Here is a 72,089-nt window from a genome sequence, read left to right as displayed (position 1 = left end):
TTTAGAAGATGGCAGTATTCGTAACAACCGTACTGAAGGATGAGAATCTTCCACGTGTATCTAACAGCCCGCATTGATGCAGCGTTTTAAGTAAGGTCAATTTTTTTTTTCAAATTTGAGAATAGTCTTTTGCCCAGCACTGGTACATTAATAGACTGGTACTTTATCGTAGCACCGCTTGAAGCACGTAAAGCCATTTGTGCACTTAAAATGTCCTATGCAGATGGCCACTCTCCTTTAACGGATATCATACGTACCATTATTTCATAGTTTAATTTTTTTTTATTGTCGTTGGTTGGCGGACGAGCATATGGGCCACCAGATGGTAAGTGTTCACCACCGCCCATAGACAAAGTCGCTGTTATATATTAACCATTGCTTACATCACCTAAGCGCCACCAACCTTGGGAACTAAGATATTATGTCCCTTGTGCCTGTGATTACACTGGCTCACTCACCCTTCTAACCAGAAAACAACAATACAGAGTACTGTTATTTGGCGGTAGAATATCTGATGCAGACGGGCTTGCACAAAGCCCTACCACCAAGTAAATAAAAAAGTTAATAGATAGAATTTATTTTTTCCCTCATTCACGACTTTGTTTTTATTCTGTGGCTTAACTTTTGAATCTTTTAACACGTCATTTCAACTTTTGAGTTCGGACGCAGTGATAAAAATGATTGAAATATTGACTTTTTTTTGTCTGCGTTGTTTTATAGCCTAAAAAATATTTTGTCTCTTTTTAAACTTGGAATGAAATGAAAATTGGAAAAAAAAGGATCTTCTGCTTAAATAAATCCAAAATAAAAAGCTTATTTGACTGTCGGTTAATCCTGTCGTTTGGCCATATATCAGAATAGAAAATTATTATTTACTAAAAGCCGAGATGGCCCAGTGGTTAGAACGCGTGCATCTTAACCGATGATTTCGGGTTCAAACCCAGGCAGGCACCACTGAGTTTTCATGTGCTTAATTTGTGTTTATAATTCATTTCGTGCTCGGCGGTGAAGGAAAACATCGTGAGGAAACCTACATGTATCTAATTTCAACGAAATTCTGCCACATGTGTATTCCACCAACCCGCATTGGAGCAGCGTGGTGGAATATGCTCCATACCTTCTCCTCAACGGGAGAGGAGGCCTTAGCCCAGCAGTGGGAAATTTACAGGCTGATTATGTTTTATATGTTATTTACTAAAATAGGATATTAAAACTTTTTATGAATCGTCATTACACCAGACAATTTAAATTAGAGCTCCGGAGCTACCACCTTCAGAAAATAACTTCTTTCGAGATAATCGGCAATAAACTCAGTAGCAATGTATATCATAAATCATAATAAATTAATATAAAAACACCTTTTAAATAAATGAAAAAAATATATATGTATACAAAATTCCATGTCTATTATGAGAAGTTCCACTGACTGGAATCAATCCTGGTATAAAATCTGGTCAAGGTGACCATAAAATGCATCGTCATATTTAACCCTATATTTAAAATAAAATTTCAACTCCGTAGTACAAGAAGAAGTGTGAACTACTTCTGGTTGGCTTAAAAAATTCGTCCTTAATAAAAAAAAACATTGCTAGTTAAATACAAGCTTGTAATAATGCATGTAATAATTATATTACTATAATTGATCTCAGTAACTGCGGTTTATTTTAGAGGATGTCTTTTCCTATCATCCAAATTGGCCCCAATAATAAATCACAGATTTCATATTTTTTATACTTGTATCAGAACCAATATAATTCTGACAGCTCAAATTTTTAACACTGGTCCTTATATCCAACGTAGATACATAAATGATCACTCATTTAGTCCTCATATATACATTTTAGGTCGAGACACGATCCTATATAACTGTACCGCTGTAAATCAGAAGGACAATGAGATCAAGACGTAATTAAGTTTGAATATTCTTAATATACTCAAAATTCTAAAAGTTAAAGAAAGTAATTAAGAGTATTACTAGAAATAAAGATTATACCGAGAAGAATGAGGCTCATTGTACTGACTTCAATTTAAGTGGATATAGGTCAACACTGAATTTAAAATGTTGATCAAAGTTTGAACCCTAAAGACTCTTACGTAAGTGAATTTGACATTTATTTATACAACGTGATTAAAGCAATGCTTAAAATCACCTGAAATATCATTGCCATTAAATTGCCAATTAAAATAACTGCATTAAAGTAGTATTCGCCGCAATATGAACCAGTACATAATAAATATTCATACAATTTTTAACCATTACAAATGAGACGACACCGTTGGCGTCGGGCGTTCATTACGAATAATTACTGTAATTAATTTGGATTCCATAATATTGTGATGCATCTGATGTAATAATATCAGGCGTTATAGAACAAAAATCCTGGTTAAACCACCTTGGCATCAGTCGGTAAAGTGAATGAGCATTACATTTTGCAATTTTACTCTTATGGCTCATCATACTTTCTGATAAGAATTATTGCTCTTTCCAGAAACCGAGGCTTTCATGATCGCCATTCAGGATCAAGTAAAAGACACTCGAAATTACCAAAAACATATCATCCGATTAAATAACTTACCAACTGATTTATGTAGAAGGTGCCATACTAGTTCTGAAATCAATTAACATATCACCGGGGCTTGCAAATCCATAGTCCAAACTGACTAGAAACATAGACAAGACCAAGTTGCAACAATCGTCCACCAGAACCTAGCTCACGCTCATTCTTTAATTCCTAAAATGTTGGCCTATTATAAATATACACCTGACACTGTATTCGAAAACAGCACATTTAAATTATATTGGGATAAGAACAATAATTACAGGTAAGATATATTACAATAGAATGGATATTACAGCAATAGATAAAAATAAAATATAGTAGTATTTATTATAGGCATTGCTATGTCAATAACCAATACTATATGTATGCAACACACATCACCTTAATACACACACTGATAATATGTCGAAATACGTAGAACTGGCTACCGAAATCAAAAGGCAATGGCAAGTATATAACGTAAAAATCTTGCCCATTGTAATATCTATAACGGGCGTTGTCCCAAAAACACTCTCGACTAACCTAAACGCCCTGCAAATGCCCGCATCACACTTATTCAGAAAGCCATTATTCTCAACAATTTTCGTGTAACACGGCAGTCACATGAAAATTCTTATAATCATTATATGCTTAATAATTCTACAAAGGCTAACACACTTTCTTAGGCTCGTGTATCTGTTTTATTCCCCTCTAAAAGGGAGGAAAAAAGATAAAAGTAGTTATAATAATAATAACGTAAAATAATAAATTTATTTATTTTCCCCCACAAACATTAGATACAGTTTACATTTTTCATGCGATTTAATAATAAGTAAGTAGTGTGTGGAAGGGAGGAGTCCTAATTAGGTTGCTCTGTCTTCTGGCTGCAAGGATAGGATCTGTTTAATTTTACAATAAATATAAGAAAGACTAAACTTATAAAATGAAATAAGAATGAAAGAGGAAAGGGCATTTGACTTTCAACTTAGTTGCTTTGGCCTACTCGAATTAGGATTTGACATCGAAAAAATTATAAGTAGCCATATCAAAATCTTTGGGGATTTTGGGTTTCGGGATTCGCAACTTTAGTGATGCCATTTTTCGTTTAAAATTAAAAATAAACGATTCATTATTCAATGAACAAAAATACACCCATAAATTCAAGATGGCGGTTGACACAACAGGGCGCCAAAGCTGAAAACTAAAATGACTGCTAGGGAAAAAAATATTTTCGAAGGAAAATTGCTGCTTATATTTTTTTCGGTGTCAACCCCGTTTTTTATCTAATTCGACAGGGTTACTTCTCAATTAAAACTTTGGCATAGTAGGGTAGATAATAACTTTTTCGTTATAATTACTTTATTATTACAGGCGTGCAAGTGGGCTATGTGATGGAATAAATAAATAAATAAATATTTGACAACATCACATACGTTACTCTGATCCCAATGTAAGTAGCTAAAGCACTTGTGTTATGGAATATCAGAAGTAACGACGGTCAAATTTAACACTACCATTGGTTATCGGCACCACTGCCAACCTTGGAAACATATGTAGTTGTTATGTTACTAGACTGGCTCACTCACACCTCAAACCACAGTAGAAGAGATATAACGTAAAAAAAAATGTCCGTCACAATCATCGAAATTTATGAATATTGAAAATTGTTTTTAAGGAAAACCAATAAATGAGATATAGTTCCGTTAATGAAATAAATATAATCCTATCATTATGCGGAGTACGTTCTTACAGATTAACACTGAAGCATTATAATTGGTTACTATTTAGTGGTATATTAATTAATAAGAGCGAGATGGACTTGTACAAATCCAAACCATCAGTTTTATTAAACATTGACGTGACGAATTGCCGTCTCGTCGGATCATGACAGTGCACCTGTGTGGGTACACATTTGAGCAGTATAATAATATTATCTCCTGCATAGGCTATTCTTTGAGAAATCATAATTTACTTCAGTAACTAGATTTAGAAGAAGTCTTCATTTAAAAGTAGAAGATCCTCTTGTGCCTGGTAGTAAATAATAAAAAAAAACGGCTGGATTTAATCAAATACATTATGAATACTGACCAAAATAAATAACACAGTCTAACTACCGTGAATAGACATTTTTTTCTAATTAACAGAGTTTCCTAGTTTTTCTTTGATCGTTGTTATACTCTGTGAGGTAATTATAAGCTGTGATTAGACTCTGTCAAAGTAACTCATTAAAACGATCTAGTCCGATTATTATAAATAAAATTCAGTAACAATTTACACTCCGCGTGTAATTTACCTTTTCTATACAAAAAGTTATACAGCTGTTAAACTGTTCCAACCTTATTTATAGCGACAATGGGTCGTAACGAGGCCCGGGAATTGAACCCGCACCAGAGAAAAGTTTCGTAATGAAATGTTACGTCAAGGGAAATCAGTGCGGTTATATTAAGTCGTGACTAAATTCCGCTTATTTCGACCAATTAGATCGTGACGTACAATTTTTTTTTTCCATTAAACTTAAAGTTTAAACAGCCTAATAACGATATTATTATGTTCTAACATAATATAATATCATTGATCATTTTACAATAAGCGATTAATTAAGGCTTGGTATAATCTATGAAATCTATGCGGTATTTAATATTGATTAATTTTACACTGATGTAGGGAATTGTATATTTTAAGCAATTAATTTATTCGAAATTTACTCTGGACCATGTTCGAACGAATAGATTTCAGATTTTAGTCGATTTGTTAAATCGATTTAAGAGATTCGAATTGGAGCAATGAACATCGATTAAAATAAAAGTTAGGCTATTTAGGAATTAAAAACGAACTCAGAATACGCTTCGATAATTGTTGAATTAGTACCAAATCCTTCATTAAATGTATACTAATATATGAGGAGATGCCTTTTCTGTTATTGTGTTATTAATTTTTTTTTATTTTGAGGCTGACGGTCTAAGGCACTTACCAACCACTTGATGGTAAGTGATTACATCTCATAGACATTTGCGTTGTAAGAAATATTAACCATTCCTTACATCGCCAATTCGCCACCAACTATACACACTGGAAGTTCTACTGACTCACCCTTCAAATTGGAACACAATAATACTACCTATTGATGTTTGATGGTAGAATATCTGAGGAGGGGGTGTTACCTGCCCAGACAGGCTTGCACAAAGCTTTACTACATAGTAAAGCCTAAATGAAAAAATGTATACCAATATACATAAGACTTAACAAGAATACACTTGCCATACAAAGTATACAACAAAGTCACTTCCCGCCGTCTGTCTGGTCCCCTGTTTTTATGCGGTTTTATTTAATAGATAGAGTCATTCAAGAGGTGATGTCGTAAATAAAAACACATTTCTTTACGAGATAGATCATGATAATATACTACAGTATTGTACAACTTAAAAAAGTCTACAAAAACGTCCACGATCTAGCGTCTATCTCTTAGGGATGACCCTCAATAACGAACATTATTCCTTATCCAATTTAAGTACCTTAAATACGCCGGGCATTTAACATAGATCGATATGGCCCTGAATTGTCTGAGGATGACAGCATCCTGAACGTTGTATATGTATTGTAAATAAAGACATTCTGTTGTATATTTAGCGTCAGTATTGCACCCGAGCGAAGCCGGGGCGACTCACTAGTTATTATATATATATAAGTCGCATATCTTCACAGTTTCACGCGCTTTTGATTAACTTAACTATTGACGTGACGCGTTTTGCTAATAACACAGAGTTATTGTGCACTACTAAGAGTTTATGATTAATACATCTTTATTTCTAATACAACACTATTGCACTTAACTACTTATTTCCACTTTAATTTTACTTCCAAAATTCCGATAAAAGCTTCGTCGACGTTCAAAAACGCCATTTTTTCGCAAATCTATAGTGCATATCAAGATTAATCAAGATCTCGACCAATGATGTCGCGTCAATTTGCTGTCAAATGTTGATTATTTGGCTTTTTTCGTGTTATAGTTGGAATAGAGTATATATGTATATATGACCAATTTCGATCACAAACGAATAGTTATAAAATTCAGAACCAAGTTCTAATAACCAAAACCAAACATTACAATGAGCAAATATAAAAACATAGGGTATCATACACCGTACGTTGCTGTTTATTCGATACATGCCAATCACCCTCATGACGGATACGCAAATTAGCTTCCTTTGCCTTTAATATGCGTATCACACCGTGGACGCCTTACGCCTCACAATGGCGGCCATTATTTTCTGCAAATTGAAATGTCAGCGCCCGATTCCTGTACGGAATATCAGGTACGGTCTGTGTGCTAGCGGTTCTAAATACATATTAATTGGGTAACGATGGATGCGCTTGTTGGAACTTGGGAGGAGCGAATTAGATTGGTAATGCTATCTTAGTGTTTTGAATCATTAGGTAATTTTTGAGTGATGTATTTTTTGATGGATTCAACGGGGAAATTCTGCTAGTATTCTTGCCACCATTCCACGCGATCATAATTTTTACAGTAACTATTTTTAATTTTTATTTGTATCACATTAAGGCCTTAACATTAATAATGTTATATTTTTACTTACAGCTGTAGTTAATGCTTGGAATTAAGTAAAGTAGCAATCAATGAAAATAATAATTTACGTAATCATAAAGATAAATAAGGAGACGGATGTATCGTCGCGACAGCATTCGATCGTATCGATCCTGTGGCATTCCCTGAAGAGACAGATAGCACCGCTGGTTTTTTAGTCGGTATCCGAGTATGCGAAGCCTATTCTGAGGCCTAATACCACCCACTTCATTTGGGGTAAGTAAAGCGTTTTACTCTGTGGAGACAGGTTTAGACGGCTAATTTAGAAATATATAACAAAAGCAACTGCTTTTACTGGTAAGTACCGGTATTTGAGATCGTAATTAAAGCGGTCGTGATCACGATGATGATCAAATACGCTATCACTTATGCCAACGTTATATAGCTTTTCCAAAAGTTCGAACTATGTTACATCCCAAAAGTTGTAACAAGTAAGTAAAATAAGTTTGTAAAAACTTGGGTTTTATTCGTTAAATCGATATCAAAACCTCCTATGTAAAATTATATACATATAATATATGTTATTTAAAAAAAAATACTTTATATATAAATTTTATATATTTCCTTGTTATGTAATTTTGAATGGTTGTTAACCCATTCAAAGATAACATGCATGAAATAAAAAAATATTTCCACATACTATTACGAGGCCCGTTTGCCAGTCAGTCTGCCTAAAAAAAGAACAACTTTAATGATAAAACCTTGGCAGTTAAAATTATCCAAATCTGTATCTTTTACCCAATGCTTTACAATAAAATTATTATTAATATTTCTAATTAATAACAAACTTACAAATAATATTAAAAAAAATGATTAAATATTTTATTAATAAGCGCAGTTCTCATTTTCTTTATTATTAAATTTCATCCTAGGTGGAACAATAAAGTGCATCCTTTTGTTAGCAGTCTTAGAAACAATGAGAAAACTATCAGTGACAACTATCAGTGACAACTGGATATATTCACTTAACGACTCAATTCAGGAATGTCATTCGAAGGTGAATGTGAACGTTAGTGAACGAATCAGACACACACAAGAAGAAAACAGGTTTTTGCCTTTTAACAGCGGAACAGTACAAACAAATTGAACCGAATCCTTTAAAACAATGATAATTTATTTCCATTCAATTCGATTCGAACGTGAAAGTTTATTTCGTTGATCCATTCACATTTCCGTAAAATTCTATTTCGCAATGCAATAGCAATTTCCATCGATACCAATTGCAATCACTTGAAGATTACGTTTGGATCCAATTCGAGTAAGGAACTTATTTGTTGTAATAAAAGTCGCTGCTAGCCGTCGTGTCAGTTGCACTTCAGTTTGTTTTTTTTTTATGTCATAGGTGGCAAGCGAGCAGGAGGCTCATCTGATGGAAAGTGACGAGCCATTTTAAAAAAAAAGTTGCAATGTTATTACAACTAAGCTAAACTAAGCACAGACTGAGGAAAATTCAGTGTTTTTTTATTTCATAGCTGTCAAAAAACGGAATATTGCGATGCGATGCTATGAGAATTATTGTTAATTGAAATGTCTATTTCGACCCAAATCATTCTCTAAGAACTCATTTTATTTACAAGTATCTCAATCTTGAAATGTTGTAAATTAACTGACAATGATTTTTTTCTGATATAATTTTAATACATTATAATAATTAATGTCGTTCACTTTCTGACATTTCACAATTTTGTTTCGGGGATGAGTTTCGAGTTTGTTTACACAGAATAGCTCTACTGGTACAGTCTCACAAATTAAGTGTTTAATTTTAGATATTTTCGTGTTTCATGTTTCCAATTCCAATAAAAATAACATCATTTTGTTCGTTTTGGTCTGTCATGTTCGATTTGAAGATTTGTAAATCTTGTAAAAACTTGTTACTTTATTCAATCGGAATTTCCTATCGCTTAAATTTAACGTTACAAAAAAGTATCAGATGTTATTCCTAACTATAATACATAAAACTAAAAACTATGTTTGCTTGTTTATCCTTCTTTTACGAAACAGTAGCGTCTTTGCTCTATAAAAATCTTCCATTAAGGTTTTTGCAGACATAAATACAAGGGGTTTATGCGTCAGAGGGTGAGATACGTTATCTTCTCATCTTAGTTTAATCTTGAAAAACTATACCGAAAGGGTACCTAATAACTAGTAAGGAATAAAAAAACTCGATGAAATTAACAAAATATTTTACGAGATTGCAACGAAGAAGATATTCTAAAGGATTTTAAAACAACGAGTGTAATTTATTATGTTTTTATAAGGTTTTTCTGTTTAAAAGCATTTTTACCTTCCCATTTTCCAAATGTCCAATTCATTTTACCGGTGTACTTCGTTTGATCAAGACAGTGTTAGTTAGTTTTTCTTATCAAGTTATTTATTTTATTTTGTAATTAAACCTGAATTATTTTGTTTTCTACGTTTGTTCCATGAAGGTAATTATATTATGCAGGAATATTTTGAATTCCTATCTTTGTTTGAAAAATCTCTGCAGCGTTGTTTTGAAATCAGGGTTGAAGAATTTTTTACAGTTGTTTGGTCGCTTCTATTTTTACATATTTCGGTTCTCTTGTAATATTTTCATTCACAGTTTTACTGAATTATTAGAAAAATTTAGACAAAAACTAAACAATTTGAGTACAATTAACGATGTGACGTGCAAGTTGCGTATCTAAGAACAAACACTCGCATGTATAATCCACAATCCACAGTTCATCAGTACTTGTTACGCTTTAAATCTTTCTAATGTGGAGAGTAAATTCTACTTTCCAGAACTGAAACATTAGCGAGCTAGTAATCTCTTCTATAAACGCTCTCTCTCTACTGGCATTCATGTGAGACTTAAGAATATGTTTTCCTTTAAAATATTTGGGTACGAAAAAAATTTAGTTATTATTTTCTGTTAAAATCAATTAGTACGTTTGTATAACTTTATTTAAAATGCTACATAGAAAACTGTCATACGGACTAACTAACTATTAAGTCACAGATAATATTAGTTGAATTGAAATTTGGAAGAGAATGTCGTATCAAAGGAACAATAAGAAAGTGATTCAGGAATTAAAAAAAACAAACAGGCATCTGCTGATTTACAACAACATCCACTTATCGAGATTTGACAGACATTTTTTTGTGTCGTTCTGGTAAATTAAAATTTAATTCTTTAATTTTACCCTAAATGTCTCGATGGGCAATTCGAAAATAAGAAGATGATATTATTTATCAAATAAAAACAAATATTAGCCTAATCGTTGTTGTTAGAAGACTCATTTTTGTTGTATTGTTAGCTGTAATTTAATTAGCTCAGCTAACGCAGTTCATCCATGCAGTTGTTATTATTTAAATGACTTCTACATAGAACATGTATTTCCGTTGAAATGATATCAAGCTAGACGAGCGCATAACGCGCTTGTCGCGTCGATCTCATTATGTTTAACTTTTGTTAGTTGTTGTTTTATGTTTTAAAGGGAAGTTTACTCTTTATACTTTATCGTGCTCGTGGGACACGAACAGTCTTAGTATTTTATATATGTTTCTATGTATAGTAGATAAACAGACGAACGGGCGAACAACCTGCTGCTCATTAGGCCTAGCCAGTCATACATGAATTATTGAAATCATTCGTAGATATGGCCAAAATGTATGTATTCGATCTATAATGTGATCTATGATTCGCGTTTTGTATAGAATAATTAAGACGAAAGAGAAGTTCCAAATCTTTCAACCGAACATATTATCGATGTTTTTTACCCGGAGCCCTGAATTCGAATCCCAAGTCGGGACGATTAAAGTTATCGGGTTTTTCTGTGGTAGCCCTTTTTCTCAGAAGAAATTATCTGTAGTCGCTTGAAGCTTGGATATTGGCAATATATCGTTAAAAAAGGTTGCCAACGCACCTGTAAGGTCCTTAGTATTGCAGATGTCCATGGCCGGTGGTGGTATTTTACATCAGGTGAGTCTCCTGAACATTTGCCACACTCGACATAAAAGGTACCCTCACATGTTTCTGATACTTGTTAGACCTGGCTCTGAACGATTTGCAGTTGTTCTTTTATCACAATGAGGGGATAGAGTGTGTACCGTATTTGTACACATACTCGACAAACTATTCTCCGTGGAGAATGGCTACCAGGTCCGTAATCGGCCATCATCAGCCAAAGAACATCATCATCATCAGTGTTACAAGATGATTTTTTTGTCATTTTATGTCATGTAGGTAGACAGACTGGCAAATGGGCCACCAGGCTATATGGTCACCACTGTCCGTATGACATTGGTACTGTAAAAGATATGAATAATTCCTCATATCACCAATGCACTACCAACCTTGGTAACTAAAATGTTACGTCCTTAGTGTCTGTAGTTACACAGTGTGAATCAATTCTTATATAGTGTCATTGATTATAGGATTAAAGTCGCTATGTATACTATATCTATCTTGCTTACTTTTCTAATGAAAAACAAGGAAAAGAATATAAAATTTTTGCAGTAGAATAACCTGTTGACAAACAATGATAAGCTACCGCTAAGCCTTATAGTTACGTTGTTAAGTAGCTTATCGGTATATAAAACTGTGTTAAACTGATTAATTTGTAATAAATGTTGAATATATCGATGATTTTGATTTTGTTTTCGTATAATATTATCCATTTAATACTTTTGCCATAAATACTTCAATTTGTTTGAAATTAAACTGGATTCGTTGTAATGCCCTCTATTAACAGGGCATGTGAACAAGATATTTATATGTTTTGTAATGTTTTGTAAAAGTTATATGTTTACATCCGCGTCTTCACCTGCTGGTAGGCGTAAGATACTCCATGTCCTTTGGTAAACTTTATGAAAAATTTCACGGTGATCTGAATAAACAAACGGACTAACATTGCCATTTATAATGTTTTTGTTTTATGTCATTGTTGTAATAATATTGTGAGAATGTTGTTGTGTATGAATACAATATTTTGAACAAATTCTAAGGTAATTTTAACGCACGTTACATGTTACATGTACATGGGTTACGTGCACTATTGAAATAAATTTAACAAAATTATTGAATTTCTAACTATTTGTTTAAGCTTAATTTAAAAGGATGTAAACATCCTGGCGCCCGATTATGTTAGCATTAAAATTTAGAATATTATAAGAAAATTACTTTTCATTTTTTTTTTATAAAATATTTTTGAACATATATTTGCTGTTTTTGTAAATGTATTTGTGGTGTTGAAGAATTTTATCTCACTTCTTTTGAGGATGTTAGGACTGTTACTATCAGTATTTAAAATATATCTATTATTCGTAGATAATGTCGAAATATCGAGCTCCACCAAATAAAAATAAAAAACATGGTAAATATCCCGTTTTCCAAATGTATCGATTTTTTTTATTTTTCCTCGAAAAATTTAAAATTAAATATTTTTATTTTTACTGACGCCTTATTCGTCAATACTCACCTTACAACATTACAAAATGCTCTTGATATCACAATAGTCGCAAAGATAAAGTCCCCTTACAAATGATACATAAAAAATTTAGTATGAGAACTTGAAAAAGGTTTATAAGCCAAAAGATTATTATTGGTCTATAAATCATTATTATTATTAGTTAGTTTTGATGCAAATCAAATATTAATAATAAAAAATCAAATTCTGGTAAATTCTTTATTCATTCTCTCAAAAAATTTAAAGCAATGACTTTCGATCCAAAATTTTAAAACTATTATTATTATAATACAGTTCACACTATAAATATGTACATATATCATAACACAAAAAATAGTTCCTAAACTTAAAAAGCACGCTGTCGCTAAACTTGATATGTTATAACTAGTCATTCACGAAAGTATCTAATTATTTTTTTTAAATTATCATAACATTATATAAAACCTTCTTCTATCGAACTAATAAATGATTATAGTATATTTCAATAGAATTTGTGCAATTTATATTTGGTATTTTGACCATGAGAATTTCTTTAAATAATAGTATGTGTGCTAGCTTTATAAATATACCATGCGATTTAAATAAGAACCGTATTTGTTTTATTTATTGATAATAATATATAAAGATTAATATTTCAAGTTCATATATCGCTGCAATTAAATTCAGAGATTATATTTTTATCTATGATATCTTCTCTGTAGAAAAGGTTATTACAGTTTCGAATATGTTCACATCTGGATCAAATTCTATTGAAATTGTCTATAAATACAATAATTTTAAATAACAATCATGATGGAAAAATCATCCACGTATCTATACTACGGATATTATAAAAAATGTTAAAGCTTACAGAGCAGTAAATTCAGTTGAAAAAGTAGACAGTGGTGCTATTGATGTGGTTTCCTTATTCGATTTTGAGTCAGCCTTCGCTCCAGGCAATGACCAAGTTGAGCTACCAGCAGCCGTCACTCTAGGTCCCATATTATCGTATGCTGATTTCAAAAAACAAGTTCTACTTCGTCTCGGTAAAGTTGCGCCGCCACCTAACAGATCCGGGTATTCTTCATTATGTCCGGTTACCTGCACCGATATAAAAATATTACCATAAGGAGCTGGTATTGAAAATTCAGCTGGTGGTGGGGGAAATGAACCAGATGGTCCTTCGATTGTTATTTGAACTGGTTCCATACATCGCTGAGTATCTTCACTTTCCATTGACATTGATCTGTCAAACATTTCGAAGCCATACGACGATCCCATTTCAACACTTGTTCTATCGCAGCTGACAGCCAACGATGTATCCAGTAATTTCTTCTCTTGATCTGTAAAACTCCTGCTTGGAGGAACATGTCGACGCCTTATCTTCCAACAAACGCAGGCCGCTATGAATCCCGTACTCGCCATAGCGAATACAGCTCCGATAGCTATAAAAAATTTAGAGTAGTCTGGCGCACTTCTCGCAGTAGCAGTTCTTGCTTTAGGTAAGAATAAGGTAAGATAAGCACTAGATTCCCCCGCTGAACTTTTAGCGTTACAGCGCCACTCTCCTGCTAAATCACTTGTAACATTACTTATTGTCACGTTAAACCACTGTGCGCTTTTATTTATGAAGTCATTAAGATCCTCATTAAAGTGTTCTATAGAATAATTAAAAACAAAAATTTCACTATCACTATTAGTCTTATTTGTAATTACCATGTGACGGAAAGACCACGTGACACTTGGTGTAGGATCACCTCGGACAAAGCACCCAAAGGCAATGTCGGCTCCCGTTTCAGTTCTGATCACGGATGGACTTGTTATGACTGAGGGGGGGCATACCATATCTTCGTCTTTTATATCCAACCATGATAAATGTGCTTTATTCTCTGGACCAGCGCAAAAAACTTCTTCGTTTCCAAGATTGCTATTTAAAAACCATTCGTGAAATTTTCTTAACCTACAATCGCAGTACCATGGGTTGTCGGAGAGCGTTAAAGTTTTTAACACAGGTAGGTTGAATGTATCCTGGTGTAAATATGAAAGTAAATTTTGATGTACTTGGACAGTTTCTAGCGCCCGCAAATTCACAAAGGCAAAAGGGTGAACTTTGCGGAGTCGGCATCTCGAAAGTTCTAGTTTCTTTAAATGTTGCAAGGGTGGGAATTGCTGTGCGACTAATTTACTTAAAGGGTTGTCGTTAAGGACTAAAAGCCTCAAACGTTCGTTTCCTTTGAAAGTGTTAGGTGAAAGTTCTGTGAGGAAGTTCCTTGAAAGATCTAATTCTATCAAAATGCGAAGTTCGTTGAAGGCGTTTTGATGCAAGTAGCGTAGATTTGTAGAGCTGAGGTTCAGTCGTTGTAAGTTTAGTAGTTCTATGCTTGCAAAAGCATCTTCCTGGAGTTCGTTTAAAGGGTTCCCGTGTAAATCTAAAACTTGTATATCTGTTGCTAATCGAGGTATCTGGGTCAGACCTGATGTTATGCATGTTGCAGTTTTCTTGCCGGAGGACCATTTGCAGTGACATTCTCTGATGTGGCCGCAACTTAGCCAGTCGCTTCCTGAAGGTCTGATGAGAACGATCAGGATTGCGCACAACAGTGCACGAATGCCCATTTCATATCAGATTCGGGGTTGTTTTACCTGAAAATAAACGAGACAATAATTTAAACATTTATTTTACTAAAAACATTTTTATTATTTTACACGTTCAGACGTTTTTCCAATTGATGAGCCAATAAAATAAAGTGTAATTGTAGTACAATTGGTTTGTCAATGTTTTGAAACGTACTGATATTTATGTTCCCAAAAGTTTTATTCTGAAGTATCATTGTTTGCGAATAAACAGAATCGATATATTAAAATAACATGACCGCTGTTTGTTGGCAGCAATAAAATTTGTCCGCGAAATATATCAACTGTTGCTTTTCGTTTATTTGCCTTTGAAATTAATTGCTTAAAATTATATTTGAAAAATAAATGGAAAGTTATTAAGTTGCTTTTAGGTAATTAAGCCTCGTTTACCTACAATAATTTTGAAGCTGTTCGTAAATATGATTATATGTCTAATTTTTATTAAATTCTTAAAAAATATTATTATTACTTTATATATTGATAAAGTTCCTATAATTTAAACACATGTACATTATTTGGAAAAATATATAACGTATCACTAAAAGTGTCAGCATGTAAACGTCCCATTGCTCGGGCTCTCTCCTTTTAAGGAGTTATGCAGCATGTTCCACACTTCAAATCGGGTTGGTGTATTTATTGAGGGCCTTTTAATAACCCATGTGTATGTGTAATTATACCAAAGTCTCTTATTCAGCCTTTTTTGCAGCATCTTTGGGAGTAACGTTACTACAATTCGAAGTTTATGATCAATGTTTTTATGAAGCGTTTAATATACTTTATGTTACGCATAAAATAAATAATCACGAACAGTGATTGATATTGAAGGTCTTATTTTGATATTAAAACACTATAGCAACAAAGTCGTAAATTTAATATAATTAAAATGGACTTAATTTTATGTAATTATTATTATAAATATATTAAAAATTTTATTCGTGTAATGCTTCAGACAAATGTCGCAACCAATTCAAAACAATGATTACGATGAGGGCTTTCATGTTTCTTAAAAACTGATCAATTTTCCATAGAATAGATAAACTAATAGAAGTGGCATCAGTATTTTTTTCTTATTAGTATTAATTATTGAATACTCTGTAGCATTGAATAAAGTAGATGTAATATTTTGTATTATTTTTACAACGATTCCTTAGTACGTGAAAAGACAAGAAATTAAAATATAAAAGGCAGTTAATCACAGATATGATCTACAGCTATGAATAATACAATACAGAAGAAGTAATTACTATACCAGCTGATTTTTCAGACTAGCACGGGGGTAATCCCACTAACAAAATGAATCGAAACTTAATCATTGTGCTTTATAGATTTTCCTAGTCTATTAACACAACGATCCAGTTACGGAAGTTTGACAGGAATGGAATCGAGAACGTATCGTAACCGTTAAAAACTAGTAGCATTAGTTCCTAGTTATGATTCAGCTGAAAAGTTCAGTCAGGTCAGTGTTCTGCGGTGACTTTCGAGTTTCGTCTTAAAGAATGAGTATAGAGTTCGCTCAAATGATCAATGTAATATTTTTCACGAACCCTTCGTAGTGGTCTATTATTGTGTCGTACACAAATACATATATGCGAAATAAAATATCCAATTTCAAATAAAACCTTATCAGTCAAACAAACAAGGTTGTATTTAAAAAGTAATATTATTAAAGTCAATCTCTAAACTAAAAATCAAAGTCTGAAATGGAGGTGGGCTGGTCATGTGGCGACATAAGACGACAGTCGTTAGACTATCAACATCACGAGATGGAGAGGACCGTTTGGCGTTAGAAAGAGAGGTCGCCCGTATGCTCGGTGGCAGGACGAGATTGTGGCCTATATAGAAAGGGACTGGATGACCTCTGCCACAAACAGAAAAAAATGGAATTCTTTGGAAGAGGCTTTTACCCTGAGGGGGCCTACAAATTAAAATGGTTCAATTTACTAAATTTGTTGATTACAATTTATGTTTGTGGAAAAAAATAAAGCTATTTTATTATTATTATTATTATATAACACGATGCCATCTCTGGCACATTTTGTGGTCATGGGCCTTCGACATAGATGTTCAAAGTTTGCACCTTGCGCTCTATAATTAATAGCGACCACTTCACTCCGTATCTCGATGACCTATCTCCTGAGTGCTGTAGGCTACGGTTCGACATTAGGCGCTTTGAAGCGCTTTATTGTGTCAACTCGGATGTTGCACTAATTTGATTATGGAAAAGGGATACCGGTTTGTTTCAATGTGCTTTAAAATTATAGAATATACAGTTATTAGAGATGTATATATTAATTTTATAAATGCATTATTCATGTATATTCAGTAATAATTATTTGCATTCACATATCATCTTCATCATCATCATCATCATCATCAGCTCATTTTCGTCCACTGCTGGACATAGGCCTCTCCAAATGCACGCCACTGTGGTCTTTCTTCGGCAACTCGTCGGGAAATTATCTTAGGATTACAAAATTACACCTATTTCGAAAAATAATTATTGTTATGTCATAGGTAGGCCGACTGGCAAATGGGTCAACTTGGAAACTAAGTCGTTATGTATCTTGTGCCTGTGGATACACTAACTCACTCACCCTTTAAAGTATTTAATTGATATGTGGGTAGTGCCTAGTCAGATGGACTTGCACAAAGCCGAAAACAATATAAAAAAAAAATTATATAGATTGCCAGTCTTAGTCGAAATTCAGTCCGCCTACCTATATTATTAAACAAAACTGCGTAGGAGATATTGCAGTCCAAATACAGATGACCTATCTATTTTTTTTTATTGGTCACGGTCAGACGGGAATCTAACGTACGAGAAAGTAAGAGAGAGATCATGAGCAAAGAAGAAGAGTAAGAGCTTTTAGAGACAGATGAGTGTAACACTTCTTAATCCATAGCTAAAGATTTAACGACGAAAAATATTGATTGAACCGATTCGATATTTAAATCCAAGGCCTCATAAGCCTAGCTATACTGACAAGAACTTACTCAGTTATAAAATAATTGAATAAATATTGTAATGTTTAAAGTAAACAGTCTAAATACAGCCTAATAGCGATCGAACGTGAGGTGATGCTGTAATTACTGTGAACGCAGCACAAAGAAACATGGCGTTTGAGAGCACATTACAGAGGTGTTACGGATTAAAAGTAAGTTATATGATATTCCAGACTATAATCTATCTATGTTCCAAGTTTAATTGATATCCGTTGAATCGTTCTGGCGTTATTTTATTTCTGATTGCGATAATATGAGATTTTTTTTTGAATTCCGTTTGAGTGAGTGAGTCAGTGTAACTTCAGGCACGAGGGGCGTAACAAATTAGTTCCCAAAGTTGGTGGCGCATTGGAGATGTAAGGAATGGTTAAAATATCTCATTTCGCCAATATCAATGTGCGGCGGTGACCACTCAACATCAGTTGGCCTAATTGCCATTCAGCCTACCTATTTTAAATTAAGAAATAAATAATGATGATAGACCTGAAAATTATTTACATAAAGATATGTACATTTATAAATAGTTTTCAATACATAACAAAACTCATCTCTCAATTGATTCAAACTTCCCACGTACAAGCAACCCAACTAAGTTAAAATTTCCCATGAGTACAAAATGTCTGCTTTAAATTATTTTAACTTTATTTGCGTTAAATATTTCGAACTGGTCTCATCCATAATTTTGTTCATTTAATAAAATAAATGACGTCTTAGCATAATTTATTTATTAATAGATTAAATGATGGAGCTCAGTGTATGGTGCAGATATTAGCCGAAAATCACGGCTTAAAATTTGAACAAGCGCTTAATTTATTTTCAAGTTAAATAAAACCTAATGAATTAGATGAAACTCTGCCACTTGTGTATTTAACCCGGAAGCAACGTAGCTCTAACCCTCGAGGGTTGGAGCGCCTCTTAAGAGAAGAGGAAGTATTTTAAACAACACGTGCATTTTATTTACTTTGATTAAATATAAATAAAAATCGAGATTTCAGATTTCTGATATTTCTGATGTTTTACGATTATTCTGCCGTTGGATTCAGTCAAAAGTGCCGTGGTGGTCAATTGGTTGCAAGACGTGAACCTAAAGCGACAATTCTTTGTTTGATACCGTGATAAGCATTGCTGAGTTCATCTCGTGCTCAACAGTGAAGGTAAACATTATGAGGAAACCTGCAAGTGGTGGATGAAAAATTGCCATGTGTATCCACCAACCTATATTGGAGTAGCGTAGTGAATTTCCGAGGCCTTTTACTTTTTAGATTTTCATAATCTAATAAGAATTACAATATTTCATTAAAACATAATTTTTACAATTAAGAACGTTTATTAAAAAAAAAACACCCGCTTCCATGAATAAAAAACATCTTTTAATAAAATTTTATTTTTCCAAATCAGCTATTTTTTCCTTAGAACGTTACCTTACTAATGTTTAAATTAAATTAATATAAAACAACCGCTCTATATAATAATAAATCTATGGAACTAGTGTAGAGTGGTTTCACATTCGTCGAACCTATTTATTTGCTTCCCCGTACCTTATACTTTTGTCCCAGTGATTATGGGAGGATGGGAGGCTGCACATAAAAAAACGGTTATAGTCTCATTTTGAAGTGCCGTAGATGTGCAGAAAATTAAAGATGATACTTAATTGCAATTTACTAAATTGTTACAATTTAACAAATAATTAATTTTAGAGAGAGGAAAAATGTTTCTGGCCGGTTAAGCGGCTATAAAGTAAAGTGAATTCTTATCGATGAACTCCAATTCTAACTGAATACTATTTGACATTACAAATTTCATTTTAATAATGTTTCATGATATTTTCGCAAAATATAGATGAGTGACATGCAGATTACAATGAAATGAAATCAAAACGAAACCTGTTATAGGTGGAAATTCCTAAAAAATCTTTTGAATTAACATGAAGATTCGCGGGTGAGTTTGACTATAGTTGGTATGTACTTAAAAAATTAATGATTACCCAGAGACTTGGGTGAGGCCTAAGTCCAGCTGTGGATTATTGCTGAAAGATGATGATGATACTTAGCAATAATGTTCTCCTGACTTTTTTAGACACATTAGTGCACAAGTATGTGCATTAATGCACTATCTATTGTATTACTTTCGTGGGATGTCAAATCCGGCAAGATTTTAAATAGTTCAGGCGAAATGATTAATGACTTAACGTGATTTCCTGACTCCAGGCGGTTACTGAGAATTTATCTACAGAAAAACGCCATTAATTTTTATTGGCCCGACTCATGACTTGAGTTCCCTTATTTTGCAGCTACGATCTTATGAACTAGCCATAAGATCAACAAGGTGGCCATATTTTATTCAAGTCACGTGTTGAAACATATATTCAAACATTTTTACAGAAGTAATTCCAATCACAAAATTCAATCCAAAAATCAAGAGCTCCTAAGCCTAACCAGGTTAAGCTGATAGTACATAAAAAAGACGCCGACAACTTTTTTCCAAATGTTACCTTTGTGTACGATTCAAGTCGTGCGTTTTAATGAAGGCTCACATGCTGGGGAAAACTGCATGATACTTCAGAAATTCTACGGGTTGTATGAACGAAGCTTTAATAGTAAAGCGACGACCACTAAGATCAGAATAATCGATCATCACAGATCTGCCCACGAATGAGCAATTTATTTACATATTTGAATATTTTACTCCTGCACTGAAACCAGATCTCAAAATATTCTATTTTCAAATTATTTATCTGGTTAATTATTTCACTTTCTTCATGTGTCTTAATGAGTACATTTAAATTATCGAATTTAACAAAAAATAACTATTTATTTTCATTGGTATCAATGCAATTGCACACTTCGTTTTTTTCAAGAATAAAGTTTTTATTTTTAAAACTTTATTAACCAACAAAATTGACTGTGGAGTTTGAACAAAGGGCGGATTTAATGCCTGAAGGCTCTCTGCCAATCAACCTTTCATGAAGGCGGTAGTTGTGACAACAATAAAAAAAAATACAAAAAATATATAAATAAATTGAACACGTATATATAATATAAATATATATTTGATGAACATTAACAAACAAAATACTTGATACTAAGAGAGTTTAAGGATAAACTGAAAATGAAAAATAAAAACGAATATCATAGTAAGTGGAATTGAAACTAAAATTAATAAAAATAAACTTAAGCGTTAAGTTTCTTTAAAATATTCCTTATCGATGGCAACTTTTCTGATATTTATAGGGAGCTATTTTATTGTTGTAACGCTTTAACAAAGCGAAATGAGCAATAATGAAAAACACAACCAGATCAATGTGTAGCAACTGAAAGTTTTCAAATCAATTCACACAGACTACGTACAAGATTCTCACCCAAAAATTCTGATTTGAATCATCAGAAGGAATTGTATCAAAACAGAAATCAGTGTAATTGAAATATATTTTTTTAACTTTTAATTTCAGTAATGCGTGTTCAACTTTAATAATTTATACTAACTCGATTGCTTTAAGCATACTGCAAAATGAAGTCACCATGTGTGTGCCAGACTTGCGAAACATAAAGTTTTATTGAGTAGTTCGTAAGCAAGCTAAGCAAATCACTAAGTGCAAGTCATAATCACGTTGATGTAGGGTTGTCTTGTGACTGAAGACACGCATAAAATAATATTCTGTTTCCTACATGATACATAAGTTATTCAATACAACCCTAGATTACATTAGCAGCCTGTAAATTTTCCACTGCTGGACTAAGGCCTCCTCTCCCTTTGAGTAGAAGGTTTGGAGCATATTCCACCACGCTGCTCCAATGCGGGTTGATGGAATACACATGTGGCAGAATTTCGTTGAAATTAGACACATGCAGGTTTCCTCGCGATGTTTTTCTTCACCGGCGAGCACGAGATGAATTATAAACACAAATTAAGCACATGAAAATTCAGTGGTGCCTGCCTGGGTTTGAACCCGAAATCATCGGTTAAGATGCACGCGGTCTAACCACTGGGCCATCTCGGCTCTTGATTAGAGATGCCTAATACTAGAACAGTACATGAGTAATCGTTGAAACGGCTACTAGCGTTCACTGTCCCAGAAAGGGTTAAGCTTATGAAATGAATTGTAATGAGATTAATTTCATGATCATCCTTCACATAGATTGAAATACAATATGAATACTTAGACATATTCATAAATGTCGAATCTATACATATAATGGCGACGTAAAATAAACGATAACTCACAGTACAATACGAAAACACAACGCGATACACCTTAGAATATTATGAAGATAATTTTGTTTTTGTTTCATTTACGTGATAATTAATTTCCAAATCCATCTCCAATAACCAGAGGGTATTTGATTAGCTATGAGTCATTAATGATCATTTATATTATATCACAACTGCTATAAAACTTTTATATGAACTGTATATCATACAGGAATAAAGCATATAAATACGAACAAATTTACAGTCAACTCAAAACCATCACGATCGAGATTAAAACTTGAATTTTTAGCTAAACGGATGCGCTTCCGAACTCAATAATGATAAACCTATTTAGTGCAGTTTCGTTGAAATTTCAGAGTCCAGCAACGCAAACTAATTTCATTAGGGCGGACAGATAATATTATGCTGCATATATTATGGCCTAGGCGAGGGTCAGATTCCGCAATTAAGCTGTCTGCTTACAAGGCGTGATTAACCACGCCGTGCGGTTATTATTAGAGCTATATGAATAGCCAATATACGATATATCATGCTAATATTATAAAGCAGGAAGTATTACTTATTTCTTAATTTATTCCATTGTTCTAAGCGCTAAATTATAAGGCCCAAGATCTTTAAGCCCCACGGCTTACACCCAGATATACTAGTATATTCACAGTAGCATTGATCACTTTGATAAAATCAGTGATAATCATTGTATGACGTATCTGCACAAGAAGTAAGGATAAATTTATAACGCCAAGTTTCCGACTCCACAAAGTCAATAAATCATTCTTGGGGCAAGGTATCCGTTTCTATATTAAAATGTTCCGCAGACATTTTCAACTTTGCCGTTTCATAGATTCAAGTCATTTGTAAAAAATAATTTTTTAAAGAAGGTATATTATTCGATACAAGATTATATTGATGATAAAAAAAGCGTGGAGTTAATGCTTGTTGACTTCCAGGCAGGAGACATAACACACATATGTAATTGTATTTAACTAACATAACTGTATTTTTTTTTGGGCCAGTAAAAACTCATTCAGCAGCAACTCAGAGTTTGTGAGTTGGTATTGTTTACAGACCCTTGCCATAGATAGTACGTAAGCATGTTGGTCTTATGACTACATAAGTCGTGTCAGATTTGCCATCATAAGGTATAATGAAGATGAGGAAATAGTATTATATAGACATACATCTATGTTTTCGCACGCACTTGTAATAATATAATGCTAGCTAGTTGAATAATCTTCTACGATTGAGCAGCTGTGACCAAAATCATTCACGAAGACAACATCAACCACGTCTATTATCATTATCGGTTTGGAGTTTAATCAATGATTTCTAATGCAGGTAAATGAAATAAATGTGTCGTTTACCACTAAATATGATGGTTAGTTAGTCGACGGGCAAATGGTCACCTGATATAATAATAATAATAATAACTTTTATTTCGAGACTAACCCATATAGTGTAAATAAGACAATGTTTTCTTAGAAATCTAGTGTTATTACAATTACAAAATTTAAAATAATAATATTGATCAATAATATATTTTAAAATAATAAAATTTAATTAAAAATGCTTTAGATAATCGTAATTAGAGTTACTTTTAAAGAAGATGTAATTTGATGTATTTTTACTAATTTATTATTGTTAACATTATTTTATTTTAATTAAATGCTTATGTGTTCAGATTTTATATTAGGTTAGATTAGATAATTAATATATTAAATTAAATTCATATCATTGTATTCAAATTGCTCTAATTCTGTATTATTTGTAAGTGGAAACTTAATTGGTATCTGTATCACCTTTTTTAATCATATATTTGTGTATTATGTTACCGTTTGTTTCCCAAATAAAATAAATAAATAATTAAATTTTACATTTTTTATAAGTAGTTACCATATATACCAGTACATATGCTTTAAGACATGATAACCAGCATTTCAACCAAAGATATGCCCCTTGTGACCGTGGTACCTTCCCAAACCTGCACGAAGCTCTGCTACGAAGCGAATATATTATGTAATGTCTTAAGATAAATATTTTCTCCAATATAATTGCGTTATATGGTTTCGTTGTACGTCAATTACCTCCACTTGTGTTCTGACCTACACGAGACAGACTGGGTCAATACTACCCGTATCGAGTTACGGAGAAGTGTTTACGGTTAATTGGATAACGCGAGCCATCAATTTCAGTCCTAATAGCATTACGAGCACACGGCCTACTCGTAAACTGACATAGCTTTATGAAGTCTTATGGAATCTTCATATGTACAGACGGCAATGGTGTGATAACCCATAAAGTTGGTAATTACGTCGTCGTTGTTACAGAATTTATAGGCCATTATTTTTATGAATGTTTATCTGTGTATTTAATTATATTGTTCTAGGAAAATATTTACAGTGTTAAGCTATGATTGAAGTATAGTTCAAGGGGTGTTCGTTAAAATTAATAAGTATGTTTATTCAATTAAATAGATGGCTTTATTCTTTTATATATAATTGTATCCGACTCTGGTCATACATGTATGTATAGAGGTTTTCAGAACGGATAAATATTTTGGTATATTAGGGTAATGTACCTACTTACATTATTTTTTATTTTATTTTTCGTTGGAAAAACTCTTTTACTCATTTCTCAAACATGATGTGGGGTGTGTGTGAGTGTCAACAGTCCTGAAATGCCTGGTGCCCCAACACACCGGAATTCTTACTAAAAAAAGCAGCGTACCTACTCCATCTCTTAGGGCATCACGGTATCGCTTGTGCGTGCTACCGTGACGTACATACTATGTATACTAACAATTAGTGGGGAGTGATATTTTCTTTCTTGTTTCCTGAATTACTATTGTGTAATCTATCCTTAATCTTTTAACTTATCATCAATATCTCAATGCGAATCATTTGTTCAATAAATTCACATCATACGCGACTATTAATAAGTATCTTTGACAACAGGACTTCAGTACCAACCGGGTCTGGTCGTGTCAAATTTCCATTAAATCGGTTTATGAGGAGGATAGTATAAAGAAATATATCGAAATTTCCAGAACAGTTCGAACTATGTTTAGTATGCATTTAGCAAAACATTAAATTTTGCATTGCAAATATGTACATCACGTAATGTTCCCAAACTTCATCGAGTGCGTTCGGAATTTACTATTTATGGCATTTGCAATTTGACTTGTCCATTGTTTTGTTACACGAATGGTATTGTCTAACAGTTTCGAATTATATTAGTTGATTTTGCTCACACTGGAATACTGTAATAAACAGAGGTTCTTTTATATTTATATATTTTTTTGTACAATATATTTATTTTTTAAGTTTAGTAATTTGAAAGTTGACCAGCTTTTGTTGGAATTGTTCTCTAGTTAGCCCGTAAGAGGGTGCATTGTAATATTTCTAAGACTTTTACGTATATATAGTATTACATATCTTTTTTTTATTATATATATTTGCGGACGAGCAAATGGGCCACCTAAGTGGTCACCATCATAGACAATGACGCTGTAAGAAATATTAACCATTCCTTTCATCACCAATGCAACGCCAACCTTGGGAACTAAGATGTTATGTCCCTTGTACCTGTAGATCCACTGGCTCACTCACCCTTCAAAGCGGAACACAACAATACTGAGTACTGCTGTTGGCGGTAGAATATCTGATCAGTGATACCTACCCAGGCGGGCTTGCACAAAGCACTAACACTTACAAATACTTTGTACATATATCACGTTCGCTTCCCAAATAAAAAATAAAAAATAAAAAAATAGAATATTGAATTTATTTCGGCATTAATAATAATAAAAACCGTAGTAGTGTATGGATGTGTGTATCGTGATTACTTTCCGTATTTATGTGTGTGTCTTCTATAAAATTAAATCGTTTATAATCTCTGGCCGTTAATTAGCCTGCTAGTGCACACTGACATAATTTAGATCATCCGTGAAGGTTTTATTCAGATTCCTATTTAAGATGAAACTATAGATATATTAGTATTCTTTATACTGTATAGTAGATTTTATCTGTTCTCCGGAAAGTTTTTCTACTGCGTATTCTTTATTAATAAAACATGAGTCTGACGTCATATTTATTATTTTAATTCTGAATGAAATCCTGACATAAGCACTTTCAAACAAACACAATCCTCGGTTTTATATAATACTAGATATATATCCCGGCTTCGTACGGGTAGAATAAGGGACGTAAAACAGTAAAAGACAATCATACTTAGAAAAAAAAATGAAATAAACCTTATCAAGCATTTTATCCAAATCGGATAAATGGTTTAGGTAAAACATAACAATTTTTTATTGATTTATGGTCAAATTTATACTAATCTCATAAACGCGATAGTCTGTCTGTAAAATAATCTCAGTAACTTAATTAACTTGAAATATCGTCTAACTATAAAATCATTTATTTTATTACCTTACGTAATAGACAGAAAATAATAATAATAAAATGTATTATTTTATTTTCAAAAGTTATTAACGTACATTTATCGACTACTCAGCAATTGTAACAAATGTCTAGTGTTAATATTTTTAATTTAGTAAACTGCCTCGCGTCAAGTGTTAACAAAAGTCCACCTTCATTTCCTTTCACTCGGCTCCACTTTATGCTTTCACAATTTAAATGAATAAACAGCTAAGTTTTTAGGTCTCTAGAAAGCGCGAAATGAATAGTTATTTACAAAGTTCATAGTTCAAGTAGTGCTTTTAATATTAAGAGGCGTTCGTCGAGTTTAAAAATATGCTTACATCAAAGGTGAATTTATTTTGCTGTTTAAATAACATACTTAAATGTTGAGTAATGTGCTTTGGCACTTATTCGTATTATAGTTAATAATGTATTCTTGGTTGGAATAGTGGTTAGAATTTTCGAATTACATCCGTTGAGTTCAGTTCGAGTACCGTGGAAATAAGAAATCAGATAGTTAAAATTAAAAAGGCAAAGTTCGTCTGTAATACATTCAAATAAGGATTTGTGGTGTCAATTTTCTTGTCATAGCATTTTCCAGTTGAATTGAAATCGCAACCAGTGGAAGCAATAAGACGGGGCGTTATATAATATATAATTAATTGTCTGTACGACTCCGTACGGTTAGAATCTATATAAAGTTACCCTTCCCATTACACCCCAATTTTAATCTACATAAATCTGAAGTTCTAAAAAAACTTTTTTTTATTTAGGTAATAAAATAAACCCATGTTTAAAGTGTCAGCTGTCTAGGCTCAAAAGTTTATGGTAACCATTTTTAGGCAGTCAGGACAAACGATGTTATAATTTGAGTATATTGATTGACACTTTAAAAAAAATCCTTAAAGTAATTAATGTTTACGGATAAATATTGAGTAGGGGGTTGTCTCAATAAACTCGTAACTCAAAAACAATCGGTTACCGATTTACAATAACGCGTTAAATATAAAAACCGACATTGAGATAGTTCCTATAACGCGTTTAAAAACGAATTTGTAACTTGGTTATAATGTTATTACAGAATTAGTCGAGGAAAAATTCTGCAGCTGATCAAGCGTTTTGCAAGCACGTTCCTCACGATGAAGACTCCTTCAAACTTTCATCGCGTAAGTGTTCAAAACGACATTCTTGATCACGTTGTCGTCCTTTCATAATACGTTTTACAAATTACGGGTTTCATACAAATTTAATTCTTGTTCGAGTGCTCTCTTTGAAAGACGGTTAGCGGTTATTATGATCAGAATTTTAAAGGATCCAAAATCAGGGTTTAATCTTAACGTAATATAAGTTTTTTAATAGTCGATTTTTTTCGTGATCTTTCGAAAATCGTTTAATATTGGTTATTTAATGGATTGCTCATTATGTAACTTGTGTGTTTTTGTTTTTCGAAGCTATTTGGCGAGTTATGAAAAAATATGAGAGTGAATAACTATGTTGCGCGCGCACAGGCGCAACTTCATACCTTCTGTTATTTTTACAATGTTTTTATTTTAGAATTTGTTTTATAGTAGTGGTAAAAAGTGGAAGAAATTATATATTTATATCAAAATAATAATTATAATATTTTTATTGGTAAGTAGATGACTATTATTTTACTGTTATTAAATATTTGCATACAATTAAAAACTATTATTAATTACCTTTTTGTTTGTTTATGTATCTGTTTAAAGGTCATAGTAATTATTATTATCGATATAAAATCTTAAAATAAAATATTAAAGTGCAATGTTTTATATTCTAATCCGGGGTAAGATGAGGAGTTTTCGCCTGCGGCTTCGCTCGCGATTTGGGGATTATTCGTCAGCCGTTTGGCATAATAAGAACACTTATTTGTTGTTCAAGTTTATTCCAAACCAAAATTCATCAAATTCAGTTCAGCGGTTGGCCCGTGAAAAAGCAACAGACACACAGATAAAACACATAGACAGAGTAACTTTCGCATTTATAGTATTAGTATGGATAGATATTATTAAAAGTTAAGAACTTTTGTATTTACCCATAATGAGTTCTGTACTTTTAAAATGTTGATTTAAATGTACAATAACTATGTAAGTAAACGAGTTTTTTCCGTGAATGTGAAATATTATGTTAAATATAAAACTTACAGAGTATGTCTGCATCTTCTGAGCCATTTGCTCAAGGGAATTCATATTTACATGGTCGTTCCATAATACATTAAAATTATCATAAAGTAGGCAATGTATAAGCGTATGCTGAATGTGAAACTAGCTTAATATACGAATGTAGTTGTGAATATCTCATATATAAAAATATATCTTGATAACTTTGTGATAAATCCACTTCGACTCACTGTATAATTACCATGAAGGATATGTGTATTTAATTCATGTGTATTTTCCATTGCTCGTTTTTAAAATAAAAAAAAACGAACGTGCCTTACAATAGTCGCATTGGATGTGCAACAACTCATATTTCACGTAATAAGCAGTATTCATATTATATCCTCTAGGGAAATTATCCTGCTGAGTTTCTTTCGCCGGTTCTTGTTCTGTGGTAGAATTTTGACGATCAATAAGAATAAAGATATTTGATAATGGTTGAGTACCAGCCAGCTCAAGCACCGCGCGCACTCATTGGTTAAATCAAATAGCGCGCATTTCTACGGTTTCCTGTGACACACTTCCGTCCCTTTTCACGAAATCATACCCACAGATAACAGAAAAGGAAAGCAAAGATGTTACACATCAAAAAGTAACAATAAATGAGGACGAAGTGCCGATACTCGAGAAGCTTCGCTTCCCACGAATAGACCTCCACTGGAAATATTTATTTCGTATCAATTTATATTCCTTTCAACCGATCGCCATGACAATTTTGATACATATATACACAGGCAAACTAACGTTTTCAGAGTTTTACTAGTTACTTATAAACATTGTCTTGTCAAGATCTCAATAAATTACATACATCATACATTAACAGCCTGTAGATTTCCCACTGCTGGCTTAAAGCCTCTTCTCCCTTTGAGGAGAAGGTTTGGAGCATATTCCACCACGCTGCTCCAATACGGGTTGGTGGAATACACATGTGGCAGAATTTCGTTAAAATCTCAACACACATTAAAGGTACGTTTTGAATGTGAAATCAATTTTGACTGCTTCGTTCTAGTAGATATAAAGCAGCAGATCTTAATATCTTATGCTGGGTTCAAGCCCCAGATCTGATAAACGGAAATTGGATTCGTCTATCGAAAAAAATTTTATAAAAATAACATTAATTTTAATAACTCGAATACGTAATTAATAACTTCATTTATAAATAATATTAAATATATTATTAATTTAATTACATCTTCTGAACCACTTACGGAATTTCTGGTATAAAATCAAGCGCGCAGATACGGCAGTGCGGCTGGCGTTACGCCAAGTGCGAGCCGTGCTTTAGCGTTAATATTGTTTTAGTCCAGAATCCGTTCGTCTATTGACGACAAGAATAAGAGATTATGGATATCCTTGTTTTAATTAATATAATTAAATTGAAATCTATGAACATATACCACTAAGTTCAAAGAATTTTCATTTCTCTCAAATTTAATGAAATACATAGATAAAAATGTCTATATTTAACTGTTTCGAATGCAAATCGAATCTGTATTGCCGTAAAAAAGTTCATTGACTGCAGCACTGTTTGTTCACGTTTTGTTGAAAATAAATAAATAAATAAGGCAAGTTATAAAATATATAGATGATTAAAATGGCTGGAGATTTTTTTTATCATCTGTATCATTGTTGACTTTCAAGCATGAATTATATTTAATTGAAATGATTTTGTATCTCAAATGTCGGAATATAATACAAAAACAGGATCTAAACACACAAACACGTATCAAAATTGTCATGGCGGTAGATTGAACAGCATATAATTTGATATGGCGCAGTCACGAGCTAATAAAATATAATACTCAGTATTTTTGTGTTCCGGTGAGTGAGCCAGTGTACAGGCACAAGGGACATAACATCTTAGTTCCCAAGGCGGGTGGCGTATTGGCGATGTAATAAATGCTTAATATTCCTCACAGCGTAATTTGCTCGCCGCCGTTTTCATAACTTGTATGGAAATCAACGAATACTACACGCTCTTCTTCAATCTGTTTGTTCTAGTTGTCCATCCTTATTTCGTACGCGTAAAATTAACACAAAGTTACTTTCTCTCCTTAAATTTAAATTTATCAAAAATCTTTTCTGAGTGAGCGCCTACGTTACAAAAGGTAAGTCTAGATTTCAAGTCACTAACCAAACGGTACGGAAATCTCGTGATGAGTCAGTCGGAGTATTTCGCTTATATACAATATATACATATATATATATTAGGTAATGTGCCGTTTTTTATTAATGTTGCTGAATAAATAAGGCTCTTCTAAATATAAATTAGTTAATTAATTGACGACTGTAATAAAAATATCAGCGGGATTTCGGGATAGAAACGAATACCTCTGCGAGTAATAAATATGAAAATAAATTGTATAGACATTTAAACATTTTATTGATGATAGAATTTCTTTTATAATTATATTTTAATGTATATATATTTTATGTGGATCGTTAGGTACATTAGCAGCAGTCGTTGTAAATACTTTTGCAAAATTTATTTTATCCCTAGAAATGATTTTAGTATTTGTATAAGCGATATTTGTTTTTTTTTTTTATTATAAAGTATAATCTGATCTTAAAATAATATTGAATAAAATCAAATAAACATTGTTCATAAATTGCGTCTAATATTATTATTTGTTAAGCTTTTTGTTGGGGATGTGTTGCATACGTTTAAATACTAATAATACCACAACGCTTAAGTGGCCGAAATTTTTGTTTATTACGTCATCATTACTTATTTATCTGGTACTTTTCATAAGAGATTTTATTTTTACATCTCCAGCTTCCGTCACAGCGAAATAAAATACATACGCAAGTTTATAACCTATTCGTTTGCGAAGCCGCGCTCCTCAATGCTAAATTATAGGCGTGTATTGTATGAATGACACTTTTTTTTCAGATTAGTAAATCTATGTTTGATTTTTACTTTGTAGTAGGGGTTTGTGCAAGCCCGTCTGGGTAGGCATCACCTTCTCATCAGATATTCTATCGCCAAACAGCAGTACTCAGTATTGTTGTGTTCCGGTTTGAAGGGTGAGTGAGCCAGTGTAACTATAGGCACAAGGGACGTAACATCTTAGTTCCCAAGGTTGGTGGCGCATTGGTGATGTAAGGAATGGTTAATGTTTCTTACAACGACATTGTCTATGGACGGTGGTGACCACTTACCATCAGGTGGCCCATTTGCTCGTCCGCCCTCCGTTACCATAAAAAAAAATGATTATCGTTAATTCATTTCATTTGACAGTTAATTGCGACGACTGAAATGATTCAATTCAATTTAAATTATTTAGTTTTTAAAATATAATCTAATTTTAATAATCAGTTTAACTTTATAAATGGAAAGTATGAAGTGTTAAATTTCATTTAAATTAGTTCAATAATAACTTGGCAGCTGGACTGATGGACGCCTTTACTCGCTTATCGTATTAAAGTTTAGTAACAGAATTAAAAACGTAATTGTTGTGTCTAGTAAATTTACATTTTAGAATTTTAATAGAAATTATAACACTTCATTTTAATTCCAAGTTCGAATAATGTTTATTAGATATGATTTGGAATTAGAAATAAGTCTAAATTGTTATGTATGTTATATATTTTCAATTACAGAGTATCATCTCGTCTGTCTGTAGGCACGTTCGCATTCAACTCAGAAACTATTGTATATTTTTATATCAAGTTTTCGCTAGTATAATATATTGATTCTCGAAGAATATTTAGGCGTATAATTAATTAACAATTAGTTAGTTAAACTTGTCTAGAGTTTTATTATATTTAACGGTTCAGTCTTATTATCTCCTCGAACTGGAACTGGATTTTTTCATAAGAAAAATCTATCATAATAAAATATATTTTATTCAAGTGTTAATCGTTATTAATCAAAGTCGTGTTAATACATGATTTAAATGTATGAATTGGTAAAGCTCAAAGTATTTGAAGAATTTTATTAAAGGCGAATACGTTGCCAAAGAGAGGTTGAATTGACTTTGCGAAGACGGAGACTTGGTGTTATAAGTTTTTCTTTACATCTCTACAACGTTTTCTATCAAAATAATGAATATTATAATTGTACATAATATTGTTGTAAATATATAGTTATCACCGTAAATATATCAACTGATATAACACATCCCAAAGGTAGTCTCGAGCTCTGAAACTGTCAATATCCATAATGGATTTATCTTGATGAATAATTTCTATGTTATCATAATTACCCCGAAGTGTAATGCAATAAGATATGGTACTATGAATATATCCAGATATACTAATCGAGCAGTTCCAACGTCAGTTAGCAACCTTTACTAATCGTGTATGTTGCTGAGCTGAATCCTGCACAGGTTGTCCAATGGGAATTTCATTAGAGCGAATCTATAGTTACGCCTAAAAAACATATAGGTATTATCATAATAAATTAATAGCTATTTATTCTTTTGGAAGAGCCGAGATGGCCCAGTGGTTAGAACGCGTGCATCTTAACCGATGATTTCGGGTTCAAATCCAGGCAGGCACCACTGAATTTTCATGTGCTAATTTGTGTTTATAATTCATCTCGTGCTCGGCGGTGAAGGAAAACATCGTGAACAAACCTGCATGTGTCTAATTTCAACGAAATTCTGCCACATGTGTATTCCGCCAACCCGCATTGGAGCAGCGTGGTGGAATATGCTCCAAACTTTCTCCTCAAAGGGAGAGGAGGCCTTTAGCCCAGCAGTGGGAAATTTACAGGCTGCTAATGCTAATAAAAATAATGCTATTCTTTTGGATGGGCATGTACCACCTTCGTCTTCATCTACACTTTCCATCAGGTGAGATGGAAGACCAACGCCTATTCCATTACTACTATAAAAAAAAAAAAATCAAATACTTTAGATTTATTTAGAGAGGTTCTCTTAAACAGTTTTAAAGAAACGACAGCCACACTATATGAATCTCGTAAGCAAGCGAATAAATAATCTAAGAAAAATACGTCCCATAATTTTTAAGAAATTATGGAATATCGGAAGTGACGATATTTGGTACTGGAATGACTAATTTGTTTCTCTATTCAATTCCTGACCCGTGGATTTAGTTCGTCGATCTAATACTATGTTACTATTTGATTAGCTTATGTAAATATTTAATCAATTCCGGTTTCTCTGTTTATCATGGTGGAATTCCAACTAAATAAATAAATCTTAGTGTGTTTACACATTCATAAATTGGGACAAGCTTCACAAACATCTCCACGTTGACGACCTCCGTGGTCGAGTAGTGTGTACACCGGTTTTCATGGGTACGTCACTCCGAGGTCCCGGGTTCGATTCCCGGCCGAGTCGATGGAGAAAAAGTTGATTCGTTTTCTATATTGTCTTGGGTCTGGTTGTATGTGGTACCGTCGTTACTTCTGATTTTCCATAACACAAGTGCTTTAGCTACTTACATTGGGATGAAAGTAATGTATGTGATGTTGTCCAATACTTATTTATTTATTTACATCTGTCAATATAATTTCGTAAACGTATATGTATTTATAATAAGACGATTTTCGTGTAAATAATGTGTTAAACATTATGTATAATATATTTAAATAAATTAATGACTTCGATTAAAGTATTCGACGGTCGATTTTAATGATTCTCGTATTATAGTAATTGATATAAGTAAATTAAATATAATGGTCGTCCTTTCTTGGAACCTGATAGATTTCAAAGAATCTAGATGTCCGAAAATCCACAACAGCGCGATTCTTAAGACATTTTCTGCCTCGCACAACCACTCTGTGGGACCAGCTTTCGCCGGCGGTTTTTCCGAACCGATACGACTTGGGAACCTTCAAAAAAAGAGCGTACTCCTTCCTAAAAGCATCTGCAACCCCCATGGTGTTACAGATGTCCATGGGTGGTGGTGATCACTTTCCATCAGGTGACGCTCCTGCTCGATTGCCCCCTATAACATAAAAAAAGGCACCAGTGTGGGCGCAATGGCAGATGCAATTTCAGCACGTTATTTTCATAATCCAACAATGTGACAAAACGACACGACCGGAGAAAGTTCAAGTGTAGTTTTACGTGCTTTCTCAGGTACGGAAATGTTATCTTCCAAGTACTGGTCATACTTGGGATTTCAATCCAGGACCTTAGCATGCACCCTTAAGCCACTCAACCAACGAGGCAATCGAGGGGTCGTCTTATATATATAAAAAATACTTTATTATTTTTTAAAGTCCGTTGCTAAAAATGTTTAATAAATAATAACTTCTAAGTCTTCCAAATAAACAGAAGCTATATTCCATTGAATAATAACAGTTGTCAAGTGTCAAATTATCGTTGTACTGTTCGCAACGTTCAAAGTAATCGCATCACTAAATGCTTGCTAAATTGTAGTTTGACACTTAACAGCACGTTCTAACTATCAAAACCATTTAACTGATCGGTTCGACTCACTGACCGTTTATTAATAATTGACTTAACTAACTGAATGTCGAATATTGCGTTATTATGACGATGAATATTTATGTTTATGGTAAATATTCATATTTAATTTTAATAAGAGTTTTATTTATTAAATAATGATCAAATTCAAAGTTAGATCAGATTGGTTTTTAATCTGGGGGTTGATTTGTTATGTACATCATCAGGTGGCCCATTTGCTCGTCCGCCTACCGATATCATAAAAAAAAATTTTTGTTTAACAATAAATATTATTAGAAAAGAATAATACGGAATATTGCACATTGAAGGAACATCGTTATTTGAAATTGGGAATATATGGTAGAGCATATTTCCAGTTGACTGTGAATCTGTTCTGTCATTTAAGTTAGTGTGACACAAGCTGTTCAACTATACAACTGTTCGTAGCAATACAACACACACTCTAAAAGTTTACATTGCAAACTTGCACTGCAGCGATTGTGAAAAAGAGTGGATATTTCCGTACTTCCTTGATTATATTGATTTGTTTTTTTTTTCAATCATTCCGCTAAGCCAGAAATATATCCTTTGAAATAGATATACATTTTACAAAATTATAATTAAGTTAATTGTAAAGTTAAATATCAAATATCATACATCTACATTTTGGTAAATATTTCAGTACATGTGTCATAAACGAAATTGTATGGAATTTCAGTTTTCACTTTTCGTGACATTTTCGTTTATTGAAATGAATATTTGCACATCTTCATTGTTATCGAAAATACAACTTGGAAATACAAGACTACATAAAATTCACGAAACAACTAAAAGGAGATTGGAAATACAAAAGTTGGCGACGTTTCGATAGAGGGACTACACACACTGTTTCGTATTATTAAATTCTACATATAAATATATAGAGAAGAACATTATAATGAATCTTTGGAAAAATCCATCAAATCCCTAAGAGTATTTAGACTCTTATAATTAGAAAAATTATGAACCAATGTCAGTTTGGTGGATAGTTAGAAATATAATTGAATAGTTCGAAATTAAATAAAATTCTACCGAAAAGGAACTACGTAAAACTTACCCTTGTTTTTAATAACTTGAATATAAATTATATATTTTATGTCACTTACTTTCAAATAATTAGCTAATTAGTTACTAACAGAGAAACAGTTTATGAGAAAAGTGATGTTATATAAAAAAAAAAATATGCTTCTAAGATGATACTATCGGATACTGTGTGTTAGCTTAATTTACAAAACTGCTGTCATTTATTTTGATTTAATAAATTCTTTTTTTTTTATTACGTACAATAATAATCATTGGTCATAATGAAAATACTTTGATTAAATTTCTTAATTATTTATTTTTTTGGATAATTACGCAAAGATATATTTTTGTATTGACAACGATTCTCAGCGTACAAGTGTGTACTCTGATCGATAAGAAGAATCGTGTGGTGAATTAAGCTGAAAACTCTCAGGGTTTACTCAAGTCCTGCGGTCATGAGATACGTCACTTGCAACTTCTGACAGGCAGACTGAAACACAATAAATAAATCTGGCTGACGGCGATGGATAACAAGACATGTTTAGTTATACTCGAACCGTAATAAGAAAATTGTTTTTGATATATTATATATTTATATAATTTTATAAAATAGTGGTCGCCCATTGGTCCGTAATTCATTGGTAATAAAATATTAGAGTCGTTGTCAATCCTACAATAAAAAAAAATCAAATGTAAAAAAAAAATCGTTGATTTTCATCTTTGACTTTGTGTGTTGTCATTGACACTATGTACGTAAACTATGAATGTTTATTATAAATATTATGCATATAAACGTGTATGTGTTATATAAATATATATCTCTAATGGATGTTTTATAAAAATTTTAGCTTTCTGCACTCCTTCTGCACATAAACTTGAATAGTGCCAAATTTCATACATATGCGTGTCTTTTTGGTACAAAAAAGGTATAAAGTTATTACTTCACGTATAAATATATAGATTTTCAGTATATGTAACTGAGCTTCTCCTTGAATCTCCTTGAATTTCGATGAAATGTTTTGCGTTTATTTGAGTGGTTCGCTGGCTTAGATTGGTTGAGGTCCCGGTAGGACTGCGATAGCAAAATTAATAATGTTTATAAGTCGAGATGAACAGCACGATTTTTGTTCCGTTGTGTGTTAATAACTTGATGCTATAGATGATAAACGGGCAGGAGGCTCACCTATAACTTGATGGAGAGTGTCTACCATTGCCTATGGACTATCAGCAACATCGAAGGACTTGCAGGTGCGTTGCCTGCCTTTAAGAAACGTGTATGCTCTTAAAATCTTACTTTCATGACATTAATTAGTCTTTTTATTTAAAAAAAACACTCTAACTGTACAAATCGCAACACAACAGTATTGAGTGTTAGAATGACAAGTATGCAAATATCCTTGGCATAATCGTATCGTATAATAAATACACAGTATAATTAAATGAGTAAATAATTATTTATTACAAGATCAACTTCGTTATCAACATTCCTAACACTTATACAAAGTATTGAATACGAAAATGTCCTAATAGAGAAAAAAATCCTGAAGCGTAATACAAAAAGACCATAACTTTCAACAAAGTGAGACTAACCCCAAACCAACACTTTCTGCGCTTTACCTTTAAACCTAGGCACAAAGCCAAAGCTCGGTGACCTAACTACCGGAGCTCGCAGGTCCTTCGAAAAGTTCGATTTGGCACAATTAATGATTTTCTGATTTTCACTTGCTAGACATTGTGTGTCGTTATTATGTATCATTTAATTTTGGAAATTGTGGTCGTAAATTGAATGTATTTATAATTTAGAAAAAACAAAGTTCATTGTATTTATCGAAGTTTTCGTTCGACATTGGATTCATTTATACAGTAACCTACTGTTGACTTTTATGTCCCTTTTACAGATATGCATTTTTCGTTTTTATGAAACGCTATTCCAGGTACAACACAAAAGGAATTTATTAAGCCATTCGGATTTCTAGTGACTAAATATTATTTCATATTATACGTTAAGAAGATCATTTATTTCAAGGCGGATTTGATTTTTGATACAGAAACGATTCGAAAATTACTTGAAAATATAAGTGAAATGAAATCAACTCTAATTTAAAACGAATATTAAGTTACATTCGTAAACTTTTCTACCCATCTTTATACTACTACAGATCTATGTAAAAAATTGTATATATAAAATTATCTGAGTTTATCCTTCTCGAACGTCACATACATTCATATAAATTTGAATATATTTTGTGCAAAACGTAAATACAAGGAAATATCGTACAAGTGAAATTAAAAAAACGAATGGTATGGCGTAAAAAAAAACCAGTATAGTGTAGTGACATTCTCAAAATAAGAAGAGATGCATTTCTTACAATGAACTACGAAATTAAAATCCAGTCCCCTTATTGATCAGTTAGTAGATTTATTTTTATTTTTAAATTACGATATGATATTCTCAGATTATGAAACAAAATGTCGATGGAGCGCACGGAACATTATATAGAAGTAATAAAAAGGAAAACGCCAGAGGTATCTAAAATTAAATTGCATGTCCCAAGTAGCCTCGATACCCTATTAAAATACGTTCGCTATGACTAGACAACGTACTGTTACATCCCTGCAATGACAGTATTAATAATGATTAAGCGCTGTCTAAGCAACTTTAAATTTCTAAACAGTTATGTTCTATCAGTAAAAGTTCAATTCGATTTAGATCACGGAACCATAAACACTTGCCGAGTTTCCTATCCAATTATTATTTCCTTCAATTTTAATTGTGCTAGTAAAAATATTCTCTTTTAAAAAGATTCGAGATTTTCTCGTGATAACAGTACGAATACAGGGAAATTCTAACTAACTACTCGATGCATCTGGACTTATAATTCTATAAACAGATTTGACATCGATATGCACTATCAAAACCTCTTTAGCTTTAAGAAATAATTTTATTATACGCTGTAGGCGAGTAACGTTATTATCATTGTTTATGGTTTACAATTGTTATGTTTGTGTTAAGTTAAACCGTATCTTTGTCTATGTTTGTGCTAGTTTAAATTTTTATTATTAATTTAAGAGTGGATTACCCTTTTTATTGTTATTCAATAGTGTTGTAAATACCTGTCGTGGTGTATCACACTGCATCGGTCAGTGTACTTGTGATTGCATTGTTTTTGTGATTATGCCGATGGTGTTTCAAATAAATAAAATATAAATAAAGACAAATACTCAGTTCTTGTATGTACCGCGCCCGTAGTTTTATAACTCGAGTCCTCAAATTATAAAACAAAAGAATGATGAAATAAAAATACTTATACTTTTTATTTGACTAAAAATGAACGCTCCCAGTCGCGACACTGCGGGCGTTAGTATATTAGTTTGCTATTGGTCATTTATCTGGTCTACAAGTTATATGTGATCCATCTGTCTTCTGTCGTTGGTCAGAGTTTGTAACGTTTTAATAATTTTATTGCTAAGCAAGTGTGTCGCCGTCTTGTGATCTCTTATAAACAGACATCCCAAGTCTATATCCGTCTTATAAACAATTGTTTCGCGTTTGACGCGAGGTTGTTGACCGGCATCTCTCACACGGAACAAAGTATTTTAAAGAAATGACATGAGCTTTTTTCAAATAAATTTCATTTGGTACATAATACTTGTATTTAAGTATATTTTGATCATTTTTTCTATGGTATAGGTTGGCGGACAAATTGGAGATGAATTATAAACACAAATTAAGCACATGAAATTCAGTGATGCCTGCCTGGGTTTGAACTCGAAGTCATCAGTTAAGATGCACGCGTTCTAACCACTGGGCCATCTCGGCTCGATCATTATTTAATGGAATACAATTAATATACTCTATTCCTACCCTTTAACTAGCCTTATCACCGATATTTTTTTTAAACTGGAATCACGTAACAACATGTTGTAGAAGTATTCAGGTCAGCCTGATATATACATAGATTTTAATAATTTACGAGGACAAATAATAACAAAAACAAAAAATCTGTCTTTAAATCTCGAATTATCAGATTAAATTTAGGTTATTTAACATTATTAAATAGTTTGATCACATTCAGCAAAGACATTATACGGGTAGTTGCTTTATCAGTTAATCTAGTTGATTTACAAAACAAATTTAATGCAAACGATTTGAATAAAGTCACTGATCTAATACTGTTTGCAGAACAATTAAAAATCTACCTTTACTACTGATATTTGGTGATAGGTTAGTGAGTGAGTGAGCCAGTGTAACTACAGGCACAAGGGACGTAACACGTTAGTTCCAAAGGTTGGTCGCGCATTTGTGTTGTAAGGAATGGTTGACATTTCTTACGGTGCCAAGGTCTATGGGCGATGATGAACACTTACCATGAGGTAGCTCATTGGCTCCTTAGCCTATAAATTTTATACTAAAAAAAAAAAACGAGCATTTCATTAAAGTAATTCCACGAGGGTGTATAATATTTATGAAAATTAAAAATTAATTTTTTAAACATAATTTAATCCATAGTAAAATCGCAGATAACGTTACATTTTTCTCAGAAAATCTTCTATTGATTCTGTTAAAATGGTTTGATGAAATAATAATAGCTTTTGTATTAAATTATTTGTTTTATTAATTGTCGGATACACATTTTTGTTACAACTCAAAAGCAGTTCCAGAGACAAGAAGAAGGAAGAACAAATATTGCACAAATTGTACTATATTTTTTAAAACTGTAATAGAGGGCGCTACGTGTTTGATTTACATATCTATTTAGAAGATTATACATTTTACCTAATTATAACAGATTCGTCTATTGAATATATTATTGTAATTAATAAAAAGCCTTTAAAGTCTAAAATATAGTTTTGATTAATTGATCAATCCGAAAAATCATCTTGTTTAGACCTTCAGCAGCATAATATATTTGAATATATTATTAGTAAATACAATCATAGCATTTTTTACATATTTATAAATACTTATAATAGCACATATTAAATATTTATACATGCTTATCAAGTTGATAATCTTACTAGTGACATAACTCCTGATTAATTCTGGTAAGATAAAATATTATAGTCGACGAAAGTGGACGGGAATACAGATACCATTCTTATAATCTGATGGGATGATAATTCGACACGAACGTCGAATGTTCCGGAACAGAAACAGCGTTATGGGATGTATGAGGTACGGAAATGTATGCCCTGCTCACTTCCAAGCTTCTGCCTGATATTGATAAATTATAACACATCCTTTTTTAATATTTGACACGCTGGTTTAGTCTGTGCGTTGCCAATCATGGCGATCCGTGTGTGTGTGAATTTTTGATGATTTCTTCTTGACTGATTTCAGCAACGGTGGCTGGTCTCAATGGAGGATAGTAAGCCTAGCCAAGAAAAGAACTCAGGCGTAGGCCAACGGCTTTACGAGCTTTTCAAAGTAACTAAGTGTGCACACTTCCAATTTATAGACTCCGGGATACTACTGAGGCTTTTTGGCTAAAACCTGACAGTTTTGCAATCGTTTCGACCTGGGGATTGAACCCAGGATCCCGACACCTGCGGCCTTTTATCTAGCCTCTAGACCACCGAATTATACCGCAGCTATGTCTGGTTACCGCCTACTTATAATTTTTGTAGAGTATTTTTTGAAGTATCACGTTGAGCATATTTAAATATAATATTAGTATATTTTATCAAACTAAAGAACAAAATAAACAAAAAAGACAATTTGCTAAAGATTAAATTGTAGAATTGTATAAAAAAAGAAACTACGCGCAAAGGCTAGTCTCGTAAATAATTCCGACACGGGTTGTTGACCTGCCTTACTTGTAGACAGATTTACACCTGTTACCAGGAGTCCGGTAATTTTATTTGGTCTGGAGGAAAAATTCCCGTTAAGACATTTTATATTTATAACTATTGGTTTGTGTTTTATATCTTAGTATTTGGGTTGAAGAAATCATAAAATCCAGTAGTAGAAAAATAGGATGACATAGCAATATAAATCAAATCCGAACATACTTTATTCAAGTAGGACTTACTAGCGCTTTAATAATTTAGATTCGGAATGTAGATTTTACGGAAAAAAAACCGTCAAAAAATTCAAGAAACTCTTATTGTAAGAAAAATATTATGATAAATATAAACTATGTATGCAGTAATAATAGGACATTCGTTGTGTTACAAAGGCAATAAATAAACTTTTTTTTTTTAATATTAAGGCTGTAAAATTTTTGATCTTTGCCTACGGGTGTTTTAATTTATATCTGACGGTCGTTAATTTTATTAAAATACAGATTATATTAAGTTAGCAACTTAAAAGATAAATGAATGTGAAATTATTATTTATAACTAAATACAAATAAGCTACTGAAGATGAGGCCATTAATTAGACGGCCCGAAGCGAAACTGCAGCTTGCGATCTGTCATGTACTGTTTCCTGAAGAGCAAGGGCGAGGTCACGATAAAGAGCGGAAGCGGTAGCTGGTGAGAAAACTTTTTTTTTAAATGATCTCTTTTACCGTATCTATTAAACATATTTCAAATAATAGAATTCTTAATGTATATTACGGTATAAGTCAGTTTTTGTATTAACTGTATTCAATAAATAAGTAAACCCGAGTAGTATTAGAGTATATAACAGTATGTGGATTTCGTTAGGAACGACGAATAAGCGAGAGTGATTTCAAATTAATTAAAAATGTAATTGATAGAATTAGACTTCCTAATTGACTAGTAATCGCAATAAATAATAATATCGGTTTTACGATTTTACAATTTAAATAATTTAAACTAACAATCAAATCAAATAAACGGAGCAAAAGCGGGCGCCATAGATTCGCGCGCGTATCGCCTTCGATTCTTAATCGTCCTGTTCACGGTAACGGTCCGGTAGTTGGCGCACGCGGCGCGGGCGACTTCCTGTATCGTTTAGAAATCCTTTTGCTGTAGTAGCTTATAACGACAATAAAACTCAACAATCAAATGCCTTTAACTGAATTACATAATTACGTATACACACTTTCAAAATACTTATTAAATAAATATATAAACAGTTTTTATTTACGTTAATTTTGTAATATTTTTATAGATGTCGATAGCCTGTCGATATCTGAAAAAGTATTAAAATTAATCATCACTACGAATATTAATCTGTTTATTCGCTTTCCGCTCCGCTTATACATATCGTCCTCATCCTTAACTTAGAATGTATAATATATGTATGTATAGATATCCAATTTGAATGTCTGGACTGTTGGACGTTTGAGAAATTTACTTACGGAAGTTAGAAGTACTTGCGTATGACAGTTGTTAAACAATGTATTTTATATTGTAATGTTAAAAGTTTATGCTAGGTGTAAGTTCACGTGGTAGAGGCTTGTGCAAACCAGTCTGAGAAGGAGGTACCACCCACAAACTAAGCTTGACTCTTGTTGAACTCTATAAACAAACCAAGAACAGGTTACGTAAATTTTAATATATTTTTTTACATTTCACTGAAAGGATAAATAATTATTAAAGATCAAAGCCTCAAAATAAGTGGATAAATATATTATCCGATTCTATGTCGAGTCTCTTTTGAGGAGAATTACAAAAATCAGTAGCATTTTGAGTAAAAAATAATATGAATACTTCTGCCAACAGACCTTTTTTTCTTTTCATGAACGAAGGAAGATTGTTTTATAAAGCTGATATAACATTTATACGTAATATGATTTTGTTGGTCTAGCGGTCTTTTAAAGTTGTGGACCTCGAGGTTCTAAATTGAAATCTTGTCTTGACTTGTCTTGCATGGACGTGGATGGATTAGGGGAAGGAGACGACGAAAGAAACGATGGATGGATTGTGTGAAAGACGATATGACTGGAAATAATGTTACTTGTGAGATGACGTCAGACAGAGGAGTATGGAAAAAGAAGACTCGCTGCGCTGACCCCAAATAAAATTGGGCTAAGAACAGGAGGATGTTGATTGAGGTTTACTCCCACGAAACTGTAGCAGCCCAGACCAAGTTGTCAATATTACGCACACGCGTATTGTGAGAGAATACAGTGCTCTAGTGTTAAGCAATATGTTGTGCATCAACACATTTTGCATTGATTGGCAAATCTCAGTTGGGATTAGCTGCTGTGCATCAGATTAAAAAAAATGCAATATAAATATGTGCAAATAATATTGATTAGAAGACTTAAATAAAACAACGGAGGAGGGGCTATGAATGAAATCATGATCCGATTATTTGGTATTTGATTTGGTTATTATTCAAGTACGTATTTCTATGATTCAAGGTTATGCTAATCTGGTCTCGTCTGAATTCGTTAAAATTAGAAAGATTAAGTTATTTGATGATACATTTGATGAAAGATAAAAAATCTTCAGGAAAAATATTTTGAAATTATAGCAAGCGTTACTTTTAACGATAACTCTAAATTTAGATTGTGTTGCTGCCTGGCAATAAAATCATGGCATATTAAAATATCGTAATTTTAAATTTTGTAATATACCATTTTTTTAATAAGATATTCAGGAATGTACTTCTTATTGCTGTTTGTCGGTAGAATATGCGATGTAAGTAAGACGGACTTGTATAAATAACTACATCATATTAGCAGCCTGTAAATTTCCTACTGCTGGGCTAAGGCCTCCTCTCCCTTTGAGGAGAAGGTTTGAGCATATTCCACCACGTTGCTCCAATCCGGGTTGGTGGAATACACATGTGGCAGTATTTCGTTGAAATTAGACACATGAAGGTTGCCTCACGATGTTTTCCTTCACCACCGAACACGAGATGAATTATAAATACAAATTAAGCACATGAAAACTCAATGGTGCCTGGGTTTGAACCCGAAATCATCGGTTAAGATGCACGCGTTCTAACCACTGGGCCATCTCGGCTATATATAAATAACTATCACAAGGATAAACGTATAAATATATGTAAATTTAACCGTAAACCCATTATAATAACTCACATATTGGCACATACAATGATTTCTGTATATAAGTACCTTAGGTAAATATCAAATGACCACAATAAAAAAATCTATAAGCACTAAAAAATAATTAAAATTGTGTTAATATAATGATATAAAACTCTTATACTAAGGTTTGAAAATTGAATTCGACGTACGACTATACAGACGATAAAAAAGTTTAAAGTAAACATATCAAATACTTTTCGGGCAAGATTTTATTTAAGTAACACAACATTGTAATTTAAATGGAAGATTAAAGTAATTGTTGAATTTCAAGTCGATTCTATTCAGTAGATTATACATTTCGATGGTAGCTCTACCTCTGATAATACTGTATAATGATCAAAAAAGTGCTTTAAATGTTTATTTCATAAAAAGTATAATCTACTTGTCTGTAATTGATTGAGACGACTAAATTCGAAACGAAATTGTTCTAATCCTCTAAGTCAGCCTCCCTAAACGCAGTATGCCAATGGCTTTATCTTAACTGTATTGCATGTTTAGCTGGATCGTCCTAAGCTGCAAATTGTTGTTTGCGAAGTATATCTAATTCAGTGGCGTTCATTAGAGTTCAGCTTCCTCCGTTGTTTCTTAAGCTGGTACAGCCAATGCTTTGAAACTTGAATTTAACTATTTAATAAAACTTTAAAATTGAGATAGCTGAATATATTTCAGTTTTAAATAAGATGATCGGGTAATAAAAAGTTATTTGTTTGATTTTCTCAATAGTAGCGCGGGATCTGGAAATTGGCAGCGATTACTGTACCTGGGAAAGCACGTCAAGGTTGGTGTTGTGCCTGAACGATTTCTGGTAGCATCAGATTGTTCCATCGGTTTATGGTAAGAGAGAGCCTAAAGTCTAAGGACATAAAAATTCAGGCCAATATAAATAAAATATATTTCGAATTCCCAAAAAATAAGTAACAGCCGGGAGTAAGTTGGTAATATTACGCTCCCGAATAATATGCATTCTCATATATTAAACGGTACATACATGTATGTACCTAATACATGTATTAGGCACATACATATGTAATTGTGTAACGTAATATTTTCTGCGTGATTGGCTAGTTTCGATTAAGATCGGCCATTGAGACCTAATCAGGAGGACAATCTCATTATGATTAAACTTAAACAATAAATGTCTTTGATACAAGAAATTAATTTGTAGATTGAAACATATACGTCGACATATTTGTGTTTATATATTTTATAATATCGTATTAAATTTGCGATCGATTTTCAAATTCGAATAAAGAATACATTAAAAAAGTATGTACTAAAAAATAAATAAACAATATATCGTGACATCAATCTCGTAGCAATTAAAAAATAATTGCTCCGATTCGTTGTCCCGACAACTTTCGATTTTATGGTCGACCGAACATGCATTTTGCCGCCGAAAATACAGAAATAAGGGAAATATACTTCAGGCGACGCTGACAGATCCATTAAAGATTAACAATGAAGTAAAAAGCTATTGTTATCTGGAACTGATAAGTTTATTTACGGTTTTTGAACGTTGCGTCGAATTTTTCGTTGGTTTATTCGTCCAATGAGTAAAGAGTCGGTCGTATTGAGGAATGACGTTTCTGAAATGTTTTTAAAGATAAGTTTATTTCGATGAAAATACTTTTGCTTCGTAGTAAATTAACTTTTTTATTTTCCTAACGTTGACTTTCAAACAGTCACTGGAAAAAGTTAAGATAAATAGTTATTAACTCTGTACAGAAGATTTAAAAATCGAATAAATTTTACAAGTAATATATTTTATTTTCTATCATATCTGACTCAGAGGATCAGAATTGCGACTCAACGGGGAAATGCTGCTAGCATTTTTGCCACCATTCGACGCAGGCATGATTTATACAGTAAGTATTTATTACAGAAATCAGTGTTAATAATTATTTTATCATTATCTCCTAACATTACCGAGAAGAAATATCAAAGCTGCATTCCAAGTCAGAGATTTTGTTCTTTATATAAACGTCGTTACTTGAAGGTAGATTGAAGATTATCTATTACTAACTATATTTAGTTCAGAATCAAGGTTTTGTTAAATATTCGGAACATAAATACCCAATTAGTGTGCAAAGGCAATTTATTAAAGCTAAGGTACTTCTTCAATACTAGTTGATTGAAACACAAGTAGCAGAATATCGTTTAACACAAGTTTCCTTCGCCGCTAAGAACGAGCTGAATTATAAACACAAATTAAGCAGACAATTACTTGTTTTATCTTGATTTGAACCCGCAATCTTCGTTTGAAATCACAAGATTTAACCACTGGTTTCATTTCAGATATGTTTTGTTAAGATAGTATTTTTAGTCTTACAAATGTTACATGTGAATGTCGCGTTTTGTATTTCAAGAAACATTCAGTGCTAAATCGTCTCAAAGGCAGTTTTTAATGCACTAATTACAACTTGGCTTGTACTTTTCAAACCGTTCCTTTTTTAAATCCAACATAGCTTCCGTATCACGCTTTCCATTATTTCTTTTCGAATGAAGGCTCATTGTTTTATGGAAACATTTGATGTTAGATATTGTGTGAAGAATGTTCATTATAATATGAATTATTTAACTTTACATTAAATTTTACGCGTGGATAATCAAAACGTTAACATGAATTTATAGCTGACTGTACTTCACGTTAATATAGATAATGGTAACAGGAAACTCATTAAATTTGACTTTATACAGAACAGGGTTTACTTGGTCTGGGTCTGTATGTATCTGGGTCGTCTGGGTAGGTACCACCCACTCATCAGATATTCTACCGCCAAACAGCAGTACTCAGTATTGTTGTGTTCCGGTTTGAAGGGTGAGTGAGCCAGTGTAACTATAGGCACAAGGGACGTAACCTCTTAGTTCCCAAGATTGGTGGTGTAAGATTAATAGTTCTTACACCGCCATTGTCTATGGGCGGTGACCACTTACCATCAGGTGGTCCATTTGCTAGTCCGCCTACCGATATCATAAAAAAAAACAACATCAATCACACACTGAAAGCAGATATCAATAAAAGACGTGAAGATTTTTTGAGACCGACTGTACATCACGTTAATAATATCCCGAAAATTGAATAACGTAAAAGTACAGGGAGAAAATAAAGACATCGTATTCGATATAACAAATAATAGACTTAATAATATCGTGTGTCACAAAGCGACTGTAGACGTCGGTTCACCGTCCGCGACAAATATTTGTCGATCCCAATTATCAACCCTTGCTACTAATTTTGAGGGTACGCTTGGCCGATGATTTTAATTAAAATCAACTTTGTGAGCAAACGGTTAAATTGGGCACGGAATTCGTAACAGATGCCGCCTCTCGACCGATGAAATTAAGATGGTGGCGAAGGGAAACGACGATAGTTGACATCGTAAACATCACGGACATTTATATTTGTGTTGTACACGAAGGTAACGTACGTTTAATAGTTTTGAAGACTTAGTGTCATCAGCGTTCTTACTAAAGTTTCGAACGCACAGGTTATATTGTATTTGCGTACATTTGTTTTCATGGGCACATATCAAGATCCGAATATAAGTAACATTTGGGACGAATTAGAACGCTGATTACAATTCTCAGACCACGAAATGTATCTGAACTCGGTGCGCCTCGTGGTTTAAGTTAAACATTACTCCTACGCCTCCGTCGTAGCATGAACCCGTAGTATATGCGTACTTTCACATTAAATAGACGATTTAATAATTATATACTCTGCTTCATGTTTGTGACCTAAAATTACTGGAATTATATTACGAATATTAAAATTGAGACGGATAAAATATGTTCACACTTAGTATAAATAATTCCAAACAAATGTTTTTCTTGGTAACACATGATGTTAAGTGGATACCATTGCCGTAGACAATGGCGCAGTAATAAATATTAACCATTCCTTACATCGCCAATACGCCACAGACCTTAGGGACTAAGATGTTATGTCCCTTCTGTCTGTAGTTACACCGGTTCACTTACCCTTCAAACCTGAACTCAACAATACTGAGTAGACTGTACTGTTTGGTGGTAGAATATCTGACGAGTGGGTGGTATCTACCCAGACGGGCTTGCACAAACCATTTATTGTGAATATAGAAAAAATATTGTTGCATAAAATATAATTTTCGTAAAACAAATAAAATCTTAAAATTTAACAATGTCTAATACTAATAAAATGAAGATGCACTCATATGCTATTAAGGCTTGCTTGTTGGGTAATACGCTGATTAGGAACATGATCTACATACATGTTTACATTTGATATTGATACGTATAAGTAGCATACTACTATGAGGATACTTTCTAAGAATTTGAAATAAATCTTCGTGGAAATGATTGATTTTGTAATATTTTCAATATATTTAATGATTAAAGAAAATAACTCTAAACCAAAGATAATGATGGAGAGATTTCAAGTTTAGATGTTTTTATACCATTTTGAATAGATAATATCAATTGTTGGATGACCGAAGTAAGGTGCCAGACGTACAGAGTACGTTAGACCTCTAAAGAATCTGACGTAATAATATCAATCGTAGAATGAATTAGTTTTCAGTTAGTCATAGTTTTATTCTTGTATAAGGTAGTCCTACGAGAATTACATAATCGTATTATTGACACAGTAAGAGCTGTGTAAATGAAATTTAAAAAAAAGAAACATCTATTCATGTTTACTTAAAGTTTTAAAGTGAACTGCGGCAATTTGAATTTGTTTTGAAAGCATGCTCTTTTATACTACACATACGATGTCAAGTACACGCTATTGGGTAGTATTTATTAGAAATTAACGTACTTTTGCTATTACAGAAAATCTATTCTAGACATATTTGAAAATCAAAATCAAAATATACTTTATTCAAGTAGGTAGTACAAGCACTTTTGAATCGTCATTTTACAAACTATATTAAGTGAAGTTACCATCGATTTGCAATGTAGATTCTACTGAGGAGAACCGACAAGAAACTCAGTAGTAAAAAAATATAAATATATATTTTTAATTATAATTTACATTTAAAACAATAGTAAAATATAACTGCAATAGTGATACTGAAAGAAAACTGAACTGTTCGGCATTGGCGTATAAAAATTTACGTAATGTGTTAAGTTAAATAATGCACGAGTTCTAAAATGCTCAATGCTTTTATTAACTTTTTTTTTTTAACTTTCGTTTTAATTTACATTCACAGATTTTAGTTTATAAAACTTTTAGGAACTACTGAAATATTTAAAAGTATCACATTAATTTTTTAATTCAGAATGAGATAATTGTAATATGTATTTATTTATTTTAATTGTAATAGCAATGGCTCAATATAATTTATGAACAACACATAGAACGATAGTCCCAGTGGATTGATTATATGTATGTACAGTAAGAATAATCGGCCAAGTGCGAGTCGAATTCGCGCACGAAAGGCTACCGTACAATTTTATCTACAAACAACGGCAAAAAATCTAACTATAGTATGAAGCCGCCTTATATATTTACTTTATTCTATTTTTTTAGTGAAGCAACATAAATACATCATCTGCGAAAATTTCAACTGTCTATCTATCACGGTTCATGAGATACAACTTGGCGACAGACGGACAGACAGACGGACGGACAGCTGAATCTTATAATAGGGTCCCGTTTTGTTGATTATTAAGTCATATTAAATCATCTCTTATAGTATACCCACCAAACTTCGGTGGCATAGTGGAATATACTGCTAAACTTTTTCTAGTGAGAGGAATTTTGGCTAATATTAAACACTTAAGAATTATTAACGGGCTAGTGAACTTTAGATTCAAAATAATTTTGTTTTTATTTATGGTAAAATCATCACCTTGTAATCACAGTCAAGTAAAAAGGGACGTATTTTAAATAGTTTCTGTACCTCAACGATTTCAACTCCAATGAGGTTTGTTACAAGACTTTGAGAGCACGTACTTTCAAAGAAGGTGGGGTGAAGTAACGACCAGCTTGCCTTTAGCCTCAATTACCATAAATCAGCACCATAATCTCATTAAGAAGTCAAAACGCGATAGCTAATTGCTGTGGTTAATTATAAAAAGGATATAATTCCTTTCTTCATTGAATAAATATTTTCTTAATGAAATGAGGACGAAATTACAGAAAAAAAATTGGTCAGTTTTTTTATTTAAAATGAGTCGTACATTTCAAATGATTCATGAGATGAATTGGTAAAAGTTTTAAGTGATGATCACGTTAATCTTCTCCTGACCAGTTTTGTTATGGCAACTATTATCGAGAGAGATTAACTATGCAGAATATTTTAAGACACACACAGTATAAATACAAAATTTCCTATGACATGACAATCAGAGATGACTAGAAAGAACTTAGGCCCAAGACTAACGTCACTGTCAACTTCCTAGTGAAAAATCTATTGGTGCGCTTCGGGGGCAACACTGACAAGTGTGACGTGACGGCGAATGGATTGACGCTCTCTTATACCGTCATACCTTCTTAAATTACTATTATTATAACTTACATAGTTTCATTAATGATTAGATTTTTTAAAATATTGTATGATGAATGATCAGCAAATCAGCTATCGTATAATATAAGTTCTTCGAAAATAGACACTGACTTTGTTATAAATTCCATCACTTCTTAAATTATTAATGCTCTACGAACCATGGGATCTCAGATTCTGTAAATGTAAGCAAATGTGCTTGAAGCTCGCCAGATGCATTGTAACTGTCACTGACCATGGAACTTTGGAACTCTGGAGGACTTGCAGCTGTGTTGCCCTTTAAAATATCATGACTATGTTTTTACACTGGTACATAATCATAATCAGCCTGTAAATTTCCCACTGCTGGGCTAAGGCCTCCTCTCCCGTTGAGGAGAAGGTATGGCGCATATTCCACCACGCTGCTCCAATGCGGGTTGGTGGAATACACATGTGGCAGAATTTCGTTGAAATTAGACACATGCAGGTTTCCTCACGATGTTTTCCTTCACCGCCGAGCACGAGATGAATTATAAACACAAATTAAGCACATGAAAATTCAGTGGTGCCTGCCTGGGTTTGAACCGGAAATCATCGGTTAAGATGCACGCGTTCTAACCACTGGGCCATCTCGGCTCACATTTACACTGATAATTACACTGAATTCACCATTCAAACAAACACAATATATTGCTGTTTCACAGTAGAATAACTAACGAGATGGTACCCAGAATCTGTAAGAAGTTCACCCTAAAAATACATAAAACAAACAAATAACAAATATAAACATATAACAAATATGACCTTGACTAAATACATATTTGCAAAACCAAAATAAACTTTGTAAGGTCTAATATTGATACTCAATTAAGACAACTATCGAAAACTAACCGTCAACAGCTTACTAAGACCACTAATTACATAACGACATACATGTAATCGGTAGTTCTCCGTTGAAGTACAAAATTTAGGTTCGAATAACAATTTGAATAAGCAGAAGTGTTTTTTAATGTTTTATTTCAAATACTTTATTAATTGTTTTAAAAAAAAAATAGGTAGAATAGTCTGGCAAATGGGCAGCCTCATGGTGTGTACTAACGCCCATAGACAATGCCACCCACAAATGAGTCCTCGAGTGTAAGTGTAGACACGAAGGTTCGGCAAACGCAGTGACCAGCCAGGTTGACCGATGACCGATGATGAAGGTGGCGGGACCCGACTAATTGCAGAAGTCAGATAACCGGGAATTTTGGCGCACTTTGCGAGAAGCCTATGTGCAGCAGTGGATTGTGATAGATTTATAATGATGATCCTTTGCGTCACAAGTCCAATAGCCCAAGTTCCTCTACCAAGAAGTTTTTTTTTTACGCTTGTATTGCTTGATGATGCAAAATAAAGAACCATTGTCGTTCAGTGGTAAGAACTCAGGCACTACAAAAAATTTGGTGTGCTTAATTTGTGTTTATAATTCCTCGGTGGGGAGGAAACTTCGAATACTAGACGCATTAGACGTTAAAAAACCATAAAAAGAATAGACCAACATATACGAAATACAATTATTTTTAAAACAATTGCAATAAAATCTCCATAACCTTTTAGGACGAACCAAACGCTTCGGCGTAGAATATCACTCAGATGTACTTAGTGAAGCAACCGCAAATGATTTACCGTGATAATATTACCAACGGATTCTAGTCTAAGCAATTAATGATAGTACTGAATCTTGAGATTAATTAATGAGGCAAAAATTTGTCTGGGATTTGAGACGACGGTAGAGAACATTTATAAAAAAAGTAATTGCTAAAATGATCTTGATATTATATACAAAAACAAAAAAAAACGTAATTTAGTCTAATTTACTTGGTTATAGGGCTTTGTGCCATGTCGTTTAGGGAGGTACCACCCACTCATCATATTTTCTATTACATTACATTACATTAGCAGCCTGTAAATTTCCCACTGCTGGGCTAAGCCTGTCCCTTGAGGAGAATATAACATAAGCAGCCTGTAAATTTCCCACTGCTGGGCTAAGCCTCTCCCTTGAGGAGAAGGTTTGGAGCATATTCCACCACGCTGCTCCAATGCGGATTAGTGGAATATGCTATTTTCTATAATATTTTCTATTCCCAAGCAGTAATACATAGTATTATTTTGTTCCGGTTTAAATGGTGATTTAGCCAGTGTAACTACAGGAACAAGGAATATAACATCTCAGTTCCCAAGGTTAGTGGCTTGTGGTTATTTGATCGTTGCTAATAATCGAACCATTTCCCAGCAATACTTATAAATCTTTTATTTATTTTGATTTATGAGGGATTGATTAGTTAAACGATGCTTTCAAACCTCGAATCAATGAATACAAAAATATTTACATCATTGTACAGCTTAACTCACTAGACAACGTTAATAAGCCACGTTTAACTTTTCAAATCTTTCGGTTGGATACTTGATCACGCCAGAACACCCGAACGGATCAGAGATTGGTTATGCTCTAGAATAGCACCTAGGTTACTTTTTATCCCAGACAAAAGTACCAAATCCTACCTAAGTAGTTTACAATTCTAAAATACCTAAACAAACTACAGACGTTTATTAAAGTACGGTCTAAATTCACGATAGAGTCTTTACGTCATAATATATCACATAAACTTTTTACTTACAACTATTAGTCCTAGCGATGTTCGAATTGAAAATAAGGTTCAGGCGGCTCAAATGAAACAAATCGACCAAGGTGGTTCGAATAGATCTTTTAATTTAGGTGATAAGGTTTGGACGAGAAATTTTACGGGGGAAAGAAATCATCAATGGTAATCCTAATATAGAAATTAAAAAAGGTAGTTGATAAGTGATTCTAATATAGTATTTTCTTCTCAACAATGCCTATTAGAAGTATAACAATATATGTTTAGTATACCAAACGATATCTCGAATATTAGCATCATAGGGATATGTCCCTATTAGCAGTAAATTGCACATATTTATAATTTATAAGTCGAAGTTAAATTAATTATAGAATTCGGATCAAATTACGATTTGTGCTAATGGATACCTCTCTTAATTAGACGCGTTTATAGAATAAAAAAAAAAAAATTAACGTCTGTACATATCCCATATGTAACTAAAGGAGGAGGTCATAGAAGTAGGGGAGAACATATAATAATATGTTTATTTATAAATATATCAGATCATAATTAATTAATTACACATTTGGTTTTATCATCTAACACATTTTATATAATTCATACATCATATAATAGTATGATGTATAAATTAGATGAACAATCACATGGTTCCAGATATTGTTTAAATAAAAAAATATGTTTTGTCCCTTTCATAATATATATTCTCATTTAATAACGAAGAACAAGAATCATGTTTGAAAAAAATCGAAAATGAATAAGTACTTTTGAATTGAGAACAATTAATTTTTAATCCGATTTAAATTTCCTAATCGAATAGATTGAAAACAAAGCGTTCAATCCGATTAACTAACAAACAACGAACAAACTTAATAAAACTACTTACTCTTTCATCCCATTCACAATCCACAAAGCACAAGTTAACTAAACATTTTAGTTTCACAAAAAAACCACGAACGGAAACAATTACTCGGACGCGTTGCCCGACCGGTCGCTCGATCGATCAACTGTTGACGAGGACGTGTATCCTCGACGCAAGCTCGCGCCAATCTGCTATGCTGAAATGTCTACGCTCCAGCTTAGCCGATTCCGCGCACTTTCCACAACCTAGTCGTTTCGTTAATACAGCAACCAGAATATTATTGTTAATGTTTCATTTTTATTACCGTCGCAAACGTAATATTTTATGGAAATGTTCGAATATAATTAAGTTTTTACTTTTTTTTTTCTGCAGGTTTAATTTACATTTTAATTTACCGTTTCGTGTGTTGCCTTATTCCATAAGGTGCGTAACACCTTAAATACTAAATGAATATTTATGATGCATTTGCCTTTTAAAATATTCCGAATGTAAATTGTTTTGATGTAAAACGTGTACTCTTGCTATAAATCGTTCGTAATAGCGACATTACCGAAGCTCATGGATTTTTTTCTTATAAATATAGTTCATTCGGAACAGAATAATTAGTAAAAACACACATTTACATAGTATACAACAAAGTCGCTTACCACTGTCTGTCTGTACTGCTGTCTTTAAAATTACATAGATTGATTCAAGAGGAAGGTTTATATGTATAATACATGCACAATATTGTAGAGAAACACTGATAATTGTAGAGGTTTCTGAAATGATGTAAATAAACACAATTTTTGCGCTTACATTGCAAACGCTGGCTGAACCCTACGAGATAGATCAAAATAATGTACTACAGTATTATACACCTTAAAAAGGTCATCAAAAAAATCCGAGATGCTATATGTCTATCTCTTAGGGATAGCCTACAACAACCATTTTTTATCCTTTACTTTTTACGACAAATAATGGCTTATTTTCGAAGGGATTTTAAGCAATACAGCATTAATCCTTATCCTAATTAAGTACCTTCAATACATCGTGAATATACATTAATAAAAATCAATATGACCCTTTACAGTATGTAATTTAAATGAATATTTTCGATGATATTACAGACTTAAAGCGCAGGGTCATAGTGGTTTGTATTGTCTAATGACTGAAAAACTGTGAACGTTGTAAGACATCCTGTAGTATATTTATTATTAGCACTGCATCTGTGCGACTGTGCACCGGGGCGGGTCGCTAGTTATTCATATTATTGGACCAAAGTTTTTTAGGTGGCTTACAGTACAGTGAACTGGCAGAAATCGTCACGAAAGTGTTATATCCCCTCCAGGCAACGGTTCTTTCTCTTTCTCTCTCCCTTTCAGTATACGGTTCTATTTTAAACGTTTTTTTCTTATTGTTTTAATTCACACGAGATAGTCAATTTTATAATACATAATATTTAACAATAGCAACTTTGTTCCAACCAGGTGTAACGACACCACTAAGTGGTAATTAAGTTATAACAAGTCGTTCCAATATATGCTAACTCTATATTTCCAACTGAACAAACGGTGTTATTAAGCAACTTGATAATTTTCCATAAAAAATATGCATATCATTTTTAAGTTTTTGCAAAGTTTTTTGTCCAGTTATCCGATTCTGGTTTTATTCTCCTACTGCGTTTTACAGTTTCATCAAGTAATCTCTTAGTGTCCTCATCCGTTAATCAGCCTTTCTCCAATGTCCTATTATTTTCAGCGATCCTTCAAAATGGTCTTTTGTTAAGTCAGCGGCGTGACTCCTATAAAAGCACATATCTTATCATTATGAAGTTTAGCTGACGAGGTCACACAAATTATTTTGGATGTAAACATAAATGTACTTTAAATTAAATTAAGTATTTTGTTAATGATAAAAAATTACCAATCAAAACTAAAATTTGTTTTCCAGCTTAAGAGTACGCCTCGATTCAAATTAACTATTATTGGTCGAAATATATTTTTATATGAACCCAAAGTCTAAAGAAACTACATTATAAATAACTACATTATAAGTTCTCAATAGCTAAACCAGTAACTATATACGAGCTACGAATTTGAATTTGTTGCACTATAAATATAATTCAATTTGTATTGAAAATAATTAGAGGTCCCCACTCTTTTGTTCGGCACTCCAAACCTCCTAAGACAAGCAACAATAATCATTTGAGAACAGGAATTGTTCATGTACAGAAATAAAAACTTTTAAGTACTTGAAATTGTTACACAAAAGTTCTTCTGTAACTTCTTCTTCGACGTTTCTATGAACTAAAATAACATTGTCAGAATCGTTGTGAGCTGAAATCACAGTACCAAAAGTCGTCACAGTTCTCTCAATCAATCTAACACTGCAGATTGTTGTGACTAATCGCTGCGACTAAAAATGCTGCACACATCTGTTAGTCTGTAACCGCAGTATTAGCGTTTGAAATATTTGTGGCTTGTATTTGAATACCAAATTGCTTTTACGTACAACCCGATGAAATGTTTAGTGATTCTGTATTTCACTCAAAAACTAACGACTTCTACATTCAATATGATACCCTTCTCAGTTAAGCGATCTTCAAGTGATATCATAATGATCGAATTTCGGTCACGCCCGATCTTAAAGATTAGTCATTTGCGTAAACGATATTTTGGTACAAAATTGAGCGCCCATAAAACTCCTTATTTACCTATCAGTGTTATGAAACGACGTGAAGTTATACAAACGACTGACGCAGTCTGCTACTAATACGTCCTAGACAAATAAACCCAATATATCTCGGTGTCAAGTTAAGTTTTTGAAGCACTTTATTATAAGCATCAAAAAAATAGGCGTAATCAATGTCAAAAGGGAATTGAGCACAAATAACAAACTTGGAATAAGCATGTTTTTTACTTCGATAGTAATGTCTAGTCAATCAAGAAAAATACTGTCTGATTAAAAACATTAATAAAAAATCTGATATGAGAAGCACGTATAAAGTATACATACATAACCTGTTTATGTACTAATTTGAATAAGGCTGAAATTGTACTATAATCTGCTTCTTGTAAATTAAAATAGATTTGTTAGTGCAAACAGAATGCGGTAGTGAGTTCTATATTCTCACTGCAGTCATAGACAGTTAAGGAATAGAAATAGAAATCAGTACAGTGAGTTGAGACACGTAACATAAGCTGTACATTGAAACGTCACTACGAATCAGATAGATTCGGGAACCGTTCTCGGAGGTAGTTAGGTGACAAAGGATTACACAAGATATTCTAGAGAATGAAATGAATATCCAGAAGTCGTAAGTCACTCGAATTCAGCTCTAGCTCTATATATTTTCAGATTGACGAAACATACTCAAGTTTTATAGCATCTCAAATAAATTAATCCCATTAGTAGTATCAGGAAAACAAGAATGAAATGAATATAATAATTGAGTGTTTTTTTTTTTATTTATATGTTTAAATTAAAAAAAGACCCAATCTTTTAGTTTTTGAAGATGGAAAGTAACCTCCATGCTAATAAAGTTTCTATTTAAATAAAAACAGTTGGTGATTTGTGAATTTGCAATATTCTTCGAACGAGCCCATATTGCATCAAACGAAAACAAGATTTTTTGGATTTTGAAACTGTTCCCTAACAGTTTCGTCTGAGTGCTATGTAGGATTCTTGCTCCTCTTGTGGTGTGCCCTGCGTAGGTCGACAGAGCTCTCGCCGAGGGTCGAGAAATGATCGGATGATGTGACGCCCAAAATGTTAATGAAGATTCTGAATATCTGCTAAAGATTGTCGATGAAAACTATTATGGCGAAGATGCACTTATTATTCACTTTTTGGATTTTAAAGCTGTTTCCTAATAGTTTCGTCTCAGTGTTACGTGGGATTCTTGTTCCTCCTATTCTATGCCCCGTTTGTATATCAACAGAGTTCTCTCAAGGGTTGAATGGTGATGGCACTCCTGGATAATGCGAATGACTTGGCTGTCGTCCTGCTAAAGGGTTCCTGTTGGAAGTTTAATATAAAGCAAATCTGACGCAAGTGAAACAGACGGGCATAGCTAATAAAAGCTTAATCTCATAATCCATCTTAAGTTACACGCAGTGCGGGATACTCACGACTAATTATTATTACTGCGACTAAAAGTCCGAGGGCACATGTTAGTTTACGGCCGCAGAGAGTAATTAGAATGAATATTTGTGGTTTGAGCTTAATAATAATTACAGTAATCTGTTCGTGTAAACAACGAAATTATATATAATACATATGTATTAAAACTGGACGTTTTACTGTGTACATGTTTTTTTTTTGTTATGTATGTACAGCTTTTTTATATATTGTTGTTTTTTAAGTGTCTCGCATAAAATTATATATAAATTTTTTTTTCTTTTTCTGATTTTGATGATATATTTATTAGAAAAATAAGATCAAATATTACGTTATAAATTTTAAACGTTGGAAGAAATATTGAGTTACTATTTTATCACGGAAAATATATCGAATATTAATTTAACAAAATTATCTCAAAATAAAATACGATGCAAAAATCAACAAGTCGATTAGATCACAAGGTACATTGTAATGAATTTGTATATACATATATTATTATATAAAAAATCACAGGCTAGATAGGGAGTCTAATGTAATATTTACGAGTGATTATAAGAATAATACACATCATTTACTTTGATATTAATATACTTACCATTACAATTGAGTTTAAAGGAAAAAAAAACATACATACAGATGTTAGAGAAAGGTTGACAAAGTAAATAGTAAAAGCAATTTATAAGTAAAGGTAATTATACTTATTTCTAATTTATAATAGTAATTTATAATTACAATGTATTCGATATATAAAATAATTAAGTTAAATAAAATAGTTATCACAATAAATACAAAAATATGCCCAACTGGGTAGGTATCGAATATACGGTTCAGAGCACCGATAGTGCCGTGTTCAATACTGAACCACTTTTGATCTGTTGACATCTGTCGAACATTATATTATGACTTGTCTTTTGAGTCAATTGCACGACCGTGTTATAAGATCGGAACTTGTTTAAAAAAATATTACCTTCCCATAGGAATACGAAAACACTGACTCAATAGAAACGTGCGTTGTATATTTGTTACGAGACGATACAAATAAACGACCAAAAGAAAAGCGTTATCTAAAATTCGAACGTTCGAGACTTAAGTCGAGTCTATACAAAAAATAAGATTAAAAAAAACACCGACATTTTGTTGTATAAAAATTCTAAAATAGGCAACATACGACATTTTTTTTTTTCACAATTTTAAGCCGGTTTATTCTAGTCACGGGTGCTTGCTCAGCAAATAACAATAATTTACTATCGAAGCGGAAACAAGAGAGAAAATAACTTAGACAAGAAAAAAACGTTGCAGACAAGTTGTTTTTTTTTTTACTTTAAACTATTTTAATTTTATCTTTTATACTATAAAACTTTGATAGTAAAAACGGTCGAGATTTATACGGTAAGTATTTTTAATTCATATTTATATATTTAAGGACTTAATGTTAATAATTCTTATGTAAATAAATTAACAAAAAAGAATAACAATATATTTTTTTTAGTGTATGGATTTTTAAAGACTTATATATAATGATAATAAACTAAAATTTATAATTGTAGAAAAAAAATCACATTTAAAATTGGAGCCGAACAACTTACAATATTAAATATATACATATATCCATACAATTTAAAGTTATAATGGAATAAAGAATCTCACACACACATTCATGAACCCTGTAATTAAATAATTCATAACATATCATATTTCATTTTTCAGTCATATGTGTTATATTATCTATACTTATTTTATAAATGCGAAAGTGACTCTGTCTGTCTGTTTGTTGTTCTTTAACGGCCAACCATCTAACTGAATTTGATGAAATTTGGTATAATCAGGGACGGACATGATATGACGATCAACCCCTAAAACGTGAGCGAAGGCGCGGGCGTCAACTAGTTTCTTATTTAATAAATATAACATTGCATTGCAAATACAATGCATGAAATATATTTTCTCCTTTTATGAAGACCCGATTAGACATATGAACACAATTGCTAACTATAATTGATACATTCTGAATATTGAGTGGTATCTATTTAGTTTATATAATTCAGTTTATTATAAGCTATCTTAGATTGTAAAGACAATAGAATATTATTATGAAAATATTAAAAATTAAGAACAACGTCCGTTTCGAGAGCTTAACTTTCGCTCGCGCGCAATCACGCAGTTCCCGAGGTCCTGTGTTCAAACCACAGGTCGGGCAGATAAAAAAATATTGGGTTTTCTATCGAATAATTTCTCAGCCCGGAGTCTGGAATTTGGAAACGTGTTCACACCCGTACCTCGAAAAGCATGTAAAGACGTTGACCCTGAAGCTGAACTCGTTCCGGCAGCGTCCGATTTGCCGTCTCATCGTATTATGTGAAATTATAAAGTACTGTAATAATATAGGTGTACATATTATTTCATAAATTAACATAGTTTCATAAAAATATTAACTTAAATAAGAATTTATATTATGATATTGAAATGATGAGCTATAATGAAATTCTATCTTTGCATAATAATTTTCTATGCAAATTAGATATTAAATCTCGAAGCATAGCCGGTCCAGTTTAATCAATATAATAAAACCTTACTAGCGTTCGGATAATCTGCGGCTTGAATCTGTTCCACGTGTGTTCTACAGTTAAATTTAAAAATAATTATATCGTCTATTTTAATATAGCTTTGCTCAGTCTTTTTTCTTTTTAATTTTATCTTACCCAGAAAAAGAGTTTGCGACTGCAAGGTTTTATATTTTAATTATAAAAAAGTATTAAATTTACGTTACGTATTTCCTATTCTCAGAATTATATTCTTTTTGTACACTTTAAACGTCCGCGATATACGTTTTCCCTTTTTTATTTTGTTTCGCTTCACTACATGAGATTATATTAATTTGCACAATTTTATAGGGAGATTCTGTTTTATTTTTTGGCAGCATCAAATCTCTGTCTAATCTTATTACTCGCTGTTAACAGTTTCAATCATTGGACTATTCGTTAAGTGTAACCGTCGATGCCAATACAAGTCTCTAAAACATTAGTAAGAGGCGCTAATTCCTGTTGAATAGGAAATAATATGTAAAAAAACATTACTCCAAACGAAACTAATAAAATTAAACGTCGTCGTATAGAAAGTTCAACAAAAGTATAATTATGTGAATGTGATGACATAATATCAGTACTGATATTTCAATTGACTTATCTGTCATAGTAAATAAATAGTTGTTTACGCACTAAGTGAGCCGAGATGGCCCAGTGGCTAGAACCCGTGCATCTTAACCGATGATTGCGGGTTCAAACCCAGGCAAGCACCACTGAATTTTCATGTGCTTAATTTGTGTTTAAAATCATCTCGTGTTCGGCGGTGAAGGAAAACATCGTGAGGAAACCTGCATGTGTCTAATTTCAAAGAATTTCTGCCATATGTGTATCAACCAACCCGCATTGGAGCAGCGTTGTGGAACATGCTTCAAACCTTCTCTTCAAAGGGAGAGGAGACCTTAGCCCAGCAGAGGGAAATTTACAAGCGGTTAATGTTAATGTTACGCACTAAAGCATCACGGTGGAATATGCTTCAAATATGATTTATAAGCTGAGGAGAGGTCTGAGCCCAAAATTATAACAAAAAAAAAGTAAATTTAAACAGCATAACAAAAGTCATGCGTACGTTAAAAAACCAACTGCACTATGAAGACCTAAATCACAGCGCGACGCGTGAAGCCATACCTGAGTGGAATGAGGTGAGATACATTGAAAATCGGTCATAGTACACCGTCCGAATCAAAACGACTTAACAAACGATAAACACGAAGCGAAATGAATCTTAAACTGTCATTGTAGAGCTCATAATCGAATGTTCCATTGAAATCAGATAGGGTTCGATTTCGAAAACTGATGCAACTGAATAAAAATCGTATTTTATACGCGTTAACAGTTTTCCGAGCGCATTCGAACAAGGAAGTTGTTGGGATGAAAATATCACGGACGGAAATGTCTTAGTCGTTTTTTTTAATTGCTAATAATTTTCCTTTTAGTTTGATTCCGTTATGAAGTGCGATCAGAATTGAAATTAAGTGGACTTTGAATACATATTCATAAATTGTATGTACATACTTATACCATCGGGACTGAAATTGATTTTGTTGCTTCTAAAAAAAAAATGGCCTATTTAATTTTTAAGCTTGCAATATTTTCATCAAAATCTGATAATTCAATGAGCTCTAATATTATGAGATTTAATACGTCATTAATAGTAATTCCTTTATCATTTTAATATTTAAATATAGAATATGTTCTAATTTAATATAACAACAAATATAAAAATTTATATAACGAATAATATTTATGTACATTTAAAATAAAAATATAATTTATTCAATGAGGTTCATACAAGCTTGTTTTAAATTTAATTAACTTTAAAATTACCAATGGTTCGTTATTTATTAGAATCGACCGAGAAGAACTCAGAAAATCATTAATCATTCCCAATAGTGAAATTACAGTGTTAAGTTATAATCTAACATATCTATGTCATTTTTTATACCAACATTTTAGTAGTTGAAATGCCCAATTATAAGGAATTATTAATATTTCTATTTATCCTTCCATTTAAGGTTAAAGCTTGGGTTAGGAGTGGGCGCTACAATAGCCCAAGGGGTCAAGATCGATCCTGCGACTATTTACACCTCTAAGCGGCCCTTGAACCATTGCACTATTGTTGCTTGCTTTTTTTTTTGTAATAATCATGAATTCAAAAAGTATTCCTTTAAATTATCCCTTATTATAAATTATAAAGTCATCGGTAAGTATTTCCTCAGTTGCTTCGATTCAATTTTTAATGGAATCCTCGTAACGGCATGAATCAAGAACTTTCTGATAAAGCCTCTTTTCTTAATTAACTTTCTTAATGACGTAAGTTTCGAGTGATTTCGCCTTGGGCTTATTAAGTGTTGCGTTGTTTTTCTTTGTTTAATTTACATTGTACTTCGATTTTTGTATTCTTAAATTGTTAATTTGATTGCGTTTCATTTGACTCCTCGTAATTTTTAGTTTAATAAAATTATTTTAACACAAGAACATGATACTCACAGGTCAATAATATTAATTTAAAATATCTGAGGCACGAGTTTACACTCTTACAACTGGGTAGGTACCACGCACTCATTAGAAATTCTACCGTCATATAGCAATACTTAGCATTGTTGTGTTCCGGTTTGAAGGGTGTGTGAGCCAGTGTAAGTACAGGCACTAGTACTATCTTAGCTCACAAGGTTGGGGCCGCATTGGTGATGTAAGAGGTGGTTCATATTACAGCGCCAATGTTTGTTAGCGGTTAGGTTATTTTATGTGATATTTAAAAAAAAAGGAGTGTTGTCAAGGGACGCTTCGTTGGAACTAAATAGTTATCGCTGTATATTAAGTATTAAATAACACATGTCCAATGAATTAACAATATTTGATAATAGTTAAATGATAACAAAAAAAAAATTCCTAGAGTCCTGTGTGAATTAAAACAATAACAAAAAATAATTTTATATAAAACCGTATATTCTATTAGGTATATACGGTTATAGAGACAGAGAAAGAGAAATAGAGGGAAAGGTCGTCAGGTAAGGAAAAGCGTTATGCCAAGGAGATTAACGCCAGATTTCTGCCAGTTCATTATACTGTAAGTCACTATACGTAAAAGAACTTCGTTCCGAAATATGTGTGCGTGTCGGGAAGCCCAATAGAAGTGATAGCTTAAGCTAATCTAAGTTGAACATGTGGAAGAGAAAAGGAAGCCAGACAGACTTGCGCCGTAGCGCTTTACGTAACGAAGTGGTTTACCATCCCATAAGAATCACTTCAAAAGATATCATTTATATTATCTACATTTAATATAAATGAATGTATGCATATATTTTGTACTGTATTTCTCTTTAATTAATTCATTAAATTGAGCGTCCTCATTCATTAAAGGCCGGCAAGCCCCCCGGTGTTGCAGATTTCCATGAGCGGTGGTAGTCACTTTCCATCAGGTGAGCCTCCTACTTGTTTGCCTCCATTAAAATAAAAAAAAAAAATTGATGATACTTTGATTAGTTATTCTGAGTTGGACCATGGCTAAAAATTTTTTTTTCTGTATAATCATCCTTCAATATAACGTTTTATGTAGATACTTATTCTATCCGTACGAAGCAGGGATATTTTATTGCACGATGCTCATATTTTGAACAAATTAAATAAAGTCTTATATAAAGATATAACCATCAGTTTAAATGAATACAATGTTCGCGTTGATGAATAATAAGCCAAGTCTACTTAGCGAGTAATCATTAAACTCGTAAGAAGTAGTAGGTATTAGTTACGTGAGAATATTATTAAGTAATGTAACTTAAAGCTAATATATATACAGAAGATTGTGGGCTCGAACAAGGGCAAGAATCACTGATATCAGTGTGTTCTTTCACTGTAAATAATATACGTTATAATTTATCATAATCATCATTATTTTGATGACCGGTTTTCATGGGTACGCCACTCCGAGGTCCCGGGTTCTATACCCGGCCGAGTCGATGTAGAAAAAGTTCATTAGTTTTCTATGTTGTCTTGTCTTGGTCTGGGTGTTTGTGGTACCGTCGTTACTTCTGATTTTCCATAACACAAGTGCTTTAGCTACTTACGTTGGAATCAGAGTAATTAAAAAAAAAATCATCATTTAGTCAATTGTAATCCAATGTTGGGATCTTCCAATTTGCGGCAAAGCTGTTGTTTCTGTGCCTACCAAGTCGGGTTCTATGATGTATTTTCCGACCTGCAGTCTCTTAAACTTCTCTAAATAAGTAAGTAACAGTCTGTAAATGTCCTACTGTTGATATAATGCTTCTTCTACCTCTAAGGCGAAGGTTATTGATGTGCAAATTTCCTCACGATGTTTTCAATCTTTATCGAGCATTAATATTGTTGTGTGAGATTTTTTTTGTCTGAATTTAAATCCACAATCATTGGTTAAGATTAATACGTTATGCTAGACCATTTCTGCTCCGATGATAAAAAACACATAGTTTTTTTTTCTTTTATAGCATTAGCATTAGCAGCCTGTAAATTTCCCACTGCTGGGCTAAAGGCCTCCTCTCCCTTTGAGGAGAGGGTTTGGAGCATATTCCACCACGCTGCTATTATGCGGGTTGGCGAAATACACATGTGGCAGAATTTCGTTGAAATTACACATGCAGGTTTCCTCACGATGTTTTCCTTCACCGCCGAGCACGAGATGAATTATAAACACAAATTAAGCACATAAAAATTCAGTGGTGCCTGCCTGGGTTTGAAGCCGAAATCATCGGTTAAGATGCACGCGTTCTAACCACTGGGCCATCTCGGCTCCTTTTCTTTTATATTTTAAGCATTTGTTCACCAGATCAACAGCATTGGTCTAATCTGCGAGTCTAGACTAATTTATAAAGGGGTTGTTTGTTCTTGACGTTAATATTCTGAAAGCTACGTTTAATCTTCAGATAGCATATAATTTAACTTTGTTTTTATTAAACTGGCGCGTTACGACTTTTTAGCATATACTAATAAATTGAAAAAAATATTTTATTTACTTATAAATTTTGATTAGCGGACGATTGATTAAACGATTTTTTTTTATTCCAAATGTCAAATGAAAGATAAATGGAAATTTATTAGTAGTAACATTTATAAGTGAGGTCGTTTTCGAACGATTCTAGTTGGAAAGCATCAGAGAGCGCTATGGAATCCAAAACATATATCGCCTCAAATAAACAACTTTTTTATTATTATTCTATTGTTAGTTCACGAAATAAAGATAGCTTGCATAGGTAATTTTATAGAAATCAATTCGGTTATTATTACAAATTGATTTAATGGTAAATAAATATAGAGGTAGAGGACGACCAAAGAAACGATGGATGGATTGTGTGAGAGACGATATGGATAGCAAGAATGTTACTTGAGACATGACGTCCGACAGAGAAGTATGGAAGAAGAAGACACGCTGCGCCGACCCCAAGTAAAATTGGAATAAGGGCAGGATGATAATGATTTAATGTGATGGAAACGTACGATAATATCAAAATATTCCAAAATATTGCCGTCAATCAAGTGTGTGTAACATTGTAACTTGCGAAAAAAACACTAATTGGGTCAATTAATCATTAATAGATTCTTGTTATTGTGAAGGGCTATCCTTACACTGTGTCGTTTAATTAATAAAAAACCAAAATACTTGTATATATATAGATATTCAATTAATTTCATAATTCTTTCGTGATTCGTTTCAAGTTCTTAGGTACCATTTTTTTAAGACCCTCTACTGTTAAGTTAAGCAATAAAAATTAAAATGCGATATCATAAAACATTTCTCCATGAACAAATGTATGTTACAACTTGTATGGTAATCAGTCAAGCTATGTCGATGATAATTTCAAACATCATAATATAATTTAATAGACTTTTTTATAGCCAAGAAATTTAAATCATGATCCCGTTTCGCCAGAACTCCATTTTTATCTCATAACCAATTAAAGCTTGGGTAATAAGGTAAGAAAAATATTCAGTGAATTTATTTTATCAGCGGGAATCTTCTAACGTAGCAACAGCGTAATATTAGTCTTTGCAAGCATTTTTATATTAAATAATCGGATTGGAGAATTTATAAATAATGAAATAATTAACATGGGCTATATTATCTGATATTATAAATGTGAAATTTTCTTTTTGATGCTTTAACGTCTTGTAATTATTAATTTAAGTTATTATTCAACCACCCGTGTTGAAATTTTGGATGCACGTTATCGGAGGTACAGAAATGGACATTGAGTCGGTATTTAACACGTGACTCTATCGTTGGTCTAGTGGCTTGATATAAGGCCCCAATCTCTGAGGTTCTCAATTCAATAAATTATTTGGTTTTTCCGTAGAAAATTCCGTAGAAAAAAGCCTGGAAGTTGGAAGTTTAAGCCGAGAGGGCCCAGTGATTAGAACGCGTGCATCTTAACCGATGATTGCGGGTTCAAGTCCAAGCAAGCACCACTGAATTTACATGTGCTTAATTTGTGTTTAAAATTCATCTCATACTCGGCGTTGAAGGAAAACATCGTGAGGAAATCTGCATGTGCTCCTGCACGTCCTCTTCAAAGGGAGAGGATGTCTTAGCCCAGCAGTGAGAAATTTACAGGCTGTTACTGTTAAATAGAGAGTATACCTGTGTTTGCGCACATATTTGTGCGATTATTTAAAATAACAATTAAAAAAGTATCAAGATGAATGAATTAACTATAAAAAATTCAATTAGTTTTTGAACGTCAACAGAGGAATAATAATTGAGAGAAGGAAAGAAGAATGACATGTCTTTTTGCAAAATCGTCTGGGTTGGTTCCACCCATCATCAGATATTCTGAAGAATTATTCTTATTAATTTGGTGTATAAAAATAGCATTTACCAGAAGTGAGGTAAATAATATTTAATAAAATTTCGGATGATTTCTATAACAGGCGATCCATGTATCACTTCCGGTGTTACACGAGTCGGTCGAAAGACGGAAAACTTATTATTCTTTTCTATACGAATATTACCTTTCTTTAAAAAAAATCAATAAGCAATATGTATATTTCGAATAAAAACTTATAAAATGATGCTAATTTAAAAACGTTATCGATATTCGGACATTATTCTATTTCGTCCGTCCTTTCGAAGTCTGTTATTAGTGTTCGCACTCCTTTAATCGGAAAGTAAGTAAAGCCGTTGGTTTTGCACCTGAAGACTCTGGTCATGACAGGGAATCAAGAGTGCACCTCTGTTTGCATAGTCGGCTAGTCCCTTAAAATTATCCGTTGTAGCAGAGATCGGTCAGGAAGACAGTATCATCATCATTACCATTAATATAAAATTAAACTACGTATTATAGTTGGAAAATGTTTCATCGCAGCCTAAAAATCAATTTAAATCGTCTGATCAGACTATAAATCAAATTAAAACAACAAAGTCGATTTTAATCTTTTTATTACTTTCCTTGAGTCATGTCGACTCCACTTTAATAAAAGTCTTTACGTCTAGAAAGCACGTGTTTGATTGATTTTTTTCTGTATTTCGCAATTATAAAATATCAGCATTCATGCGTTATTTTCTTTTTGAAACCCTTTTTTTTGTATAGTATTAGTAAGCGTTTTATCGTATTGGTCACCGCCTTCGGTCTCACAGCGCCCATAGACACTGGCGTCATGAAAAATATTAATGATTCCTTACAGCGCTGATGTATCACCAGCTATGGGAACTGAGATGTGTATGTCTGTGTCTGTATTGCTGGTTTGCTTATCCTGAAGGATTTGAATACAAAAAGTATATGATGAATGTGTGTACTTACTCAGAGCTTGCACAAATCCCTACAACCAAGTGCCACATTGGTTATCGATAATTAATCAGGTTTAATTAAACCTTCAGAACATGTTAATTCAACATATTAAATTAAAATGTAATCTGAGGTAGCACCCTAAACCAAGTGTAAAGTCTAAACGCATAAGTCACTACAAACCACGAGGTGACTGATATACTGGTCTGCTTACCTAGACAATTAAAATTCTCAGAAAGAACGGAGGAATTGTTTCTTTATTGTTTTTTTTTTTGGTCGAATTATCGTTTCCAATGTAATTTATCTTTTTCTTCAAATAAATTAACTGAATTTAATTGGCTGATTTCATTGTTATTATATTATTTATATTTAGGTTTCGTAACGTTTCGTAATATGATATTATTTAGAAGTGATAATTACGGATAAGCTATTTTTATTGTAAGAAGTTTTTAAAAGTTTTAAAAGCATTGGCATTTTTTGGATTCCAAATCACGGACATTAGTTTTAAGAATTCAATTAATTGCTTTGAACTAAATATTGGAAATAACTTTCTAAAACAAAACACCATTAAAATCAACTGAGGCAACTAATTTTTGTTTCGTAACTTTTCAACACAAAACGTATTTAACGTTCGGTTATAGAATAAATTCGTTTTATTTATTTCTGTCGGTTTTGTTTATGAGGCGTAATTCAAAAGCGTCCAAATAAAAAACGTTTCGTAAGTCTTTAAGTCGCATATATGAGACAATATATTTTATAGGAACAATTTAACGGCAAGTAACTCAAAGCTAAGAACCATCAACTTAACAAAACGCGTACTTCAGGCATAAAGTTATCAATGTTTTAATAATAAAATAAGGTTTATATAGCGTAATTCGTGTATTTGCATTTGCCTTAAAATATATATATTTTAATATTGTTATTATGCGACATCTGATGGTAAGTCTTCATTACTGACCATAGACACCCTTCAGATCATAATACCACAATAGAAAGTATTGCTAAGCAGCTCGAAGTAAATCTACGAACCAACCCCCCCCCCCCCCGCAAGTTGCCTGAATTCGACTATATGTAAATAAACTATTTGACTATACATTTATTTTATTTCCATGAAAATGGCAAATAGCGAAAATCCGTTCGAACAAAATGTCCAAGATTTTAAATGAAACAAATTTGTGTCGACTGTTGAATTAATCAAGTTCAGTATGTCTGAACCGACGACTTTTTCTCACATATAATAATATTAATTTTAGTTCATTTATATGCTATTGTCATTTGTGTATTCAGACCATACCAGGTCTAAGTATAATAAGGTTCATCTATAAGGTTGGAGGATTTGGGAAAATTTGTAAATATGTTTTTAATTGGTGCTCACTTTTCATGGAAAAATAAAACAAAGATTAAAAGTTTATTTCTCTCAAATTCTAAGAATGATTGTACCCGGCGTCCTTTCGTTGAATCAATTGTATAAATTTCGTTAATCGCCTTTAGCCGACAAGAACAATTTATATTTAGAAACAGATAAAATACAGTTTACTTTTTTATGGGAGTTCTAAATGTATTTAACTTAAAAAATGTCTAAAGTATTTTTAAGAAAACTTTATTAAGATATAAAATTAGCTATTATTCTTTAATTTTTTTTTGCAAAACCTCATTTAGATAAAATAAAATAACATACCTCAATAGACATAATTATCTTTCAAACCATGCAAGTTTTCATATAATGTTCTTAATTTATAGTCATTAGTTTTATATATGTTTTTCTCCAAGATGGCTGCTTTCGTTTGTGGCGTCATCTCATGGCGACATATTATAGTACGTAAATCTGCAAACACAAATGCAGTCTCATAATTCAAGGGGACGGGAAATCCAAGAAAGTCCAAGGACCAAGGGCTTTACTTGCTTTACGAGGCACACTTCTAACTTTCAGACTTACTGGGCTGACCTTTTCTGGTGGAATTTTTCGGAACAAAACCCACTAACATTTTATCGGCCCAATCTGGAGTTCGAATTCAGAAATTAGGTATCTATGGCCTTATACCAAGCCATTAGACCAACGACAATATATAAGAATTGTGAAGTCAGATATCAGACATCCTAGTCTTTGTGCTATTACATTGCATTTAGATGTAATAAAGGTTATTGTCCGCAAACTTGCCTTGCGCTTGAGTCTATACAGCCTACTGGCAAATCCTATTATTGTATAAAATAATTAATTTAAAGTACTGTCAACACATTTAGACTTTTTTACTATATTAGGGTTCTTAAT

The 72,089-nt window shown here is 32.7% G+C and overlaps 1 protein-coding gene across 1 annotated transcript; it reads right to left on the bottom strand.

Annotated features, from left to right (window-relative positions):
• Positions 1-13,279: 13,279 nt before the first annotated feature.
• Positions 13,280-55,557, bottom strand: LOC113402281 (leucine-rich repeat-containing protein 24-like). Its single transcript, XM_026642479.2, has 2 exons — positions 55,405-55,557; positions 13,280-15,197 (listed from the first exon to the last, which is right to left on the bottom strand). The coding sequence occupies exon 2, from the start codon at positions 15,168-15,170 to the stop codon at positions 13,422-13,424; it is 1,749 nt and encodes a 582-aa protein (XP_026498264.2). The 5' UTR covers positions 15,171-15,197; positions 55,405-55,557; the 3' UTR covers positions 13,280-13,421.
• Between the last annotated feature and the right edge of the window lie 16,532 nt (positions 55,558-72,089).

This window comes from Vanessa tameamea, chromosome 22 (genome assembly GCF_037043105.1).
Source record: "Vanessa tameamea isolate UH-Manoa-2023 chromosome 22, ilVanTame1 primary haplotype, whole genome shotgun sequence".
NCBI lineage: Eukaryota > Metazoa > Arthropoda > Insecta > Lepidoptera > Nymphalidae > Vanessa > Vanessa tameamea.
This window is presented reverse-complemented; position numbering and strand designations above follow the sequence as displayed.

Excerpts from the sequence above, each read along its gene's own strand:
- LOC113402281 (XM_026642479.2), bottom strand. The coding sequence starts at position 15,170 with ATGGGCATTCGTGCACTGTTGTGCGCAATCCTGATCGTTCTCATCAGA.